Source organism: Camelus dromedarius, chromosome 13 (assembly GCF_036321535.1).
Source record: "Camelus dromedarius isolate mCamDro1 chromosome 13, mCamDro1.pat, whole genome shotgun sequence".
In the NCBI taxonomy this organism is placed as follows: Eukaryota; Metazoa; Chordata; class Mammalia; order Artiodactyla; family Camelidae; genus Camelus; species Camelus dromedarius.
In genome coordinates, this window is record NC_087448.1 from 21,975,181 (window position 1) to 22,047,269 (window position 72,089).

Sequence of the window (72,089 nt, forward strand, 5' to 3'; positions counted from 1 at the left end):
GTTTGTAGTTTTTTTCAGATTAAGAGCCACAACTAGACCTGTTATTGAAATTACTACACAGCACACAGACATTCTGAAATTTGAGCTAGATACAGTGAATGAATGAATTTTTAGATTATTTCCTTTGGGGATGATTGATTATTATTATATGTTAAAAGAAAAATTAAATGTGTGAAAACCGGAACAAAGTGGTATTTGGCAACAGAACATGAAGAAAGAAATTAACATTCAACAAATAATCTATTTGACACTCTACATTAACCAGTCTTTTTGCATGTGAATGCAGAATTGTCATGTGACAAATCTGACCAATAAAATATGAGGCAAAGTGGTTGTGTGCCACTGACAAAGTGTATTCTGAGGTCATATATTGGGAGGTTGGTGTCATCTATCTGAGTTTCTTGGTGACTTTATGGAATAAAGGACTCTCTTTACCATGGCCCATAGTTCCTATAAGGGACGTGCAGTTTGGGCTAGAAATGAACACTCAATCCACTGAGAGTTTGGGGAGAGTTCTTCCATAGCATAATCTCGATTATCTGTAATAATACATACTTGATTGACTGAAAAGATCAGTGATCCATGCTCATGTTCTATTATGTTCTGAAATCAGTGCTTTCTTCTAAAATGTTGTCAATTGAAAAAAATTTGCACAACGTGAGAGATGTAAGTTAAATTTTATTTAGGGCCAAGTGAGGACTATAGCCTGGGAGACAGGCTCTCAGAAAGTTCTGAGGAACTACTCTGAAGAGGTAGGGGTGGAAGTCAGAAAATCTGTGATTTTGATGAGGGGAGATATGTGCAGTCAAAGACACATTTTGGTAGAAAGGTACTGCTAATCACAAGAAGGTTGCTGTTAATTATATGGAACAGATGTCTCCATGAGTGATTTTAATGTTTTTTGAGATATGAGAAGATCCAAGAAATTGGGCTCATTAAATGGTCTCCTAAAAATACCTAACTATCTGAAGGCCTACTCTGTCAGTTTTCCCCAGAGCACAACCTCATTCCTGATCTCCACCCTGAGCTCCCTTCAGGGTGTGTTGGAGGTCAGTGACTACAGAGGATAGTGACTTCATCCTTTTAAAGGCAGACGGCAAGTGACAATTTTTAGTTAGCAACATGTACATGGATAATAATGTGCGGATACTGGTACTGAAATCTGAGGCAATCATACAAGATTTAGCAGGAATTGTGAACTAATTGGAATTATGAACTAATTTTAAAATGTAAACTAAATATCAGGATGAGGTAACAGATCTGATAAATGAGAGTTGTATCTGTTAGCCTTAAAAACCATTAACTTTATGTAATATTTATATTTTATTGGAAATAGTGTAATATAAATATAAAATACCACTCTAAAAGTTTGAGTAGTATTGAGAAAGTCACCTGAATAAAAATCTGTTATCTTAACAGAAGTAAAAGTGTCTCTGTATTTTCTCTGCAGTCTTTTCATATTTTTTGTCATATATCTTTTCATGTTGCCATGTTAATAAAAAGTTAGTTATAATTATATACCTATTATATAATTATATACCTATAATTATATAGGTATTTAACATTCCACAAATCAGAGATATAATAATTTGCATAAATAATATACTTTTTTGGAGATGATGAGTTGGTATAAATTGTTGAGCATTATGTATAGGAAATTGCTGAAAATCGCTGCACAGGAAACACTGCATGATTCATATTATCATATTCATTTTTAATAATCATTCATATTAAAATAATTGCAGTAGTTGTACTTTTTACAATTATTGTAACATATTGATAAACTGCTTTCTAAAGAATGAAACTGTTCATGTTACAGTTATTTGTGAGATACACCTTTTTCAGTTTTATTCTTTTTTTGATAATATATTGGTATACTTATTGATCCTACCATTTCAGCAGGTCCTAATAATCTGAAACTGAATTCTATTTATCACTGTTCTATCTCTTTGTCTGTTTCTGTCTCTCTTTACACACACACACACACACACGCACACTCCCTCATCATCTTTTTTCCTTCCTTCCTTCCTTCCTCCCTCCTTGACTTTCTTCCTTCTTTAAGTTGTTTCTTCTTTCATCTATGAATGCAAGTTGCCATTTATTCTTTTTCCATATATATATATAAAGAATATATATATATCTCTGCTACATTGCTAGATTTCAACACTACTATAGTCCAGATTAATATCATAGTAGTTTATAAGAAAGAAAAGGCTAGGCATATATTTTTTAAAATAGTACCCCATTGCATTTTTTTGACTACAAAAAACTCATATAGGATTTTTTACCTTATTTTGTTTTGTTTTTTTCTCTGTGTGTCTTGGTAGGGTTCCATCCAAAACAAAACTTAGGTTCAGATAATTTATTTAGAGAAGCAATCACATGTATCAGAAATGGGAGACTGGGCAGAATGAAACAGGCCTGTAGAGTCAGGCAATCCAAAGGTAAGTTACTAGAATAGATACTGCTCTTAGTTACCAGGACTCAAACTTGCAAAAGAACCTCTCTGGAGCTACATGAATGCGTTCCAGAAGTGTCCACTGCATAAATTTGGCTCTTATCCTCCACTGGTCAAGAATTGTCTCTAAGAGACAAAGCATATCATACATAATATTTATGAATAAGTGCAAAATAGATTTAAGATATATCTTTTTCATTAATATTAGAAAAATAATTCATGGAAAAACTGAAAATAACGTATTTGACGATGATATAAACTTCGTAAACAAGATGAATAATGTTTAAGTTGAAAAGATGTAGCCAATAAAAAAATCAATATTTCAGAAATATTCTACCTGAAGAAGTCAGAGAAATTAGTGCATCATTCTTTTCATCAGTGATTCAAGGACTATACTGTTATAAAATGTTATTTAATGTGCATAATAAAAAAAAAAAGCACCATTAGTGACCATAGATTTTTTTGTTGAAAGAGTGCATTATTTTTAAAGCAATTTAAGTTTGTCACAATTTTCCCTTGACGTATTTATTGTCTTGCAATTTCACTGCTGGTATAGAAAGTCAAAATGGATCACAGGTTCAGAATAAGTCACTCTTATCTCACATTAGTATGAGAAATTCTGTTTGCTTTAATATCAAAAGCAGAGACACCTAATTATAATTCTTAATATTTTGCAATGATTTGAATTAGAAAAGTAATCAGAGAATTTTGTCTATTGCATTCTACCATCCATGAAATAATTCAGACACAATCTATGTACATTTCCCAGGTGTCTAAAATGAAGTCAATGTGGATAAATAATTATTGGGGAGATTGGTAACAAAAGGAATGTTGACTAGGTGAATGTGATTAATAATAGTTACAGAATATTATGAGTATGATTTGCTATAAATTATGTGGTATTGCGAAGCCCAGTTCTGAAACTATGAGACTAGATTTACAAATGATTAATGTGTACAATGGATCACAAATAATACTCAATCTCACATTATTCACAATAACATAAGTGTTCTGTACTTGCCACTTTCTTTAATAGATCTATATATTTTCTAATACAGAAAGTGTTAATATTCTGAATTATGAATTTTAAATAAGAACCCCACATGAGATAAAAATTATGTCAGTAAAGTTAAAAATATAGTACAAAATACACCTCTTGCGAATATTTAAAGATGAGCTTTGTACAGATAGAGGAGAGGGTGCACATTTATCATGGTCAGCTTGCATCCATTTAATTGTTAGACTTTTGTGCGCAGTATACAGTAGGAAAAAGACTTGTTTCAGAAGTATTTAATACATTTTGAGTAACATGTTTAACTTACCAGTATGGATATAACAGCAAGAAAATTAATAACTTTTCTTCACATAATAAACACACAGTTATTATTGCATTTATACCATCCTAAATCCAAATGTTTATTCAAATATCTCTTACACAAAATCTTATTTAAACTAATGAACTTACATATGATGTGGAGTCAGAATATAGTCTTTGCATTAAAAATAGTAATTGGAGATACAGCACACAAATGAGAGATGACCTGACTTAGTCCAGTTACAGGCAAGAGTAAAAGGTTAATGCCCACTATTACTGACATGATTTAATTATTTCCTGGTAGTTTTACTAACTCATATTGAAAGAGATGAAAATTTCTATTATCATAATTGACATAATAGTCTACCTTTAAACTTTAGATAAATCAATTGAAAAGCTATTACATTTAGAAATAAGATTCACTAAAGTACCCACTTACAAAGTGAAAATACAAAAATCAGTATTTCTGCAAGTTATTCATCCTTAGGTATCAGTTTAAATATTATCCTCCAGATGAAATTCCAAATAGTCTCTTACATCACTCTCACATCATCTAATTTTCCTTTAAGGTTTTACCACTATGGCAAAATTGTGATTATTTATGTAAGAGTTTTATAAAAAATTATAAATTTAATATTTCTTGTCAAATACTAAAGGAATATTTAACATGTGACTGTTCCTAAAGTTCACTTGGAAGAATAAATCATTGCAAATAGTTAAAAACATTTTTGTAAAGGAAAATGAGAAGTGAATATTTACATCACAATTAATTAAATGCATTACCACTTTATTTAAAATAGTGTTATGTTGGCTCAGGAACAGGAGAAAAATCTTACATAGCAAAACAATTATATATGTGATTAAATAACTGACAAAAGAACATTGAGTTTCAGTATCTCAATTTTTTAATCTTATTTTCATTAATAATATAACAAGTGTGATTTTCTCAAGCTTATGAATGAAAATTTTAAATGAGAAGTCAAATTTAAAACTACATATTTTCACTTATTTGAAAATCCAAATTGATATTAAACCCATTATCATCAGTCTTTACCTGTTTTTCTCAACTCCTCACCATTTTGTGTCTTCTGTCCATTTATTATCATTGAAATACCTGCAGTAGTGGTACGAGTTATCACTGGTGTGTGAACAAGCAGCGATTATCCAAATGCAATGGCATGGGAAAAGTCAGGGCAGAAGGCCAATATTCTCCATATTTTAAACATACATACAAACACACACACTCAGTGTGACAATCCAGCTATTGACCAAGGTCAAAACCACTACTCCTCTAACACATACACACACAGCTATAAAAACAGTTCTCCTCCCTAGGACTTCTGATCATTTTCTATACATTTTTATTTTTCCCTGCAATATTCAAAGTTTATTAGTCTAGAGAAAGAGCACCAGTATTTTGTGCACATTCAGAAACTTGGCAAGGTAATTTTTTTGGTCATATCTGAAGTGGGTGGTATTGGAAAACATGCTTTCATTGGGGATCATGTAGCTTTTTCTACTTGTTTCTCTCCGGTATATAATCAGTTCCTCAAAGGTAATTTTAAGTCTTGGTGGCACAATTTATACAGGCTTGAAACTGTCTTTTAAATACAAAACCTCTTTAAAAATTAATATACTCTCTTAGACAGCCCTTGAGTTGCCTCTGCTTTCATATATCATTGAAAAGACATGTCTCCCATTTTTTAACCTTACTTTCTATTATTCAAGTTTTAAATTATTTTTTCTGATGCACACTTGCATAATCCCTGTGTAGTAAGAAAGAAATAAGGTGTATTATGTAATGGTCCTGAAAGCCATTGCCTAAAATTAACAAATGCAATTTGTGCTCATGTTTAATTGGAAAAAGCAAGTACCATTGCCACACCTAACTATAAACATGGTTAGAGACATTGCATTTCCACCATCTGCCTGAAAATTAGATAGACAGAAGTAGTAACCATCATGACATAGAGTTGAAATGAGCATTAAATTGAATTGATAAAGGTAAAATAATTGGAATTGGTTCTGGCACTTAGCACACTCAATGTAAGTCTTTTTTTTTTTTTTTTTGGACAGTATTCCATATTTCCTGAATTTGGTCTTTTTATTGTTAGTCTTTTCAAAGAGCCATCTTTTCTTAAACTTGATCCTCTATAATTTAACTTTCTTACTCTTTTCTCTAGCTTTATTGAGGTATAACTGATGAAATTTACGTGTATTTAAGGTATACAACGCATTGTGAAATAATCACCACATTTAATGTATTTAACCTATCATTTCACAGAATTACCTCTTTGTGTGTGTGTGATAACACTTAGGATGGATAGGTACCCAGAATTGGGATTGCTAGATCACAATGTAGTTCTATTTTTAATTTTCTGAGAAACGTCCATAGTTTTCCATAATTATACGAATTTAGATTCTAACCAAGAGTGTACTAGAGTTTCTGTTTCTCCATAGCCTTGCTGACACTTATTTTTTGTCTTTTTAATAATAGCCATTCTAACAGATGTGAAATGATATCTCATTGTGGTTTTGATTTGCATTTCCTGATGACTAGTGAAGTTGAGCATGTTTTCAAGTCAACTGTTTCTTTGTTGATGTTCTGTCTCAGTGATCTATTTGTTATTGTAAGTGGGGTGTTTAAGTCTACTGTAATTATATTGCTGTGAATTTCTGCTTTCACTTCTATTAATATTTCTTTATATATTTAGGTGCTCTGATATTGGGAGCATATGAATTTATAATTGTTGTATCTTCCTGTTGAATTGACCCTTTTGTCATTATATAATTACCTTCTTTGTCTTCAGAGACATCTTTAAAGTCTGTTTTGTTTCATATGATTATGGATATCCCTGTAATAGATTTTTACAGATTACAGAATTGGTAAGGGAATCTTGATGATTATGTCAATGAACTATGTTTAGGGAACTCTAAGAAATGGGAGTTATTTGGCTTGGGTTGATATATTACCTATTATATAAAACTATAAATGTAGCTGGTGCCCAGTCTGTGACTCCTCATATCACCATCAAATTTTGTAGTCCATAAATCTGAGAGAGTTTGGCAATCTCCTAATCTTCACCAGTTCTGATTCTTCTAGATCTATATAAGAAAATTAAGTGAAGAATAGTTTTTTTTTTTTTAAAACTTACTATTATAATTTGGGTTCATAAATGGGTAAATAGCTTTGCTTTCACTGTAAAGTTATAGGTGACTTGAGAATGATCAGAGAGCTTGAGTTTGTAAGTTTGAAGATAATTTCAGACAATCACTATAAGGTCTCTTTGCCACCAAGTTATTCTGTGTTGATAATATCAACTTACGAGGTGTTTTGCAATGTAACTAATTATGTATACCAGTAGATTTTAGTTGTATTTCACAGGCAAAGCTATTGCACATCTGGAGTCAATATTTCTAAATGATAACATTTAAAAATAGCATCATTAGGGATATTTACATTTACAGAAACTAGTAGAAGAGTTAAAAATATAGCATAAATCTAAATAGAAATTTTGCATTTTTTTGCTCACCATGGATTCAAGGTTTATGTAATTTTGTCTCAAAAGTTATATCTTAGTTAGTATTCTTATCTGTTTGTTTCATCATGAAGTTTTTAAATTGCATAGCACTTTGAATTTTCTTTTACAACCTCAAACAGCACCTGAATAAATAAACCTTATCTTAAAAAAAAAAACTTTCTGTTTCAACTGAGGCTATAAATTGGAGACTTGCAAAATCATGCTGTATATTTTATTTGCAAGTATGAATACAGTTAGATAGATAGATAGATACAAAGATAGAAATAGAGATAGAGATAGAAAAAGAGATAAACCTCCCTGAAAAACTGATAGCTAAAAATGCATGGATTTGACACATTTTTAAAGAAAGAATATTTAGGACTTACAAGTTTTGACTTTTGGAATCTTATATTTATTTTCCATTTGGGGTACATGTCTAAATATTAGCAAAAATATTTCTTTATTGTACACAGTTTATGAGATCATTTACTATCTCTCTTTAAATGAAATAATGCTGATTTTCAGATTTTACATGTTATTCATAAACATATGTCCATCTTACTATTGAACCAATCATTACAATGTGCAGATAATATGGGTCAAATCAAAGATGGGATACAATTTTTTTTGTAGACCAAGAGTTGATTTCAAACCCTGTCTCTACCATAAAAATGATCATTTAATACATATTGTTGGTATATTTATTTAACAATCTGGAAAATATATAAATTGATAACTTCTGCTTTATACTGTATACCTGTAGCATATTAAGCATGTATTAAACTGTAAATTTTAAAAGTTAGAATATCAGTTCAAATACATTCTAAACCTAAATGTAATTGAAGTAATAATAAAAAATGTAGAAATACATTTTACCACATACCATTTTTACATTCTGTCCGTGTCGTTCAGGATAAATAGAAAAAAATAATTAACAAACTCGATCGAGTCAGCAAACCATGGTCTGCAGGTGACTCCCAATCTATTGCTTGTTTATGTATTACCTATGAACTAAGAATACTTTTTACATTTTAAAATATTATTTAAAAAATAAGAGTCAGAGCAGAGTGTAAACTGTGCACTCTGACTTCCCTCTAAAGGGTACAGTATGGAAATGAGGAAAAAAGTAACCACACAGTAGAGGAAGCTTACAAACACTACCTCAGCTAGGTGATCAAGGTGAACATCAACACCCATAAATCATGGTGATAGTGTGTGGCCTATGAAATGGCATGATGAAAATGGCACCTTACCTCTTGTGATCTTCCATCCCCAAACCTATATCCCTAGTCTAATAGTGAGAAAAAGATTAGACAAATTCCACTGGAGCACATATTTCAAAATACTTCAAAACTTTCAAAATCATGAAAAACAAGGACAGTGTGAGAAACTGTCATAGACAAGAGGAGCTGAATAAGATGTGGCAGGTGAATGTGATATCATATTCTGGATGGGATCATGGGACAGAAAAAGGACATTAGGAAAAGACTAAGAAAATGTGAACAAATTATGGGCTTTAGTCAATAATAATGTATCAATATTGGTTCATTATTTATAACAAACATACCATATTAATGTAAAATGCTAATAATTAGGACAGTTGTGTAGAGGGCATATCAGAACTTTGTACTATCTGCCCAAATTTTCTGTAAATCTAAAACAATTCTAAAAAATCAAGTCTATTAACAATGGTAATAAAAGAAATATGAGACATGGAACATATTTCTCCTAGAAAGCCTAAAATGTTTATCTTCCGGCCCTTTATAAAAAATATTTGCTGATATCTGAATTACATTTTTTTCATTTTATCTCTGACAGTCTAGCTCAGTTGGTAGAGAATAAGACTCTTAAAAGTACTGCATTTATGCTATCAGGTTAGGAAGAACTATGGTGAAATAATAATCCCAAACCTCAGGAGTTTACTTCAGTTTAGGTAGGAAAAAATTCCTAGTTTTTCTTTACAATAACCTTATTTCAGTCATTTCTTTTTTACTGATCTTACATACTATATTGAAATCATATTTTGAATGTCTGTCTTGTCTACCAGACAGTCATATCTTAGGAGGAAGGAACTAGTCCTATTTATATATCAAGTGTACTACCCGGAACACAGAGTGGATGAAAAAAAAATATTTGTTGAACAGAAGTAAAGTCTTTTAAAATATAACTTCAGATAAACATGACTTCTCAACAGCAGGATATAATATATTATAAAGAATTATATTGAAATCTTTCTGATCTGTAGTGGAGAACAGCCTTCAGAGAATGAAACAGAAACAAATACTGTGGGGGAGAAATTAATAGGGTCAGGTTTGCAGAGTTCAGGTTTCAGTGTGTGGTAAACCAGGTTTCAAACTGCTAAAAGGAGAACTTAATAACTCTGCGTTTAAGATGTACTATTTTTATGTACCTCATTTGCATCATATTTTGGGGCATAGATAACAATATTCACTACATAAGAATGTTGTGATGAATAAATGAATCTATGCATGTAACCTCCTCAAGCATTTCTAAGACACAGCAGAAATCAAATATGTTAATTTTACTACACTGTAATGCTAAGATAATATTCATATTTTTATAAAATATGCAAATGCTATACCATATTAATGTCATAGTAACATGTATGTTCAAAGAAATGCAAACTATAAATATATTTGCAAATATAGAATAATATTCATGTCATTTGATTTGCTGACATTTATTTTTAAGAGAGCAATTGGATTTGTCTTTCTTATTCTTAGGCTTTATGAAATAGCTTTAGAACTGGAAAAAGAAAGCTTTCTAGTTGTCATTCAAACCTTTCTCAGAATTAATTTAGGAATTATGGTATGCCTGAGAAACTTATTTCCTTAATGGATTTGCATATTTATTTCAAATAAATGTATTTGACATTGCATCAAATCACAGATTGTTACAGATTTGCTGTTTAAGTGTAAGTTTCTTTTTGAAACAATTAGTAATCTTACTATTATGACCTATTTTTAAATAATATCTATTTTAAAGTTACATTTTTATATTTTTGTATTACTGTCTCAGAAAATTAATGTAGCATAGCAATTTAGCATTTTTTTCATTGGTAATCTGAAATTGTACTCCCTAAACTAGAGGTAGTTTCAGAAACTAACCAAATAAATACAATTCTATAATATATTATTTATGTTACTACTATTTAAGTGGCATTAATAATCATTACATTTATATTTGTGCAGTTGTTTACTGAATATGCTAAATTAAAACATTTTTAAACTGGATATTTTTTCTTTAATCATATTGGGAAACTGTTAATCCTGAAGTGATACACATTAAAATAGAGTAATAGAAGATTTCTCTAGCATATCATTTTCTGTTCTCCAGGAGCATTTTACACTGAGAAAAAGATTTATTTTCATATATATTAAATAATTGGAATGATTCTGTGCAAATAAATTCCACTTATACTAGTTTTAAAATACATAAAATATCACTTTATTGAGTCGTGTTTGGGCATTTATTGAGAAGTAAAATTATTATATCTTATCTAGAAGAATGGAAAGTGCATGAAACAGAGAAATGCTAAACATTTAGAATATCTTCTTCCAAATATACAGGCAGGATCTGCAGTGTGTATGTGTGTGTGTGTGTGTGCATGTGACACTTAATTTTTATTTATATATTAAAGGAAAATTAAATATAATTATCAAGAAATATTTTAAAAATTTAAATTAGTGAATAAGGAATTTAAGACTGGAAATGAATATGTACCTGTCTGCATCATTTGTTTATTTTTTGTAAAATATGCATTGTGTTCTTTTTTCTAAATTTGATCATGACACAGAATAGAATAGTCTTTTTATCATTAATCATAAGATCTGATCTTCTAGTCATATTTTGAGTATTACCAAAAATAAATAAATTAAAGGAAAGAAAGCAAAACAGTAAAAATGTTTTACTAAAAAGGCCTGAGACCAGAAAGATAGAAAAATAGTTATCACCTTGCCATTATATCTCCTATTCAGGAAATTTAAAATCCTATGCAATGCCATTAGGCATTCAAAACCTTTGTTAAACTTATTTTTTTATTAGTTACACAAGTTATGCCACTTATTCATAGCAAAACGCACGTAGAAAATAAAGATCTTGCAACCAAGATGCCCTTCAGTAGGTGAACATGTAAATAAACTGTCGTACATCCCAGCAGTAGAATTCACACTAAAAAGAAATGAGCTGTCAAGCCATGTAAAGACGTGGAGGAAACTTAAATGCATATTACTAAGTGAAAGAAGACAATCTGAAAAAGCTATATGCTGTATAATTCCAAATTCATGACATTCTGAAAAAGGCAATGGAGAGAGTAAATGTTGGGACTGAGGGAAGGATGAATAGGAAGAGCACAGAGGATTTTTACTGCAGTGAAAATTCTCTGTATAATACTATAATGATGGGCACATGTCATTATACATTTGTCCAACCCCATAGAATGTAAAACACCAAGAGTTACCTGTAATGCAAACTATGGACTTGAAATGATAACAATGTGTTAGCTTAGGGTTCATCAGTTATAACAAATGTACCACTCTTATAGGGGATGTTGATAATGGGGGATGTTATGCACATGTGGGGATAGAAGAATATGAGAAATCTCTGTATCTTCCCCTCAGTGTTACTGTGAATCTAAAGCTGCTCTAAAAAATAGTCTTTAAGAAAACCATCCAGGACCCCTGGATAATTTTGGACCGAAGTGTAACACCTAAATCTCAAGCAGAGTTTAATTTTTGTCTTGAAGATCCATGCAAAGGACTGATGAAACTTGGTTAAAATTAATAAGATTAGAGAATTAAATGAAAATAAGTGAAAACTAATATTTATTTCTGGGGTAATATGTTCCCAGTAACTCATGAGACCTGATTCAGCTTTTGCAGAATTATGAGGGTATGAATTACGTTCACCTAAGACTGTTCAATTAGAAATAGCCAATTATTATTTAGAAAATATTTCATGGAGTTGCTGGAAAATACTATAATAATTTAACATGTCTACTGATTTTTTTTAAGTTTATACACCATAATTATGTTTATTATCCTGATTAGTTTTGCTTTATTTATATAACTGACGGCTCCACTTTCTAAGCTCCCATTTGCTCCTCAATTCACACTAATAAAACATCGATCTCTATATGCTTCTAAAATAACTCTTGTTAAGAAGAACCCAAACCATCACTTTGAAATTCCAGTATCACCACATCTGTTTTTTTTTTTTCATTTTACAGTCTCTTAGCAGTTATTGTCCAACTAGAAAATTATTTTATTTTCAAGTTCCTTTTATTCTTGATTTCTGTGTTGTATGACTTAAATGTAATTTTCAAATTGTCTTCATTCTAATTATCCTCAGTGAACACTTAAAAATCTAGAATAGTGAGACCCTGATGCATGTACACAATGGATATTATTATTACTGGTTATTCAATATTCATTAGAGTGTTTTATACCAATTATATTTGAGCATTATATGACATCTATTAGCTTAACGTTTCTTTTTGAATGAACTTTCAATATACTGTGCAGAGGAGATTTCTGGTAATAATGCAATGGTATTTACAAAGTAAGTAGTAAATAAATGATTATTGAATTGAGTGGATTAGGCTACTAAATTTTATGGTTCAGTTCCTTAGTGCCATTTCATGCTAGATTTTATTTACTGAGGTTTGGTTTATTTAGTATATAATTTTGCAAAAAGTCTTTTGTTTATTTCTGTTCTGTTTTATAGAAGCCTTGATGAACTATGGATAGGCATTTTTTTAATATATAAGTACATCATATCCCTTTTACCCTATTTTCCAGCATATGCATTTGAAGCACTCAGCTATGTGATATAACTGTCACAACTAAAATCCTGCATTTTTAAAAGGTATTTCATCATTGATAATAAAGCATATCCACAGTAAATACAAAAGAAGTAGAAATGAACATCTAAATTATATTGTGCTCTATAAGAAGACAGTTATTTTGTTGAGCCTTTTTGAGCAGTATAAATGCAAAATAAAATAATTCTAAAACTCCTAGTTATTTGCAACTCACTCTGTGCCATACTATACATATACCATAAACTATTAGGGAAAAATTGGAAAACTATTGGGGAAAAATCTATAATAGAGTAATATAAATGTAAAATTTAGAACTATATTTCTGTTCACATTTAATTTTATCCCTTATTGTAGAGATTTCACTATTTTGATCTGTTCATATCAAATCTTAGTGAATAATATTTCATTCATTTACAATAAATCTTATTAAGTGAAACCAGATACAATTTCATGCAGGCTCAGAATAATACATTTGGATATGCATTGATGTTGGAGTTCCTGATGGAAATTTGTTTTAAGCAGGTTACAATAATCCAATTTCATTTTGACAAGTTACTGCTAAATGTCACTCAGGGATATTTAAAAATATTTTTTCAACTTCAGAAATAAAATTTTAAAGTTGGAAAAAGGATAATGTATATCATTTATGTCAAAACCATTCGTTCTAAATTTGAGAAAACTGTTGCACAGAGGGGGTAGGTAATGTGCTTAGTCACATAGCTAATGGAGATGTGAAATTGGAAAATAATTTTTTGATGTGACTACATTTTAGTGTGTCAGCTTTGCAGCAAGGAAGCCATAGAAAGAGAAATTTGGGAATGGGTACGAGTCTTTAAAATCAAGGCTAAAGGAACTTTTCCCGTAAGGAATTGTGACTTGGAGATTATTTCTTTTTATTTTTCCTAAGCCTCTAATCCAAAGAGTTTGTCAGCAGATCCTTGTATATTCATTAATATAAGATTAAAGGAAAGCATGGCTTTCTGAGAATGAATCAATGCATAATAGCACTGAGTTTTCTTAATCATTGGACAGGGTGCTGAACTCATTTCTTCAAAGGAGTTACAGTTATTTGGTGGAGATGCAGGAATATTGCTGTAAATTGTTTTGAGAAAGTTTTTAAGAGAATGTTCTCAAGGTTGTTTAACTCCCTACAAGGTTAGATGATGTTTAAGAAGTAAAAGAAATTTGAACATAAAATGGGAGCAGAATCTCAGAATTGAGAGATGTTGAGGATACTAAGCAGTACACTTAAGAATAGCCAACAGAGCCAGATTTAAAATCAACAGAATCCTCAGTGCATATTCATATAGATTAAAAATCCACTTTATGAAGTCATTCATACGATACATGTTTCAAGGTTTATGCCATGCTCTCAAAAGAAAGTAATGATGAGTAAATAAGATTATTTGCACAATAAGTATCCATTCCAAATTGAGAGCCTGTAGTACAGCTGATAATATTTCAGATACTAGGCAAACAATAGTAAATAAGATAGAGCCCTACCCTCAATTATTTCAAAATTCGTGGAGAAATAAATGTTCATTTAAAAGTCAAGGTGTTATAGTAAGAAATCTAATGAAAGAAAATAGGTGGTTTATAAAAATGCAGAATAATAGAGATAATCCTTTGGATGAGTTTTAAAGGAGCAACATGCGTTTTCCTAGTATATAATAGGGCAGTAGAATCCCAGTGACAGTGATGTAAATGCATACTCACAGATGGCCGATAGTGAGCCTGGGGGATTTAGAAAATTGCCTGGATAGACTCTGACATTTTAGCCTGAGCCCCCTTGCCTAAAGAGAGTGTTCATATAACTTTGAATATTTAAAAATGGATCAAATGGTTGAATTATTAAAATATAAATCTCTTTAGACTTTCTTATGACTTCTTCAGCTCTTCTCACTGCTGTTTCCAATTCAGAGGCACTGCCATTCTGTAACGTCATGTCTTTCTGCCAACTTCATTGTCCAGTTAGTTTCTACACTGATCGTGGACTGTTTGTATCCAATTTGTTTTTGTTGGTCAAATTGTTTAACAGATTGTTGCCAGATAGCCCTGACAAGTACTGTCCTAGAAGCCAGTTGCAGTAATTATCCTAGATGTCACTTTCCAGTGCCAAATATTATTTTTTTGCATGTGTTTTTTTTTTTTTGCAATGCAATTATCGTATTTTAAAACCTGCTAAAATATATCTATATTTCCTACTACAAATAGAAATTAGTCTGTTCTGGAAATTGTCATACACGGCTGTATCTGAAATACAAATAAGGCATTATTCATATAATGAGAACATAGAATAAATGTTCTATCACTTACAATCTCCTGTTTTTCATTTATCATTTATCATTTTCATTTTCATTTATCACTTTCAAAATTGAAAATACTTGTGTTTGAGGATTTTCACTCCTCATTTCTCCCTTTTCCAAAAAAGGAGGAATGTTCTTACTTTTCATTCTTTTTCTATCTCTTCAAGTTCAAAATAAGAAACTGTTTATAAATAAGGAGACTTACTACTTATTACTGTGTATGTCAAAGCAGAAACATTGTCAAATGTGTCAGATCATACTGTAAACAATACCATGACATCGACCAATTATTTCTAGATGGTTTCTTACAAAGTCTTTTAAGAATGAAGCATAAAAACATTTTGGCCTGGAACAAAGCATTTTTAGGTGATCTTGAAATTGGGAATTAGGGGAAAATAGAGAGGGAAATCCTCAGACAGAATTTTGATAGTTTATTGTGCTTTAATCTAGAGAAAATCTTTTAATGAAGACTCTTTGGGTAACTAAGTTTTGATAACATAATAATTTTAATCTTTCCAGTTAAGTAGTCCCATGGATAAAATTGAGTTGTAATACCCATTTGCAAGGCAGAAACTATGTATCATCTGTCAAGTGCCAAGACATTCTGAGATGGATACACAAACTGCCTGTGGTAGTCTCTAATCTAAATCTATGAGACTTTGATACAATAGACAGGAAGCTGAGTCATTTTGACTTCAGGATAGAAATGGAATTATCCCATATTAAATATATATCAATAACAGCAGGCCTTTTATGGAAAAAAAGCTATCATTTAAATTGTTTTTAAAAAGCATCAGAATAGTTGGAAAATACATGTATAGCTACGCTAAAATTTTGTTCTTCATAGTACACCAGGTATAACTAATATCTGAAAAGGAAATATAAACATCTCTTTTCATTTGAAGCATTCTTAGTAATTTAATATTTAAGGTATCATTATTGAAATTTGGACTATCACCGAATTTTAATGACTGAATTCAGTACTTTCAGGTTATTTTTTATAATTAACTGGTATTTTTTAATTATTTCTGATAATCCTGTCCAAACCTCATTGAATGAATGCTAATGTATCCTATTCCCTATTTAAGTTCTGTTCATTTCCTGCAGCTCTATCATTTAGTAAGGCTGAATGTCCCACTTTATAACTGTCTCTAATAACTTATTTTTTTTAATTGATGTTATGGAATGGGAATTTCAGATCATTGGAATCTCCCCCAAATGAATAAAAACAACCAGAAAAATCTGAATTTCAGAATATTCTATAAGAAAATCAACAATGTTATGACCAAAAGGGGAAGGGTGGAGACAGTATGAAATGGAGTTGGACAGTTCCAGATTAAGGACTAATGCAAGAAGGATATGGTATTATGAGGATTCTCAAGCAGCTGGTAGAGAAGCCAATGTGTGGTAGAACTGAGCCTTCTTCACAAACACTGGAACCAATTATCCAGGCATGTGATTGAATCACACTTAAGCTCAAACTTCCAGCCCCTGTTAACCTTTTAAATGATTCTAACCTTGGCCAATACTGTCATTGCAGCCTCTGAGAGAGACTGAGGTAGAGCTATACAGAGGATATCTTTCTAAAGTCCTGCTCCATGAAAACCAAGAAAACAAATGTTAATTGTGTCAAAGCACTAAATATGGGAATAAGTTGTTACAGAGCACTAGGTAATCACCACAGATTAAAGTATATTAAACAGATACAACACTGAATACAAAATATTTAGGGGGAAAAAGCCTCATCTACTCTCTATCCCATTTTCTCAGGTCAGTAAACAAAGACTACAAATTATTAGATCTAACTGTATCATTTTAATTGATATAGTGTAGATACCTAATAATCATGAAATATCTATTTGTATGGTAGTATTTCAAATTGATATAAATCTGCAAATTTACAAAAATATTTTATAGAAATACATGCATTTAAAAAATGCTAAATACAAGGTGTGTATCTTGTTATATATGGGAGATGTGCTGTTTAAATACAATACAGAATTACTTTGTTATTAACAAATGCAAGATATAAAAATATGACATTTTCAAGTAGATGTAGCTGTTTCCCGAATTGACCAAATTTCATTGGCATAAATGTGCCTTTTGTGTTTGTAATAAAGTTATCATAATTGGGGTAATTTGACCATGTGAAAAAAAAAAACCTTTATTAGTGTATCCTGTCTTTATATGTAATTGAAATATATCCAAAAAATGGTTATTTTTTTCACACAATGATTGGCATTTTGCAGCTCTGAAACAAAACAGGAATGTCAAATCTTCCTTCAAAATACTGATCAAAACACTTCGTTATGCTACAGATTGATAAAGCCTGAAGGTTATAACACAGATTCTTGATAGAGATGTCCTAGATTAAAGTCTTGGTTTGTTCAATGTTTCCTTTTTGACAAAGGACACATCACCTAAAACTCTAATCCATATATGTGTGAGTATATATATATATATATATATATATATATTCAAAGAATAGTATTTATTTATATTTTAAGAGTTCATGCAGGTAAAACCCCAGGAACTGTGCTTCACAAATGGTAAGAATATCGAAAGTGTTGAAGTTTAATTAAAATATGTAAAACACACAGTCAAAATAAATGCAAAGTGTAAGTTCTTTGATATTCAGTTTCTCTAGTTAGTTCTATTTATTTTGTTCCTTCATTCATGTATCTGTGAAATTTTTGATTCATTTTTCAAGTCATTCCTACTTATCATGTCAATAAGCAGAGTAGCATGTACATAATAAGCACTTGATAAAGTTATGAATGTATGAATAAATGTATCAGTTAATCAATTTGAAATTGACTTATTCTCACTAAGTTACTGTTATTCAGAATGTATTTAATATTCTACACATTTTTTCTAACTATGAGTTTGTCTATTAAAAAATAATAAAGTATTTCAAATCATAGAATATCAGAGAATTCCAAGTGAGCTGACTAAATATATATTATCATTATTTATTATTAATTTCAGTTATTGTTAATAATAATACCAACACACCACAGGAAAACACATCATAGCCAAACTTCTGAAATCTCAATATATGACAGCCAAAAATAAAGAAAGCTGATGGCAGAAAATAAAGAAGAAATATAAGCAGATTTTCTAACAGAAAACAGTCAAAGTAGAAATCATACAAATAACTTCTTTGAAGTGCCGAAAAGAAAAAATCCTGTCTATCTAGAATTCTATAGTAAGCAAAAATATACTACAAAAAAAAATGGACAAAAAACATTGTCAGAAAAGTAAAATGTGAGAGGATACAATTCTAGCATATCAGTGACATAGGAAAATTTAAAGGAAACATTTCAGACAGAAGTTTGGCATGAGACAATTGCATCTGTCTACCAGACATGAAGAGTGCTGAAGATAATAATAAAGGAGGTAAACATAATTTTTAAAAATTTAATTGCTAAAAGATACTTGGCTGCCTAAAGTGAAAATAATAAATGTGCATTGTTATTTATAAATACATGAAAAATAAAATGATTGGCAATATTGCAGAGGAGGATAGAGAGGTATTTTAACTATATATGAAGTAATAGTAAAATAAAAAGGTTATCATTTATAAATTATTTGAAAGTGGAATGTGGTAAATAACATAGATTTTATACTTAATGGTAGCCATTATATTTTTTTAGAAGAGATTAACTAGTTAGTTAGGCTTCTATCTTCCCACAGAAACTGGACATAGTGATGCTTCCATCCTTAATGATTGCATTTCAAAGAGATGTTTCCCAAGTCCTTGAGAAAGATAGTCCTGGGTTTTAAGACTGCCAAGAGGCTTTAAAAATATTTACATCTCAAAGGGGAAGAGAAACGGTTTACAATTACTACTTTTCCAAAGCAAATACTTCAATAAAAGAGAAGACAGTGACCTAAAGACAGGAGAAACTTGCCTAAAGTTTGTCAAACTGAAAGGACCATTAAGGATGTCTTGATCATATGTATCTTCTCATTTCAAACAAGTATATTGGCATAACACTTCATATTTATCTAGAAACTTGTACATGATATGATTGAATCAAAACTTATGATCACTTGATCACATTGTTTAATGAAATTTTTAAATTGTATACTAACATGTATATACACAAATATCTATAAATGTTTCTATATGTAACTATAAATAAACCTCTACATATGTGAATGTACACATATTCACAAATATTTATATATATACACATATAATTCTCTGTATCTATATTAAGCTAAAATAACTTTATACTGATGTCTCCAACTCTTCTTACCACTTGGGCATTCTAGTGTTCTGTCCTTACTTTTCTGTAAGCCCCCCTTCTAATAACAAGAAACATTGGTCCTAATATTGACCTTCAATTTAATTAATTGTTCAGTTGCAGTGTTCATGTACAGTGTTATAATTATTAACCCAAATTAGACTGTTAGGTCACAGCCTGCATTCCATCTTAGGATTCCACGATCTCCTTAAAAATTTCTTACATTTGCATACATAAAGCTTCCCTTTTATGCTATAAAGATCTATGGGTTCTGACAAGGCATAATATCCTGTATCCACCATTGCAATATCATATGTTTCACCACTCTAAAATATTTCCTCTGCCTCAACAAATCAGTGTTGTCCTACTTCCCCTTAATTAGTTTGCTAAGGCTGCCATAAAAAGATGCTATGCCTAGGATGGCTTAAAAAAAGGAAATTTATTTTCTCATAACTCTGAAGGTTGGAAGTCTAAGACCAAGGTCCCAGCAGGGTTGCTTTCCACTGAGGCCTCTCCCCTTGACTCGCAGATGGCATCCTCTTGCTGCCTCTTTAAATGGTCATCTCTCTGAGCGTGCACACTCCTGGTTTCTCTTTGTCCTTATCTCCTCTTCCTATAAGGACACCAGGCAAATTGGATTAGGGCCTACTATAAAGACTTTATGTTAACTTATTTACCTTTTTAAGGCCCTATCTCCAAATACAGTTATATTCTGAGGTACTGTGAAAATTCAATATATGAATTTTCAAGTGCACAATTTAGCCCGTAACAACCCGCAACCCCATGGTAACTAATGACATTTTTATCTTTGATATAGTTTTGTCTTTTATAGAATGTTCTATAACCAGTATCATACATATGAAGCCTTCACAGACTGGTTACGTTCACTTAGCAATACTAATTTAATATTTATGCATGCCTTTTAATGGCTTGAGAATGAATTTTTTTGTTGCTGTTGTTCAATGATATTTAATTGTATGGCTGTGCCTTAGCTTGTTTATCTATTCACCTGTTCAAAAATATCTTAGTTGTGTCTGTTTTTTTTTTTAAGTATGAATGAAACTGCTATAAAGATTTCTGTGCAGTTTTTTTGCATGACGTGTTTTAAATCAGTTAGGTAAATACCTAGAAGTGTGATTGCTTGGTGTTATCTTCCTTTCTAATCGGTATACCTTAATGAAATTTGTCATGCTCAATGCACAAGAAGAACAACTGCTTAATTTTGTAGGCAAGGTATTTGTATAGAGTACATGATGTTGTAACACAGTTTGAAAGTGACACTTATTTGTGTAACTAGTAACCAATACCTTATTTCTCTTTTAACACTGAAGAGAACCATCTGTCCAGTGATTCATTTTGTTAAGCATTATCTTATGATTCAAAATTATTTTGAAGTAAATTTATAATATTTTTCTGTATTTTTATATTAAGTACAGTCCTCTTTAATATGTTTCTTGATATTGCAAGAACAATGCTTTAAAAATTTATAATATAGTGTTCCTAGAAGTACATTACTATGCTCCTCCATCCTAGATTCTTTGTTTTCATTCCAGAACACTGCTGTTATATCAAGGCTACCCTTCATTACTCTACCTGATTTGATCCTCTGTTTTCTATATTCTGTGCATTAACCTTTCATAGTTAACTCCCACATTCTAATTAAACATCCCTTCAAGTGACATTCCAACGGGAACATAAGCATTGTCCAAAAATATCTGTTTTCCACTAAGCTAGCAATCATTTTCACATGTGACTGATAGTTTGGTGGAAAACAGGATTTTGAATTTAAAATAATTGTCTATCTGAATTTTAAGGCATTACTTTATTATTCTTGAGGACTCTGCATTTATTATGAGAAGCCCAAGGCTAGTATCATGTTTATTATTATTTAAGTTACCTCTTTTTCTATCTTGAGCATCTTTTTCTCTTTGATGATATGAAATTTCACAGAAATTTGTAGTACTATGAGTGTGTGCTTTTACTTTTTCCAAGCACGCATTTAAAATTTTTATTTTGTTGGGAACTTGAGCTGTTTAATCTGAGGAAGAAGCCACCTCAAAACAATAAAGCAGTCAGTTTTTATAATAATAAAACATTATTTTTAGGATTTTCCAGGTAGATTTGGTTTCTCTTACTCAGCCATACTTGTTGTATAAGTGGACCTTTGTTTCTTATAGCAAAGGATGTATATTCCATTTCTGCTAGGTTTTCATAAATTCTCAAAGGCTATGAGTGAAACCTCTCTGGCTGTCAGATATTCACAAATAACATAAGCCTCAGCAACAAAGTAGTTAGCCTGAAGAAATTACCATCTGTAATCATTCACTGCTCTCATTAAACATAATCATAGTTTTAAAACTGTATTTGAGCAAAAAATTACTGTTCAATATGTTTTCTTTGTTTTTTCATCTTTTGTACTTTTAGCATAAACGTATTACTCATGAATGTTTTAATGTGTTAAGGACTGTAAAATGTATGTTATTTTCTATATAAGTATCCAGATGTATTACTTACATTATACCTTGTACCCCAATTTATAAATGGTATTGGCTGAGTATTTTCACAAAATTATTATCATCATTTAATAAATTCCTCACAGAGCACAACCTTTAGTTTTAATATCTTTGGACACTTTAATTTGTGAACAGATATTTAACAGATCTGAGGTGATAAAAATAGAAATTGTTGGGGAAATTTCATTCATTTGTGATTAAATTGCAAGAATCACATATTTCATGACAACATGTATCCATTAATAATATAAACATCTTGGCATATATCATATATAACTTAGAATCAGAAAGATATAGATATAGATATAGACCTGAGTATGTTTCTAACACATTTTATAATAATAATAAAATATTAGTAAATGCATTTAGTAGAAATTTACTTGTATTTATTAAAACACATTGGTTCTATCATTTAAATTATGACTGGAAATCACTTTGAGGTAGTGTGTTCCTTTTCTTTCCTTCTTATATTTAACCATTTCCTACCCAGTCCCCATTCTCACTTGCCAGTAACCCAGCACTATTAGTCTTTGTGTTTTCTTGTCTCAGGGAAGGTATGTGGGAGGGCTAAAAGCAGAAATTGCCTCTGTGAATCCTAATTAACATTTCCAGATTCCACCTGTGATAGAAGAGTAACATAAGAATGCAGAAATGATATATTTGCTTTCAAAAATCTAAAAAAGCAATGGTTAACTTAAAAGAGGTTTCTACTGGTTTGGAAAAAGAGTTCTCTGGGACCCAGGACCCAAAGTTCCTGGATACTACTTGCCTTACATGGCCACACCCAAGTGCAGATGACAAGGTTCTAAGAAGAGAATGGTAATATGGTTCAGCTAGGTAGATAATGTCCTAGATTTCAGAGAAAAAAATTCAGTGTTTCAAACATGCTATAAAAGCAGTGGAAATTTGCCAGTTCTAAAGAGGATAGAAATAATGGAAGATACAGAGGACTGGAGATAAAGGAACACTTCCCATCCACCAAACCCACCCATTCTTTAATACTTTATAAGCCTTACATCCTTACTATACACCGTTGAGATGAGGGGGGAAAAAGCTATTTTGCTATTTTGAGTTACTGCCTAAGCATGACAGCCCTGCTCACACCCAGAGTTTGGACATATAGGTAAGAATGTAAACTTAGGATTCCTGCTGCAAGGTCCCACTTTGCTTTTCTTGGGGCACCTTTTAAAATAACCACTTAGAGTTGATCCTCAAAAGTTAGTGACCTCAACCCTAACCACTTTATTATTACAATAGGTGCTTGCAACCCTGCTCTCTGTCTCCTGCTCGCTGATGATCTGGGTCAGAGGACTGCCCTTCTTCCATCTTATTGTGACAGCTGTCCCCTTCTGGAATCTGTAAGTAATAAATCTTGTGACTTTACCTCCTTTGTTGAATATATTGAAACTGAGCCTTCAGTTAAAATGACCCCAGTGGTTTCACTTCCCCAAAGTGAGAAGTTGGATGCTAAGGGAGCTACCTGTCAACCCTGTGTGGGTACTTGTGCCTCCTCTTTCAGAAGGTCATAATCTGCATATTCTTAGTTTAGTACACCAGGTACTGCGCTGCTTCCTGCCCCATGCCTGAACACAACTGCCTTCTCAAAAGTTACGTCTTTGTATGCTAATTTAAAAAAAAAGCATGAGAGATGAATGTTTCAAGTTGTCCATGCCATTAATTTATGTATAATTTATTTTATATAGGCTAACTCTAGCAGCATTTTATGGCAAAAATGCAAATTCAAGTACTTTTGTTACTTAAATTTAGTGAAAAGAGCATACATAGGATTTGGAGTTAGAAGACATCTTAAATCTTGTCTCTGTTGCTTTTATCATGCCTTATACAAGTCATTGATCATCTCAGACCAGTTTCTCTACTCAGAAAAATTATGATAATGATTCCAAAGTCTCTTATGTGTTTTGAGAATCAAATGATTTAGTGAATAATCTATTAATTTCAAAAGGTTATTCTAAATCATCAAGAAGCCATATAAAGTCATAGAGAATTTCAGTAATTAAAGACCTATTGTTCTAAGAGAAATTTTCCTATAAAATCATTAGGGAAAAGAAACTATACTCACAGATGTAAATGATTTATGAAGAAATACTTAATTACTAATATAGTACATGCCATTTAAATTAAAATGTGGATAGTATTTACTTAAATGTATTATGATTCCAAAATTAATTTAGCATTTTGAGTTTTATTGATATGATGATTCACATAAAACATTAAGATGAAACTTCAATAGAGTAAAACTGCAAAAGTAATTTGTTCTCATTTCATGAAAAATTTAAGGAGCCCATCTAATTGAACAACAAGGATACAATGTAATACAAGAAACAGTTTACACCAGTTGGTAAATTCACTGAATTTCTATATTATGTATACAGTTGACCCTTGAACAATGAGCTTTTGAACTGCCTAGGTCCACTTAAACACAGATATTTTTCGATAGTAAATACTATGGTAATATACAATTCGTGGTTTGAATCCATGGATTCAGGGGAACCACAGATACAAAGGGTTGACTATAATTATACTAAATTAACCCCCTCTTTGTTAAAGGGTCAACTGTATTGGCATTGAAAACCTCAAAATTGTTAACAAATTATAAAATCTTAAGTAACGCTGTTAAGAAATGACATCCTAAACTACATCTTTGATGGATGATTGTAACTTAAGATGTCATGTAAAACTACATTTAAATGGATTTTATGTAACAGTTCAATCAAATAAATTTTTACAAATGATTAGTTATTTGAATGAGCAGTGATTTTAAAATAGACTTATTATGTGGTATATGCTACACTGTTTTATACAAAAGTAGTAGTATATCAGAAGCAGATCTTGAATAAAACAAGTTTTTGAGTCATTAATGCTGTTTGTCTCGGAAACAGAAATTTTTCCTCTGATAGTTCAGCACTCAACAGTGCTGTGAACATATTGATCGGTAATCAACTGCTGACACAGTTATTTGGCTTAAGCCATATATTTCCTGAACTGCAAACACAGCATTATGACAGGCATATATAAAACAGTTTTCTAGTACACACAAAAACTCATTACACACACTTTATCTAAATGACAATTTTATCTACAGTTTTCTTTCTTCAATTTGTTTAGTAAAAAGTGTGTATGTTAGTCACCAGAAAAATAACATATTGCTATAAATCATATCCTAAAACAAAATTAATTTTGTATTTCCTCATTTATAATAAAGATCTGAGTAGATTTTAAAAGCCAATGAATAGCACATATTCTGTATAGCTTGATTTCAGAGCATTAGCATTTTGCATGTTAATTTATCAGCAATATGTAAAAGTTGTGGGACAACTTTTCTTTTATGGGGGATTTATAAATTTAATTAATATTGTAAAAATTGTTGCCGTTTTACTACTTTATAATATATTTCATATATGGGACCAATTATTCTTCAATATTTTAGCACACCACTAAGCAAATATGTAATGGAAAAATCATTAGCAAATATGATTTTGATAGTTTTAAGGACCTATACTTTTCTTATACTTCATAATGTGATATCTTCTAAGGCTTATAACTAGAGAGGTGCAAAGTATATACATTCATGTGCCAAGCACCATGCTTGGTGCTTAAGAATTTAAAAAAGGAAAAAGAGTATTTATACATGTAGTGTAGGATGACTTCTATATGTACAAGAAACAATATTGCTGTAAAGAAGACATAATTTGTTTCATTTTTCTCTTGATGATCATGGAAGACCTTCCAAAAGAAGTGTCATAGGCTTTAGGTTTTACTTTGACTTCCATTTGTAAAGATGCAAAGAAGTACATGCCATAAAGCAGGGAATACATTTTTGAAATTCCTGAATAAATGATAACATTGTTTTCAGAGTTTCCTGATCATATCTGACCACGTTTTCTACTACTTGACTGTGTTCACAATTCAAACAAGTACATTATTGTAAAATGCCCTAAAATTTAATTGCACATGCACATAATTTTAAATGGCACTTGCTAAACTGTATTCTGAAGAGTGTTTCTTCCAGGAATGATATTAAGTGCTGCATAAATTTTAGCATGTGGTACATGAAGTGTCACAAAAATATTCCAAAAGGAAATAGTAGATAATTACATATTTTAGAAATTCTTGACCAAATGGCAGAAAAATATGGGAACTTACTGGAAACAAAGAAAAACCAAAATGAATTGCAAGTTCAGGGGGGAGGATATAGCTGAAGCACTAGAGCACATGCTTAACATGCATGAGGTCCTGGGTTCAAACCCAAGTACCTCCTCTAAGAATAAATAAACAAACAAACAAACAAACAAACATAATTACCTCTGCACTCAAAAAAAAAGAATAACCAAAATGAATTGCAAGTTCAGAGATGTAAATACTTACTGGATCTGGGGTATCTGCAGATCTCTTCTGCCTTTGAACCTGCAGTTAATGCATTACACAGACGATGTTGTGGTATTGTGTGGGATACCAGATGAAGCCTAGCACTCAAGCACTTCCAGTTTTTAATCTAGAGATTAGAGGAAGAGGATTTTAAATATCTAATCATATTGCTGGAGAAGTAAATAGATCATTGGGAGGAGGTGGTATTCAAAAAAATAAATAAATAAAAGGGTGTATATATTTCAGAGTTGTTAAAAAACACAAATCAAGAAGGCCAAAGAATTCCAAGCAGGTTTAAACTAAAGAAAAACTACTTCTAAACCTGCTCATGAATATTAAAAGACAACATAACCAAATTAAATTAAATCAAATAGGAGATTGATTTAACTTAATTAGGAGGATGTAGTAGTGCAACTGCAGATAAAGGTGAAAATCTCTCTCAAAGTGGGGATTTTGAGGGAAAGGTACACAAATGTTACCTGACCCTCATTAAAAAATGTATTATTGAAATGCATGGCATGTCTGAATGGGGTCTGAATTCCTTTAAACAAACAACTGGGAAAAGGAAAATAGTGTAAATCTGTCCTTCATCCTGTTCAATATAGCATGCAAAATGGTGAGCCTTTAGAATTATTTAAACCCATTCAAGTAGCTAATTTAAAACAATTTGCCCAGAGGTGAGGGACAATTGGGAAATTTTGATGAACTAATTAACCAGAACTAATTACAAGAAATGTCTGTAACAAACACTTCATTGACTGGAGCCTCTGGGAAAGGCCCGTGACAGCCAATCACCATCCACTGCTGTCATTTGATGCAGATTCAAGGTACATGCTATTTGAAAGGGCTTGTCATTGAATTTTCATTGAAACTTTCTCTATTCCGGAAGAATATAACATATTGTGAACTGAAATAACCTTCATGTCTTGGGTTATGACAAATTCCATTCCCAAAAGAATGAGAATGCACAAATTTCCCTTGTTAACTGAATACGCGTTCAAAAAACATGACGTTGGTGACCACTGGAGTATCAGGGACTATATGAGCTGATGGGTGCCTTAATTTTTGTTTGTGCCAGCATTAGATACCCCTCAGGATTTACCAAATCCTATGGCCAAAGGGGTCGCTTCTCATGATCAGTTATTGGAAGATGCCAAATAGTCTACATGGTTTACAGAAGGTAAATCAAAGGTAGATAAGTGGTCCTTGGTCTAAAAAGCAATTGCTATGCAAATAGTTGATAGTCAATTGGTCAGACCACAGCTAGCAGGAGGCCCATAGAAAAATACATTCACTACAATCAGGCAGCATAAATAGCCACACATGTGGCTACACCCACAAGAGACTTGAGATAGAGATTTAACTGAGTTTTGCCCTTGATTTATTCCCCAGTCCAGGACAATATCTGAATAAGCAAGGGCCACTCTAGTTTGGAAGGCCAATAAAATACTAATGTGATTCAAATGTAATGTGTTTTGTAGTGATTTTTGTCCAACTCAGAATGTAACTGCTATTTGGTGTATATTTATGTTGTAATTGATGCAATTAATTTGATTGATTTAACAAAATGTATAATTCTCTGGTCATCAAATATGTTGGGAGATTAAATAAAAATCTGCACAGGATGTTCTTCTAATGAAAGCTGACTGACCAAACCAGGAAGTAAAGTTAGTTAACAATCACTTAATTCTTACTTTGAATCAACTTTTCATAAAGTTCAAATTTCTATAGTTGAAGGAAGTAAAAGTAGTTAGTCTGGGGCATGATTATCAGAACACTTGATCTTGAACATTTATATGGTAAATGTTAAGCATATCTTTAAAGAAATAGCTACACCTCATTGGAAGATACAAATAATTAGTGTGTGTCCTTTTGTTTATTTTGTTCTCTAAATAGTGCAAAGGTTGTAGAAAAAATAATAACAAGAAATTTAGAAACAGAACAGCAAGATGGATTTTGTAAGGCAGGTTAATTTCCAGGTGGACTGGGACAGTGTCCTGCTTATCTCTAGTGATTCTTCAAATATCACTTCTGAGTCTTAGTCAAGATAAGGACCAATTGGCTAATTAATGGTATGTAATGAGCTATTTAAAATTAAAAACTCCCCTGGCAACACCCAGGGCAAGCTTGTTTATCAGTATTTTACAGTTGGTATAGCTGATTAGTACAAACTATATTATAAAGTAAGAAAAAAAAATACAAAAAAGAAATAATTGGTTAATAGGTACATAAAAATGCATGTCTGCCATAGTTCTAGTTTTCTATAACTTTTCTATAACTTGTAAGCCCAAGATGCTATTTCATATATTTTTCCAGTAATTATTTCATGTTCTACCTGCCCACCTCAGCCTACCACTACAATAACACTTTTCCCTTATTGTTGGCTCAGTATCCTCTAGGATATGACTAAGTGTTGATATATTTTCATTAATTTGCCTTGAAAATAATGTGCAAACAGCTTCCTTCAATACAAACCACTTTTGTTTTGTTATATCTTTACTTACTACTTCTGCCTAATTTGTTCATTTTTAGTATTCAAGCCAACATTCTCTTCTGTGGGTGTATATTCTTTCATTTCACCAATTTAATCATTTTTTTTTCCTTTTACTCTGCACTCCTCACTATTATTTTCTTATAGATTACCTATAATATTGCTTGTATTTTGTATATGCTCAAATCTCTGTGGGTCAAAAGGGGCTTTCAGTTTACTTACATTTTTCATTCTGTTCTTATTTCAGGCTGCCTTCTACTCCTCCTTTATTGCATTCCAGGCTATTACATTATATAATTTTAAATATTTATTCATGTCACTATTTTAAACAATATTTTCCCAAATAGTATAATACCAGTTTCTATATTTTCACATTTATTATAAAAATTATTTTCTAAAAATACTACAGATAAGTTTTAGACTAAGTGACTTGCATATTATCCATGGGGAGCTCATGATGTGAAAAATGCAGAATGTAAGAAGTAAATGCTTTATTTATACAACACAGACTATATATTTTCCCTTTGCTGTATTATCTTTTGAGATTATCGAGTTAATTTAAATGTTTAAATTTATATTTGAAGAATCTATAATTGATAATATATAGAAACCTCTTACCAGCATAAATAGATCAAAGAAATACGAATCTGTCATTTGGGGATGGAATTGGGAAATTCAGCCTGGCCATTTGCCACCGAAAGTTACCAAAACAACAAGAGATGAGTTTGGAAGGAGAGATTCAGTAAGGCTTCCCTCCCTTCCCTCTCTTCTTCCTTTTTACCTTCCTTCTTTCCTTCTTAAAATTCAATCCACAAAGATTATTCACAAATGTAATCCTTATATAAACACTGAAAATCCTTTCTTTTCCTCCGCTTCCTGAGTACACAAGATCTCTATATGAAAAAGCATATACAGACACCTGCCCTGTTTCGAGCAGTATTGCATCTATGGAAATAATATCTCCTGGATATGTGCAGTAAAGAGGGATATGACCAAAAGAAGTATGCCAGTGGAAAAAATATTGGGGTGTAACTTGTGTGGGAGATAGAAACACAGTATGTGCTAGTGGTTATTGAAATTACCTGCTGGCTCATATTTCACTTGGGCATGTGTTTTTTTCCTAAGAGATTCAATGAAAACTTCAGTTTTTACTTTTATTTGGCTTTAAAGTTACCTTTCAATAAGTTAAAAACAATTCCGAAATCTAGAACAGCAACCATTTATTTAATTCATGGTTTTAAGGCTGGATGATGGGCTGGAATGAATTGGATCGTTCTGAAGCATGACTGACCTTGGCTGGGCTCACTGCTGGGCCATCTGGAGGCTGGCTTATCAATGATGGTTCTGCTAAGATGATTCATCTCTGCTTACTGCAGTATCTCATCCTCCAGGAGATTACCTTTTGTTATTATTGTTCAGATGGTGGACTAGCCAGGTTACAAGAGGAAAGCAAAGGCATGAAAGGCCTCCTATAGCCCAAGCTCATCTAGTAAAATGTTGCTTCCACTATGTTTTATTGTCCAAAATAAAGTCACAATGCCAGACCAGATTTTAGGAATGGGGAACCAAATTTTTCCTGTTAAAGGGAGAATTACATGAAAATGGTTACATGTGGGTAGGAATTTATGGTTATTTTCATAGTATAACACATCCTATCTTAAGCTGCTTTTCTTCACCAATTACTTTCTCAGAGCATATCAACTAAATTAGATTGAATTTTTAAAAAAATATTAGAATTTAAATTAAATCAATTTTTAAAGTTGAAAAAATATTTTCTCATATTGTCTTCATACCAAAATGTTATGTAAAAATTATTAATTTGTCCCTAATGACAATACATCCTAATTATAAGGAAAGTAGATAGTAATATTTTAATCTAAATCTGTAGTATAGTGGTAAACTCTGTGCAGTTGTTTTTAATTTAATGTTCATAGATAGATCCTGGGTCTTAGTAAAATTCTTGTGAAGTAAGGTAAAAATTTTTAATGCATATGCATTTTCTGAGTTGATGGTTTATAGTCAATCAGATTCTTGAGTCTGCTACACAGAGTACATGTGTTTTGGGAATCTTTTCACTCCTAGAAAAAAAAACATATCTTATTTGAATATCAGTTGATTCTTAATTTATATGTAGGTCTTAGCTTTTACCACAATTTGGTTACCTCATGCATTTAATTGATCATTACTTGTTTGCAGTTAACAGTACCCTGCATACTGAATAAGCAAATTATTTGAAAATATTTTAAAAGTCTGAAAAAGGTATTATGATACTAGCAGACTGGTATTATGATGAATATAATGTCTACTCAAAAGGCATCCTATTCTTGGCTTCCTATCTGATAACAGATACAGGGTTTCTCCTAAACTAAAAGATGATCAATCTGCATTGCATTAGAACCTTTAAATTGTAAAGACTCAAAGTCTGATGGCAGATGGCATGCCTGCTGAGGAATTCAAGGGCACTGATGAGATAATACTGGAGTGACAACAGAGTCTTTTTGCTCAACATATGTAATACTTGATATGAAGAGATTCTAAAACTGCTGTTGGCATTATTATCTTTGTGATAAAAAGGTGAATATTCTGACTGCCTCTGTGGTTATCTGCCAATTATCTTAGAAACTGGGAAAGGGAATTACAAGTGTAAATGAATTCATGTGTAATCCCTAAATTTAGATCTTAACTATATTTGAATATTATAATTTAATCAAGCCACAGTTTTCACAGACCAGCAAACCCATGTGAAAATTTTAATGAGTAGAATCACATAAATATGAAAAAAATTAGAAGAGATATATGACGCAATTATGAATAACCTCATGGTGAATCATATTTTTAAACTAACAATGAAAATTAGTTACACTATATGTCTGTGCTATCTGTTTTTAAAAATATCTTAAAACATTTTATAGAATGTAGGGAATATGCAGAATCAGAGGACTTCCTGGTCTTGGAGGAACTTGAATGGACCAACTTTATTACACTTTAAATGTACACTGAGATTGCAGTGCTGAAGTATAAATATTTAGTATAATTTTATTTTTAAAAACATGTAAATTCCAAAGGTATGTTAGAGCTGTCTTATACTACTGCATGTGAAAGACCATTGTTAAATATCTGGAGCCTCTGTGAGCCAGTTAATTTTGTATTGGTTGCTTGCAGTTTGGTTTGTTTGGGGTATTTTTACCGTGGAAATAGCAAATGCCCCAGATCAGTGTTTGATTTTTCCATCTAGAGAAGGTTATTAAACATTTACCAGCATACCACTGCTTGTAAATTAATCTTTTAAATATGTTATATGCCTTTTTAAACACTTTCCTTCAGTCTCTGCTTTTATTCTCTCTTGATTTTTGTGAGGTGTTTTTAATTTAAAAATTTATAATCATACTAAACTATATATATATATATAGACATTTTAGACAAATATAATAAATACACAAATTAAAATGTATTCTTTAATATCTGGTGAAAATATATGTAAATATATTTTGATATTTTAATTATTTTTAAATCACTTTTTTCTGGTGCTTCTATAACGTAAAATAGAGATCCAAGTGACTAGTCACCAGCTTTGTAATTATAGGACCAAATTGTGGAATATTTGATCATGTGGTTAAAATAAGAAAGACACTATTTCTCATAGTTAAAAAGGAAAAATATATCACACATCTGAAATACCCCTGGTGAGAAATATCTCACCTCCATAAATATTCATATGCTCTGTAGTTTCTAACTTGTATAGTTGCATTATTTCTGGTCATACTGATGTAAAAATTGCTTTCTGGTGCATTTACTGTGCAAGCTCAGACAGTGTCATGACAGAACAGTAAAGGGTGAATATTTATAAAATAAAAACCATGGCTCTTATCAGAATTTTATAGCAAGGAAAGTAAGATTTTCTAGCAAAATAAACCGATCCACATATGCTATATTTTTACATTTTTTGATTTGTTCTCCTAATATTTTGTCTAAGCTGTTTGTGCATAGCTTCATAGTGTCATTGACAGTTTATACCTTTTTCCTGAAAAAATATTTTCCCCACATGTACAACAGTTTATGAACATTTGAGATAATCTGTTTTTAGATTGCATATTTTTCCTTTTAAATATATCTTTATCTTGTCCCTTCTTAATTGAAATTTTTAAAGTCTCATTCCATTTTTTGCAGTTTTGGAAATTTTTGTTTGATTAACTTTTGAGATAGACGTGTTAAACAATAGTTTTCTTGAATTTTACTATTTTCATCTAAATTTTAATAGTTGTTACTGCATAATCACTGCCTTTTCAATTGCATGTACATTTAGATATATCTTTCCTTAATACCTCAGTTACCTTAAAAACCTATATTATCTTGCTAAATTCAGTTTAATAAAACATGCGAATATCAGCAATATGTAAAAGGCAGAAAAAGAATTATAATTTGAAAAATACTTTAACAGGAATATGCACTTTAAGTATACGCTTGGAATTTGTTTTAAGTTTGTATGGGAATTCAGAGATGAAAATATTTTAATATTTTGTGCAAGAAGAAATAAAAAGATATAATTTATATCCTCACCCCCCAAGTAGCAACGATCTGAGCATCAGATGGGCTTGTGTGATTGTTTTCTGAGGGAGACCAATTTAACTTTCCAATATGGTATATTTTTTTCTGCCAGAATGCTTACATTTTGTGTTTCGTCCAAAAAATACCACTCCTGTTTTATTTGCCTTTGGCTTTCTTGAAATTTATTTCCTCATTCAGTTTCTTTTGATTGAATATTTCTCTCTTTATATCTCTATGATGTATAGATATTCTTCCAGCATCACCTTAATTTACCTAAGCCTCTAGCTATGTGATATTGTTTATTCTTCTTAGTTCATATCACACTCTGCTATACAAAAGTTGATTATTTTACTCTTATATTCTCCTCACATGACTGAAATCAGATTAAGGCATCATCAAATTATAAATTTTTATTGCTAAGGATACAGTATGCTGTTCTCTATAATGCTGTTTTAGGGACAGCTTACTTAAGGACTTTGTAAATAAAAGGCGACCAATGTCTATTTTTATATTTAAGTTTTTTTTCTTTTCAGTACTTTTCTGTCCAGTACTTAATGTTAAAATTCCTATATTTTTTTCCTTTGATCTTTAGGAAATTTTTAATAGAATTTTGAAATTCCACTTAGCTTTTTCTCAAATATTATAACATAACACATTCTGTTCTGTGAAAAGAACTTATTCACAACTTATTCACAAAAGTGCCTTAAGATGAAGCTAATCATTAAAGAAAGACAGATACCTTAAAATTTCAAGATTTGGTATGAGTCTTTCACAATAACAATTTCAACAAAAAGAAAAAATGATTCAAAAGCAACAACATAAACCTCTAATGCATTGTGAACTAATTCTTCTTTTTGTCATACTTTTGTTCTTGAATATGAAATATTTTTACTGTGATGGGGTGTATCTGACCTGTAATGCACCCACAGCAATTTAAGCAACCATTGTTACATAAAGTAAGGGATGCTGTGATGGTAAAAGGCAGTGATTCATGCATGTTTACAGTAGAATTCCAAGATGTTTGCCTTCCTCAAAGCAAGCCTTTTTCCCCTCTACAATAAAATAATACTATTCCCTGTCAGAAAAGAGAAATGTACTTTTCAGAATTTCTCAAAAAAGAAAACCCTGTGGGAAAAACACAGTTAAGCTATATGGTGATTTATTTTCTGTGTCTGATCTTACGATGTAATTTTTTAAGAAAGCACTTTCGGTTAATCAATAAATCATTTAAATACTCTAATAAATATATAATCCAATTAAAATCAGTATAAAATATGGTGTGATCATTGATACACATGAAAAGAAAGTCAATGCAATTGAAATATTTAAAGTATCAATACATATATTTCTTGAGGTAAATGATGCTCTCTGGGTGATTATTTTATGCTTTGTTTTTTTCTTTTGACATAGAAATAATTATTAGAAAAACTTGTATCTGCTACTTAAGAACAGAAATAGAATTATATATGCTATATGTATATATATATATATATATATTACATGTGTGTGTGTATATATATATTCCATGGAATCTTCTCATTTGTTCTGTGTTTTCTATGTATTGGTTGACAATAATAAATCCCTATATGCATGCCAAATTAATGATCTTAGATTAATAATAGATAACCATGCTGGTTAATAGTAAATAAACTCTTTGGGAGCATCTTTATGAAAGCTGAGTCTATAATTGCACTAATCACAATGACTGCTATCAATTAAATATTAGATAAGAATGTTTTCATTTTTCTACAAATTGACAATTTTAATTAACAAAATGATTAAATATATAGCAACAGCTATGCTTATAGGCAAATTGTATAACCTGAACTTACAAATATACTAAAGAGTATATTCAATTTCACTGCCTACAATCTTTAACACTGTCTATACTATCAATTTTTACAACCCTTTTTCCCCTTCTCCCTCGAGTCCATTATAGTCAGTCTTTTGACTCTAAAACATAAATGAATCATGTTTTTTAAGGTCATCTACAGCTTCTATTTTTCCAAATTCAATGGCTATTTCTCAGCCCTTTTTATTTTTCTCTTCATCTTGAAAAATGTTCTTCACTTGGCTTTAGGGCAACAGATAATCCTGCTCTCCATGTTAACCCTTTAGCTGCTTTGCCTCAGTTCTATTTGCTAGGTCTTCTTCCCCATTAAAGCCTTTAAACACTAGAGGAAGTCAGAGCTCAATCTGTGTGATTCTTTTATTCTCTGTCTATACTAACTTCCTAAGTGATCTTATTTATATGCTTTTATGTGGCTTTGATATGTGCCTAGAATCCAAACTTGGACAAGAATTGCATGTTGAATATTTAATAGACATCTCTAATAATATGTTTCAACTCGTGTATTTGCTCCCCCTACCAATCAGTTTCTTATTATTCTCATCTCAGAATCTGCAAATGGGAATTGAAACATATTACACTTATTTAATGATCAACATTTAATAAAATATTCTGGGTCTCTCTGTCTCTCTTTTTCTCTCTCTCTCCTTTAGAAACTTGAAAATGAAAGGAAGAGACAAAAAGAAGTGGATTATCAGGAAAATAGCAATGATAATACTATTACAAATAATCATCTTGATGGAACTAAATCAGAGAATTTATGTCAGAAAACCCTTACTTCAATTTTAAATCTGTCAATAAAAATCATGATGATAGTTATAACTGAGAAGTAAACAGAACATAATATCTATTGAATATATAATATATACCAGACCTTCTTTTAAGCATGCAACATGGATTAGTTTACATAATTCTTGAAGCAGCCAAATGAGGAAAGCAGACACAATGATGCGATGTATTTCTTCAGACCATTTAGATTTTCCTATAATACACACAGTAGATGAAATTGAGAAATATAATACAATACATAGGAAATGTCAAATCAAGTATTTTGCCACTTATATTTGGGCCAAGAGGGAGATACACATTTTTTTTTTCGCAGTGGAAGACCATCCCTTACTGCAGCTTTAGTTAAGTTTTGACCTGAGAAACATCAATGCAGAAAAAAAGAATGGTGGTTTCCAGAGAATGAGGGGAAGGAGGAGATGGGGAGTTGTTGTTCAATAGATGTAAAGTAACGGTTACACAAAATAAATCAATTATAAAATTCTTCTGTAAAACATAGTATCAATAGTTAACAATACAGTCTTTGTGAACTAAAAAATCTAAGAAGGTATATGGGAAGATATGTTAATTCACTTCATTACAGTAATCATTTCACTAGATATATGAATATCATTACTTGTATACCTTAAATATACACAATTCTTATTTTTATTATTTTAATTGAAATATATTGGTTTACAATGTTGTATTATTTCTTTGGAGAGATAATGAGGTTTACCTGTTTATTTATTTTAGTGAAGGTACTGGGGATTGAACCCAGGACCTCACAAATGCTAAGCATGCACTCTACGACTGAGCAATACTCTCCCCCAACATTCTTATTTTTAAAAGTTGCATCTTAAAAAAAAATTAAAGGTAAATCTCATGATATGTATTCTTATCACAAAACAAAATCAAACCAAGCAAACAAACAGAAACAAAAAAACAGAAATCTAAGGGAGGATAGTTTTGGGGGTGATGGATATATTTATTACTTGGATTGTGGTGATGGCCTCATGAGTATATGTACATGGCCAAACTCACCAAATTGTATACCTTAATATGCGCAGTTTTAAAAATATCAATTATAACCTCAATAAATCTGTAAAACACACACTCACAACAAAAAATATCTTCCAGATCACATGATATGTATTCTTTCCTACTAAAAAAAGCAAACGTAACAGTTTTCTAAGAATACTTTTAACTCACCATTGTTATTCCAAGTAAACTAATTTTAGTAATCATTCAATAAACTTCCTATATATAAATTCACTAAAAAGTCTAATATAAGGTCTGAAAATTATTACAAGATTATAGTCTCCTGGAATCTTGGTAGTGAAGTCACAAAGAGTATCAGTTAGTTGGAAAGCACATATATAGTACTTCTGTGGATTTGAATTTTCTTTAAGACTTCTTTAAGACTATGCCCAGACTCTGCTCTTACTTAGCTACCAAATGGCAACCCCACTATCTACTGTATGCTTGGAAATAAAGATTGGTATTACATGACTATCACTACTTAAGTGCTCAATCCATGTTAATATATTAAGCAGCTAGTACATATTCAATTCTATACTTACACAGCCCTATATAATGTATAAAATGCATAAGCAGCTTGTAAATACTCTGAGCCATAGATTCCAAGAATGTATTAAATGACAGCATTGGTTTTCATGGGACTCTGCAATAGACATTCTGTTACCAATTTTGGAATATAGTATTTTTGCTTAGGAAAAAAGACTATATATAATCTGTAATTTATGAGAATAGCCAAGACATAGACACTGGGGAGAACACCAGAAAGAAAGATGGATTAAATTAGGGAGGGCTCCAGAGCAAATCAAACAATATATAAAGTTTCAATTTAATTTGTAAGAAAATATCCAGCACTTTTTAGAATATATGTGTGGTTACTATCTCTGTAGAAGGAATAGATAATTATTATGAAGAACCTACTCGAGGGAAACTGCCCATAACCATTCAGAGAAATTGGAAAGAAGTGCTCTGAAACAAATAAAGGACATCTACAGACTCTGTAAAGCCCAAATAGTGTGGTATCTAAAAAAAGATAGCTGAACCTGGGAAAATAGGAACTATGATTAGACATATTTTCATTGTTGTTTTGCCAAAAATGAATTATGCAAGTTTAATAGAAACAACGCTCTAGAAACGAAAAACCAACTCCCAGTCAATACAATTTTCAGGAATATAAATGTATATAGTAATACTGTAAATTATAATTTTCCTATTTGATTAGCCATATGGAAAAATAATGGTTGTGCTTTTTTTTTTTTACTAGGATCTAAATCAGTCTTTGATACTGATGTTTTAGAGATAGATGACAGATAGATGGAGAGATATAAAGAAATAGATAATAAATATGGATTGAGTTGATTCGGATATGGATTGATTCCCTTCATATTGTCTGATATTAATATTTCATATAACTATGGTAAGACTATCAAAACTAAGAAACTACTGATCATAGTTTGATTTCACCAGTGTTTAAACCAATAATTTTTCTCTATTATAGATCCTATCTCAGATCATATATTGCATTTTTTGGTAAAGATTTTTATCCCCAATTAGCGGTAGTTCTTTAGTCTGTTATTTATCATAACCTTGATACATTTGAGTATTGTCAGATGCCTTGTAAAATGTCACTCAGTTTGGGTTTGTCTTATATTTATTGTGATAGAGGCCATGGATTTGGTTGGAGGAAAATACCTCACAGTCACTATACCTTTTATAACACATGTATCAGAAGACACATGATATTGATACGTCTCATGACCACTGGTACTAACCTTGATTCCATGTTTAAGGTGATGTATGCAAGGTTCTTCAATACAAAGTCACCATTTTCCTCTTTAGTATTCAACAGATATTTTGGAGGAATCACATTTAAGCTGTGAAAGTATATCATTTATAAAAACTTATTTACAAATTTTACAATTCATCTGTTATGTTGCTGGCAGAAATTATCATTGGCTATTCTAATGGTTATTTATATTTAATCTCATTTCTTCTATTTTTATTAATTAAAACTTTTCTATAGAGAAGTTGTCTTTTTTCCCTGTTTATTTATTCAAACATTTATTTATATTAGTATGAACTCATTCATATTTATTATCTATTTTGTCCTTTGGGTTATAATCAAAACTACCATTATCTATCATCATTTATTTGTAGCTCAAGTTTTTTCACCTTTGAACAATGAGAATTATATAAATATATACACATATGCATCTGATATTTCTGAATCTAGGTGTTCATACTCATATCTGTAATATCTGTAGTTTCAAACCAGAACCCACAGGATTTATTACTATTCTATCAAATTAGTAAGTATGTAGTGGTAACTGAATTTGGTTTTGCTTTGCACTTCCCTAATAACTAACAATGCTGGACATTTTTATATACATATGTGCTATCCATGCACTTTTGGATAAAATGTCTGTATAGATCTTTGTCCATTTTGAAAATTTTAAAATTATTTTATGATTATTTAGCTTTAAGAGACTTTTATATATTCTGGACACAAATTCTTTATCAGACGTGATTTGCAAATATGATTCTCCTAATGTGTAACTTATCTTTACATCTCTTAAAAGTTTCTTTCACAGAGAAAAATTTACCATTATTGATACAGTTTGCTGTATTAATTACTTTCTTTTATGGTTCATGTTTTGGTGTTATACCTAAAAAGTCTTTGTCAAATCCAGGGTGACATAAGTTTTTGATTATATTTCCTTATGAATATCTTATATCTATACCATTTATATTTAGTTTTAAAATCCATTTCAGTTAATATTTATATCAGATGTTACCTATAATGTGAATTTTATTATTTTGATATAGACATCAGGTTTTTCCAGCAGCATGAAAATGATAAAAAGACTACAATTTTTCCATTGATTTGCTATTGTACCTTAGCGAAAAATCAGTTCTTTATATTTGTGTTTATCTATTTTGAAATTCTATAATCTGTTCCATTGACCAGTGTTTCTGTGTTTTTACTAATATGTAAGTCTTGATTACTGTAGGTTTATATTGAGTCTTGGAATTGGGTAGTGGAAGTTCACTCATTTTGGTCTTTTATTTTAAAGTAGTTTCTATTTTAATCCCTTTCCATATAAATTTTTGTATCAGATTGTCAATATCTATAAAAAAGCTTTCTGGGATTTGAATTGGGATGGCAATGAATCCACAGATAAAATTGGGGAACATTAACATCTTACCAATACTGAGTTTGATTATAATTGCACACAGCATATTTTTCCATTTATTTAGGCCTTTGATTTCTGTGAGCAATTTTTTTATTATTTGGCATGTGCATCTCGTACATATTTGCTTGATTTATTATGTTTTCTTTTTTGGTGCTATTGATTTTTCAATTGTTTTAGTTTGTTAGTATTTTCAATTAAGTTTGAATTCCCTAGGCTCCCTTTGAGTCAGGTTCCACGTGATGAGTATATCAACTAGACTGGTCTGGACTTGCTCTCAGGGGAGAGAAATGTCATGCCAAGAATTAGTTAAAATGGATCTTGAATTTTCAAAATTGGTCTGTATACACCACTACTTTTGTCTCAGTCTTACACAAGAGACAGCCTCAAATAGATAATCTTTTCTAAGAATTGTTAGATTGAAACATCCATCTGCCTTACTAAATTGTGTAGATTAAGCGGTGAAGAAAGTAGGATGTATATGCCATGTTTCTTTATCAATTCATCTGCTGATGGACATTTATGTTTCCACATCTTGGTTATTGTGAATGGTGCTGCAATGATCATGAGAGTGCTAATATCACTTTGAGATCCTGATTTCAATTCTTTTGGATAAATCACAGAGCACAGTTGATGAGAATATGGTATGATAGTTCCTCAAAATATTAAAATAAAACTACCACATGATCTAGCAGTTCCACTTCAGGGTGTTTACCCAAAAGAATTGGGAAGTTTATTTCAATTTTCCCTGTTTTCACTTAGCCTTTAAACCTATACTAACAGATAGGATGCTTACCTTTCAGTGTGAGGCCTCATCACTCACCAAAAGAGTTAGACCATTTGATATAAAACCGCAGTGGATCTTCTTATGATGCCCTTATCTGACCTGTGGAGAGTCTTTGCATTTTCAATTTCGGAAGCCCTGGCTCTGCCAGCATCCCATCCTCATCACAAAAAACTCTCAAGAACTGTAATGGATTGCAAATTTTACCCTACTTTCAAGCTAATATTAGGCCATCATGGTTTCATGAATGTAGATGATTACTCAAGACTCCTACATCAGAGACAAAGACTTTATTCAGAGTGGTATCTCTTGCTCCTGAATGGTGGCCTAGGTGGATGCTATACAATAAATAGCAAAAAGAATCCTAAACTGCAGAAGCCCCAATATTTTATAAGGCGTTGCAAGCAAACTTGCCCACTCTTTGCCGTGAAGGGAGACACTGTCTTTATTATACTAGATGGCAAACAAATCTGATTTCTGCCTTTGAGTCAGTCGACTCCAGAAAAAAAGAAAAAAAAAAAAAAACACTTTAACCTCCAAGGCTGTTTGCTATGCAGTCATCCTTGAAAAGATCAAGACTGTTAGTCCCTTTGCTTATAAGACTTGAAGAAATGTGAGAGACTTAAGTAAGGAGTGTTGTCCTAACACAAGAACCATTTCTCACAAAGACCACTCTTCCCCATTCAACCCAACCCATTAAGGGATCCCCCAAAGGAATAAAGATCATGTCATTTTGACCTACCAAGTAAAATCTCTAACAGGCCATGTATGATTTAGAACTCCCTGTGAGACAGGACAAAGTTTTATTGGACCTCCATCATGGTTCACCTTCTCTCTTCACTGAATCAGATGTTCTCCCTTCCTCTTTTCAGATGTTGGTCCCTAATCTCTAATCAACATGTAATACCTTAATCCATGCTCCATGTGTGCTTCTAGAAATCTCATCCTGTGACAGGCAAATGTATCCCATGTTATCAGTAGCTTTAGACCTTTGAGTCTACATGCTCTACTATATTAAGTCTATTGCCACTCCAACATACACTTTCTTTTTTTTTTTTTTTAGAATTCTACTGTATCAATTATTATTTCTTTTCTGGGTAATTTGCTCTTGAATTACATTTTTCCACTTCTCGTTGACTTTTTTCTATTGTTATTATTTGTTTGAAGAGACAAAGACAATAAAACATATAACTGCCTGCCATGTTTAACTGAATATTTCTACCCTAATTTTAGTTTTAATGTGTTTTTTCAAAGTCTTAACTTTTCTGTATTGTTTCACAGAAATAGACTTTCTTAAAATGAATATGTAATATTTATTGTCCTTTTCAACAATGAATACCTTTCAAGGCTATTTTCTTCTTACATTTTTGTGGGAGTCTCCTCATTGTATGCTATAAAATAATTGAATTGATTTATATTTAGTTTTTTTCCCCTATCTTGTCTGTTTTATTTCATTCTGTGTTCCTTGGCTGTGCTAGCAGATTCCTTAGATCATGCTTATTGTTAGGAAGAACAAGCCTGCATTCAGAGGCATCTGGCATTTTTGAACCCTCTTGCTGCTACTGTGGCCTGAGGCTGTCTACTTTAAGAGTTGCCTGAGATCCAGCTACTGCAGACAGTAGCCTGAGACTCTGTATCCACAGAAAAGCAACAAACCTGAACTTTAGAAATAGGATTTTCATTCACATTCTCTGAATTTTTATGTGAAAACATTTTGTAAAATAGCATTTAAATCAAGTTGAAATTTATCATTTTAAACAAGAATTGTAATTATTTATAGTTTTTTTAAATTTACATACCCTTAATTTCAAACTGTGGAAATATACATTTATCTCGCTATATATACCTGACTAATAAATATATATATATAAAACATATATATGTTATATATCAATAAAATTGAATCTGTGAACTGTTATATAATTAAAGTGCTTGCACAAATTATACAAATATTTTAATTCATTTGGTAGTTTCCTTGTGATAATCATATGTGTTGATTTAAAAAAAATTTATATGTCTCAGGAATTATCTTCCTACTTATGTTTAAATTATTTTAAACCTTCTACTGCCAATTTATTATTGGCAATAAAAACAAAATGGTAACTTAAAGTGAGTAACATCACTTTTGTATTGAAATAACTTATAGTAAAAATTCTATTTGCTTCTGAAAGTACTTTTTGCAATGAATAGAAACTGTTCAATTAATTTTAAAAAGTATGCTTTTGCTTAATGCTTTGTGCATAGTGGGTGAACAAAAATTCGCTTATGCTGTTGTCCAAAGTACAAGAAGAATCCTTAGTCATGTTAATATAAAGCAAGAAATGTTTTGTTTAAATAATTTAACTTGGACTATAAAGCAGACAAATCCAAGCTATCTTTAGATAACAGTTAAAAAGCGAAGGCATTATGACTTATTAGGCTCATATTAATTTGGCTTTAAGATTTAACATAACAATATACACAGTCATAAATTATATATTAACACAAACTTTATTGTCAAACAGTTGCTGTTAATAATACACTGATGATTTTCATTTCAAATACATATAAAATTTGTAATATCTTGAAAATATAATGCCACAAAAATTTTCAAATCATTTTAGTTACATGTATGATCATAGTAAATATTATAGGAGCCTATTTTAGCTATATCTTTTAACAAAAGTTCTAAGTATGTTACTCTGCCAAAGTGTAGTCAAATTACCATGTTCTTAGAACAATGATGGATTTTGAAAGTCAAGTAGTAAATTACAGTTTCAGGAAAATTCCAGAGAGAAAGTCTTTCACAAATAATCAGCAGCATTTAGGTTCAATAAAGAACAATGTAAGAGTCTAAGAAAAGAATAAATGTCAAAATGATGGGCAAGCTCCTTAGATACCTGCATAATTTCTATTTTTAGCTGTTCTAAAAGAGATAAAAGGTTGCTAAGATTAGGTTTCTTTTTCAGGCAGCTTTCTTTCCCTAGATTAGCTAGATATTCAAGACCCTCTAAAGTACATTTTAGAACTTTGTTCTTAGTGCAGTTTGCTATGTAATACAAATAAAGATGGTCTCATAATGGAAATGTTCATTAATTAATTAGTGATTAGAAAAATTTTTTTGGTTATTGTGTTTGAATATGCCATTTGATGTATATTTGGTCTTTATTATAGACATCTGTCTCTTTATGTGGTATATTTTCATTTCCATTGCTATCAACATAATTGAAAAAGGAATTAAACAGAAGCCAGTAATAAACCATAGTCTTTGGTAAATAACTTAGATTCCTATTTCAGTTTCCTTTGTTCCTCTTATTTGATACCATTCACTGAGCAAATGAAAATTCTGCTAATATTGGAATTTCTCATCTAATATTCCAAAACCTTGCAGCCACTTTTAAGGAAGGAGATAGAACTTGTACAATTAAAAAATGACTGAAAGTAGCAGTTAGATTCAAGTGCTAATCCCAGAGATGCAGGGAACATAAACCTGGAGATGAAGGTGTGTAGGAACTTTTAGCCCTTGCAGTCGGGAGATTCATTACAACTTTCTACAGTGTAAATTGAAGAAATCTCTTCATCTTTTCTAATGCTCCTGAACCACAGTTCCCCACACTATTAATTATGGGCATTATCTTGCTTCCTTGTTAATTTCTCTGCTGCTTCTTGCCTCTTTTCTGATCCCACTGTTGCGCTTTTCTGGCCGCTCTCTTTGTGCTGCCATTTTCCTTCCATGTAATTTCTCCTTACGGTTAAAGGAAAGCCATATGAGTAGCCTGAGACTAATAATAATAATAATAATAATAATAATAATAATAATAATAATAATAATAATAATAATAACAGCAAAGATGCAGTTTAACTTGAAGAAGCATTATTTTTATTGCTTAAGTAAATGCATTACAGTAACATATTATTATTATATAATCCTGTGTATTGGTCTTAGGAATTATTCCATGTATTAATCTCTGTATAGTTTCTTCAGACACTGTAGGCGGTCCACACACAAAGAGCCTAAAGTGGTTATGAGACCAGTAAATATGACAGTGATTTTTTTTATTGGCATGATTGTGATTAGTATTACCTATTCTGATATTAATGTCATATTGAGGCCTATGAGATGAAGGCCAGGAAAATTAAAGTTCCTGTAGCACTCTTGAGCAAGGAAACAAAATGAAAAATGAGAGGCCAAAATGACATGATATGGGTCAAAGTGGAATATTACTGAAACCTGAGCTGGTAGTCAAGTAGCCAGCTATTTAAACAAAACAAAACCAGATTAATTTTTAGTGTTGTTTTATTCTAATATACCTACTTGGTTTGAGGCAAAATACGGGTTAGAAATCTAAATGAACAAAAAATTTTAACAAATAAATATTTTTGCAAATTCTTTCTAAAATGAAAATTACTAGATGGCAGAAAAGCTTATCAAATATTGTTGATGTGATCTTGGAATACAGTTTAAAGTGTTTCATACGCTTAGAGCCTGTGTTGCATGCTCATTAATACACACTGTAATTATGAATTGAGAAAATGTAGTAAGAAAACTTATGATTGTTCTGACATAAAAAACAAAATAAACTCAATAGACTCTAAGGTAAATGTTTAAAGAAACAATAGGAAATAAACAGTCTTGATGTTAAATATTTCTTAAGAGTCACTTTAAACCATCCTGCTATCAGAAATGCAAAGTTACTAAATTCTCACATGTGACTGTAACAGAAGAAAATCAAGTTTCATACTGAGTTGCCAAAAAATAGTACATGGGACTTTTATAAATAGTTTAATTTTAAATATGTTCTCCTTGAAATAAGGATATGAAAATTTTGTTTGTGACCTTTTTAAAATCAATAATAAAAAATTTAGTACTAGGAACATTATATAAGATAATATTACAAGATAAAATTCAAATACAAGATAATACAAGATAAAATTATCAAAATGATATTACATTAAAAATAATTTAAAAATCTGAATATTCATCAGTTATTTTAAAAGAGTAAGTCAATATTCTTGGTTGCATATGTCTACAACATTGTGAACACATTTATATGGTTTTGCATTCAATTATCCAATACAGAAGAACAAAACTTCACATCTGAAGCAAATTTAATGACCTTTTGTGAATATTTTAAATACTAAGAATGTTAACATACCAATAATTATTTGTACTGATAACAATTATGCTGGAAACCAAGATTGCCATAGAAAATAATATTAATTTTATCAAAATAACTCTCAATTATATTATTTTGTTACAATTGTAAAATTGTACTCATATGAATATATTGCATAATATTAAATTGTCTAATTACTGTAATTTCCACCAAAATGGATACTGGTTATTAATATTTTACACTAAACCAGTCTGAATTTCTCATAACTTATCTTTTTTAAATGATTGATATCTAAACATATGCACTTATAACTAAATATACACAGAAAATGTAGAAGCAAAGTATTTTATATCTGACTATTCTGTGACTATTCTGATTGCAAAAGTGTCTTAAAATTTCCATTTAATCAAATTCTTATAGAGTAAAAAAGTAAATATAGTATGTCCAGCAGTATGCAGAAAAATGTGATACATGTTTGAATATTTAAAATGAAATGCTGTCCTCAAACACCTTAGAAACTAGCTGGGAAAAAACATATAAGAAAATGAATTGGATAATGGCCTATTTAGCATGTGATATAAGTAACACTTTTTTTTTTTTTTAATTGAAGTCAGTTTACAATGTAGCAACACTTTCTTAATCAAGAGAGTCTCGGAAGTACCTGTGGTGGAAGAACTCCCTTTTGGTTACTGCCATCTAGAGGGCTCTAGTGGACATTTGTTGATGGCTTCTCAGACATTCCAAATTCTAATTCTCTTTATAATTCTCTACTGCTGTTTCACCCTTGTGATTTGGGTGTGGTAATTCCTAGGTCAGTAGCATTGGATTCCACATACCCATCTACTAAAGCATGGGATTAGATTAATTTCTAGTTATCACTCTTCAAATCAAGAATAACAGATAAATGGTGGTTGGTTTGGACCCTTTGAGCTATTGAGAAAATAAAAACTGCATTTCACTTTAAATAAGAATAATGACGCTTGCAGCTCCAGTAGTTTCTGGCACAATCTAGCAAAAAAGAAAGATCATACCAAAAGTAGAGTGAAAACTTTATGAAGGACGTAGAAATTGATCTGAACTTGAAGAATTAGTTATAATTAAGTAGCATATAATTCTATAAAATAAATTAATAAGCCAACATTACTGTCTCATTGTAACAACCAAGAAGTTGTATTATCTGTAAAACTTGCTCTGTCCCTTTAATGAATCAATATGTTAACTAATGACTAAAATATAGTCACTAAATAATAAATTTTAAATAGTAACAATTATCTTTAAACAAAATATTCTCAACAAAATAAAATCTTTATAAAAAAATGCATGCAATAGAGAAAGTCAATTCTCTTAAGAGGTAATTAAAAGCCAAAAGAACTGGAAATATACAAAAATCTGAAAGTATTTTTATTAATATGCAATAAGATTTAGGAAAGAAATAAAAAGAAAACATGAAGAATAAGAAAAAGTAGAATTTGGAAAGAAGCAAAAAAAGCAAATTAGAAAAGGAGCAAAGTTGTATAAATGAACTACAAATAATGGATAATATGACTCAATGATTTGATTAAACAATAGATTAGATACAGTGGAGGAAAGAACTGTTCAAGTTAATGTTAGATCTTTAGGAATCAGCCAAATGGAGGTTATAAGAAAGAATGAGAATATCTAACACATCTAATAATAATTCAAAAAATAATGAATCAGTAGAATGGGAGTGGAATGATTTAAAAAGATAATGGATCTGGGAATATAGATGAATCATCAGACTAAAGAAGCAGAACATGACCCAGACCTAAAACTATATTCAGCCAGACCATAAAATATATCATAACCAAAATTGTATGTAATATTTTTAGAATTGTCCTCTTAGGTATCCTGAACTTCAGTCAAATCGTATCAGTAGACATAATGGAGACATGTGAAGTGCACCTGTTTCCATTTCTGTAGGTGCCAATCATTTTAGCAGAGGAATCACTTGGTTTTTGAAATATATAATATTTCAGAACTTTATTTTATATCCATTTTGCAGCCTTTCTTAAGGAATATAGTAGAACTATGTTCAAAAAGAGATCTATCAAGAAGTTGTAAGCACCGATTGATAAGAACTGGCAAACTGCCAACCACTACCAAAGTTCCTCTGAAGTTGGTACAGATTATACCTTCTTTGACTACGTAATACCATTGAGCTCTCAGTACTCATTGGGCTTTCCAGAATATCTGGTAAAGCTCTCATGACCATGAAGTCTAATCCACTTCATCTATTTTTTAATTAAGGGAAATACAATGGAGGTAATTTAGGATAAAGGGGAAAAAAGGAAAGGAATTAAAGGTGCAACCATCGTTTGTTTAGAAGCTAATTTTGAATTGAAAATTGGCTTTACTAATGTTTTAAGACTCCCTAATATTTCTGTATTTTCATTCAATTAAAATTGCATATTAGGTGTTTAGTTACTATAGCTATGTAACAAATTACTTGGACATAGTAAGTGTAGACTTTTTTTTTTTTTTCCCCAGAAGGGATCATTTGTGTGGGCGGCGGGGAATGGGAACAAAGACATATTTAGTACCTAGACTGCCAGGTTACTGTAGAGACACTGAGTGCTCACCAAATATTTCAGTGCTTTACATTTCCCAACATTTACTGTAGTTAGTTTAAAGCTACCTGAATTCATGTGGCTGAAAGTTGGCAAGTGTGTTACTTACAGGTTGAGGCAGTATGTCTGGCCTTTATCTTCTTTCCCTTGTGGTGCATTTGGTGGCCATGACACAGTGGAACCATAATTGTGAAATGTTCTGAAAGAACAGTTACTGCATAGAATAAAGATGCTTTGTAGAGTCACCAAGTCTAAACTAGTTTTCTCTAATTAGAAGTATACTTTGGCTTTGTTATACCACTGAAATCTTAGTGTTTGTCTCTTAAAGAATATAACATTAATTATCCTGACTAATACAAATCTTTAAAGTATTGAACCTAAAAAAAAATGCCCCAAATGTGTCCACATTTATGAAAAATATAAAACTTTGATTGCAACTTAAGGTTACCAAGAGTATTATCTTTATACAATGTGCATATTTTTTTTCTAAATTTTTACATATATTTAAAATTTTTTGCTGCATTTACATTTATGAATGTTTTTAAACTTTATTGCCATTTATACTTGGAGAAAAATGAATGTAAAACAGAGATAGTTTGTCATTCAAATGTTTTATTAAATAATTTCTTATTTTATACATAAAAGTTTGTACTTCATACATTGTTTGCTTAATAAATTTGCTCCACTGGGCACTGTCATGTCATAAGCACTCCAGACTTGATCCAGAACATTATTCAGCATCTCAGGGCTCTCTTGTTCTACCTGCTGTCATGGTCAGCTCCCAAAGATAACAGCCAGTCAGCTGTCTTAACACTGCAGATTAGGTCTACTTGTTTTTATGTTTTAGATACACATAATAATATAGTGTGTACTCTTTGTGCTCAGCTTCTTTTCCTCATGGTTATATTTGGGAAATGCATCTATTTTTTTCCAGATCATTTTAGTTTGTTCAGTGCCTAGATTTGATTTGTTTTATAACTTTTTTTCTCGATTTAGTAATAGGCACTGGGCTGAAACAAAAGGATATCTGCAGTAGGGTAAATGTCATTTATACATGTCATGTCATGATTATCCAAAATAGTACTTTATGATATTTGACAGTAACTGAAATAAAACTCCCATCCCCCTTTGTGGGAATTTACCCTTAAGATGTTTCTCTTATGCTCTAACAATACTAAAATATACATGTGATTCACTACAGTATGTTTTATAATTGCAAAAGATTAAAAATAACTAAATTCTAATGTGTAGCAGGTTATTGGGGGAAAAAAGTTATATGCACACAATGTTCTACTATATGATTGTTTAAAAAAAGAAAAAAGAAAAAATGGAAAAAGGAAGTTTATATATAAATATGTAACATGCATATATAAACTAATAGAATATGAAAACCAAGAAGCTATTCATTGGAAAAAAGCATATACCTTCAATCTAAAGAGATAAAGGAGTATAAAAAATAATCTTAAACTTTACTCAGTAAGATTGTGTTTCACACTGGCATTAGTTTACCATTTCTAAAAAAGCTTTCAGAATATTATAAGATGATGATAGGGAATAATTTTCTCAATGAAGGAGGAGAGTGACCCAGATATAGAATCTCGAAAGGCTAGAAAGAAGCTGAGATCCTGTACTGGAAATGGGAATTTCAGTATAAATTCACTATTTTAATACACACACATATAAACATATGTGTATGTTTTTGTATAGTTTATGCGTATGTATACATATATTTCATAACTGTTTGCTGAAAGGGCCTAGAAAAAATGACTTCCACTAGTATTAATAGCACTGAGCACACCATGACACAGCTTTGATTTCTAAATACTATTCCTTAATAAAAATAACCAAAATATCTTGGAGAGATGGATGAATTTAGATCTCAGGCAGAGAAAGTACAAGCTGCAGGTGCCACGTCTTGTTGTGCCAGAAAGTAAGGGAGTTGTCAAAAAATAATGGGATATTGTCATAATGACACATGAGCTAGATTTAAGGAGCTCCACTTAGTCAAATCTAGGACAAACTGAACTTCAAAACAGATAGTAGCAGTTTAGGATTATAACCCATTGATTAAAAAAGAAACCCTTGTGTCCATTCAGATAATAAGTAAGTGGGAAAAAATAATAAATGGACGATAGACATGCACATATGTATTCATACATAAGAGAGAAAGAACAGCTCTCCATTATAGTAGAATATCCATTATTAAAAGACTAAGAAAGAAATATATTAAAAACAACTTTTTTTGAAATGACTAATAATTATGTATTTGCACATTAGTTACCTATGGATGTGAAAATTATGGTTAAAGATTAATGAGAAGAATAATATTTACATAGTTCTGAAGTGCATGCCTTTATGTAGAGAAAATGATAAAGGAAACATCAAAATTTAACAGTTAGATAATCTGGATAAGGAGTATAAATTTGGGGATAAACTTGCAAGTTTTCTTTACATTTGAAATTGAAATTTTACAAAATCATTTTGTAAACTTCACTTTCTTCAATTTTACTTTGCTTTAGAACCCGGGGTCTAAATATTGAAAAAAAAATGAAAATAGAAAACAAACCACATTTCTATCAAAAACAAATGAGTTAGATACAATATAAATTAAAATACTAAGTCAGGGATTGTGATTTGAAATACGTAAGAATATGAGATGAATTTTTCATTTATACTCTCTGGATGATGTGATAGGGCAGTTTTCTAATAGGTGTAAGCTGTATTGATGACTCACTCCCTGAGAACAGCACTGATTTTCACACATTTGAATGATTAATATTTGCATTAAAACGGCAGGTTCAATAACACACACAGTTAATTTTGTGCTTCACAGGACTTTAGATTTACTTTACACTATAGTTTCTTTGATTTATTTTCTATGAATAGCAGTTTGTGTCATCAAATTTAATAAAATAGGTTAAGCTAGATGCCCCTCCTCCAGAATATGTGGTTTAGGAGACATTTATTAAAAGCCATATCTAACTGTCTTTACATATATATTCAAAATTCAGAATGTTATATAAGGAGTAATTTTACTCAGTTTCTGCAGGTCAGAGGCTAATTTGATTGTATCCTTCTTTCTTTTTTAAAAAAATTATCTCATGCTCGGAAATGTCAATTTTTCATTTATATTTACTAAATCACCACTTTCATATACAAACTGGGTTCTATTCTACTTTCCCTTACAATTTTCAAAATCATTATATCCCCTATCATAGTTAATTACCTAAACATATTTATGTTGGATTTAAGCACAATAATATCAACACAGTTTTATATCCTAGATATTAGGTATTTGAGAATTTAACATTCCTCCCCTTCCTTTTTGATTCTTTTGAGTATTCTAGAGATTCTAGGTGAGATATCCTTGTATATAACTTGTAATAATGTTTTGAATTGAATTATGTAGACCATGAAGTTGGTACAAGTCACAGGGAGAAATTATGAATAATTAATTGTCCATTGTCTTTAAACCCAAGAAAACTAAAATAAAGGAATAACCTGTAGCAAGTCAAGAATATTGTTTGTTCATTAATGCTTTTAATAGCTAAAAGTTATTTTGAAAAAATAAAATCAATAATGAGCATATACACAGGTACATAAATAAGAAATTCATTAGCCTTCCTTTCCTGCAAGTTTATTAGCTTGTGTTTTTACTGCTTGACAGACAAATGAAAACTAATTGTGCTGTGAAATCAAAGTGACAGTTTCAATTATCTTACTTGATTTCTTGACTCTCTTTGCTTTAAGAGAAACTGATGCAGTGTAGCTTAGAAATAATTAAAATTCTTAATTTGCTTAAGTGGTAATCACTTTTATAACTTTTAGTAGATAGAATGCCATAAAAATAATCCTGATAATTTTAATCTTAATGAAGAATTTGAAAAACTATTTGAAATAGTAATTCAGAGTTGACAGACTTTTGAGAAGACACATGGTTATATAGTGGGCAACTGACATAGGCAAGGTATAATCCCAAATGACTTGTTTTCAAAAGTGACAGCATTAACTGCAACTTTATACTGCAAGTAATTTGTTCGCATCAGTCCTTCAGAAACTTTTGGCAGGCTCTGCCAAAAACTGCCTTTATGCTTGAAACAAATAGTGTTTCTCTTTCTCTTTTGTTCTTCACCCTACTTTCTCTCCAGCTATAACAGTAACTTATTTAGGCTGTTTCTTACACACTAGCCAATCAAAAATCTATTATCTTGGTAGAAGTAGAGAAGTAAAATAGCTCAGTAGGCTTACATTGTCTAGCGTACTTTAGTATAATGTACTTCTTTAAAATATATTAAATGACATCCTTATTTTTACTTAGTAGACATTTAATGTACTTATTATGTACTGAAAATTATCAGTTATTCTGAGTGAGTCCTTATGACATTGTTTAAAAAGGTGCATATATCATTCTTTTTTATTCTTCTTTTGTTATGTACTCATATCTACTTTTATATCTACTTTATTGTCATGAAAGAAAGCTCTTCAAAAGACATTTCACCTCTTGGATTGCCCTCCTTATCTCAACACTGGGGTTGTTTATTCTTGTCGAGATATTCTCTTTGAAGGCTCTTCGCTCTAAGAAGTTAGAGCAATTGGTAATTAAATTATTTTCTTTGATATTTGATATTTAATGTTCAAAGTTCTAGTCAGGCTTCATGTGCTCTTGCTTAATTCTTCAAAGCCACTGGATGGCATGACTACTTTGAATCAATTTTTCTCAGAGTTCCACTTCACAAAACTCAAAACTTCTAACAAACTGACAATCACCTTCTTAAAATAAAAGCATTACAGTTTTCTGCTTGTAATTAGTATAAGATATTTTAAAAAGTATAATTCAACTTAACACTACACAATACTACATGGATTCACTTTGCCATGTGAAAGTATGACCCTCTACTTCCGTTGAGTTGAACTTTAAAAAATATCTTGAAAATTATTACTTCTTTCTTACATTCATTTTTACATTATATTAACTCTTCTATTTTATATAATTATTGCTGAACAATGCCAGTGAGTATTTTCTTATTTGTTTCCTTTCAGCTTCTATACAATATAAGGAAATTAATTTTTGTGCACTAATATTGCCATATATCTCAGTGGGTTACATCATGTTTTAAAATAAATGTACCATACTTTCTAGTTGCTGAGAGGTTTCTATGAGGAGTGTTTACAGGATGAAATTAAATTTTATGCATTTTGGTCATTTTTTTTCTGTTCATTTTTCCTTCTGACTCATTTATGGAAGCTCTGAAAAATAAAAGTTTTATTATAACTCATTTGGCACTCAAAACATGACAAGTTGTGAACTGTCCTAAGGCTGTTTGCTTAAAATGCTTAAATATCCTACTTTTTATAAGTATTCATAGATTTTAATGTAGAAATATAACTGTGTTTCTTTAATACATGATACTGTAAACCTTGCTGGGGACTGTATGCACGATTTTTCTAAAGCCTACCCCTCAAAACAATTTTTAAATTCTAAAGCACATTTGGCTAATATGAGTTTAGATAAGAGAATTAAGCCTATTAAAAGTCAGAAATAAATATTAACTTTATAAAGTACTTACTGGACATTGATAAAGATTTTAATTTTATTTATTTTTTTACTTAATATGTATGTTAGTAAGTATAAAATATTTTAAAATACAAACTATTTTATTCATTACTAAAGCAAATCAAAAACTTGATTAGAATTTTTTGAACTTTCTAATTGATGTATTTATATACAAATATATGTATATGTGTATAGGCATTTACATTTTAAACTTTTTATTGAAGTTATACATGTAAGAAAATAGCTCATTAATTTTCACAAACAAAAAATACATATCTTGCACCCAGATCATGAAACAGAATATTGTTATAGTACTAGTACCTCAGAAGTCCCCCTTTGGCCTCTTCTGGACAATAGCCACCCCACCAATCCTGTTGTCTAATAGCAGAGAGTGGTTTTGATAATGCTTATATTATTAAAAATGATACTATAACCTCTCCTCTCTCTTGTATCTGTGTGTATGACATTTCATGCTCTTGTGATTTATCTGTTCTCACATGTATAATGCCATCACTATGTAGTAATTCACTGTGGAACCCACTGTGTGAAAATACAATAAATCTTATTGGAAAATATTTTGGGAGAACCTGTAAAATGATATAATGCATTCTATAAAAGATATACATATTCTATAACTGTGAAATTCCACTGCTAATTATATACCCAATGGAAATGTACATATGTCCAACAAAGTGTATATTTTGAAATTGAACATTGTAAAATAGCTGTTAGTGTTTTTGAATAACACATAAAAATGCATTATTAAGATCTGTTTGTAGTATCTCCTTTTGTCTAGATTTAATTACTAAAATTATGCTGAGTTTATTAAATAAATTAGGGAAAACCTAAAAAATATATATTTTCTCTCTTTTTCTTTTGAACCAGACCAAATACCATTCTGATTTTGTGTTGCTTAAGAGTTCAATAGAGTTCGTGTGTGAAAATACCTGGGACTGTTGCTTACAGAACTTTCTCAATTACTTGCATAGAAGTTTTCCTATTTTGATTTCTGCTTCTTCTAATGTTAATTTTCAGCATTTTTTTCCTAGAAAATCACCAAATTCATCTCTATTTTTAAATAAGAAGTATTTTCTAATAAAATATTTTGATCCTGGATATTTTAGACGTTTTCCCATTCTCACTTAGAAATTTTTCAATTTTAGCCTTCTTTATTTTCTAATTTAAGTCAATAAGTTATCTATTGTAGTGAGTTTTTTTAAGTTAGGTTTTTTATTTTTTAAAAGTAATTCTGTATTATTTTGCTTTTATAGTAATTCTTTCCTTGGGTCTGATGTATACTTATCTCTAACATTTGCCGTGTTTGGTTTTATTATTTCTCTGAGTATTGTTATTTTTCATCTCCCTCTTCTGTGCCACCATGAACCATATGACACTATGAAAGTTCCATGAAATTGAAACTGCCAGAATTTTAAGCTAGCATATGAAGAACGTGGCACTAGAGGGTGAGCTAGATCCAAAGTCATTGTTCTAAGAATAGAAGGAAAACGTGTGTGTGTGTGTGTGTGTGTGTGTGAATCACTGAACCATGATATAACCTACCATGACTGGTATGCAGGCATATGATACAGACATTAATACCAGTATGCCCATTTTACAATAAGGAAATTGATGGTAGAGATACTAGCTAATGTTATAAGTGTATAATGTTAGAACTGGGATTTAGACCTACCTGGCAATGTGATTCTATTTACTTTACTAAAATTCAGTTTAATTCAGAGTTCATTAAAGAGAATCAAACATAGTTAAGAAATGATTCATTTGCTCATAAAGCATGATATATAGACATAGAAACAAGAATTTTCTATACCAATGGTCTTCAAATCTGAGTCACGAAAGATAAATGTGTGCAACTAAAAATATAAATGTAAATTAATATTTGACTAATAATTTGCAGAAGTGATAGAAGATAAATGTAGGAGTAGAGTATCACCAAACTAGATTAGACTGCAAAGTGGATTCAAATCCTGGCTCTTCTATTCATTTTTTTTTCCACTTGATAACTATTATCCGGTAGTAATTACTTGCCAGGCACTTTTATTGGCACTAGAAGTCAGAAGAAGTGACTAGCACAGAAAAATCTCCTGCTCTTTTCTTTCTAGTGGGAGGAGAGATGGACAATGAACAAATAAATATGTAATATACCAAATGACAGTTGGTGCCATGAAGAAAGATAAAGCACGGTATGTGTACAAAGGTGGCAAGATTCTATTTTATATAAAGTTAGGGAAGAGACCACTCTAATAAGGACATTTGAGCAAAGACCTGAAGAAGGTTGAGAAACTAGCTATGTACATATCTGGTAGAAGAGTGTTTTAGACAGCCACACTATGATAACTTAAGCACTGATACTCTTGACCAGACAGATTGTGATCAAATTTTGATTCTTACATTTGCTATGTTGTTTTGGCAAGGTTCATAAGTTTCTCTGCATCAGTTTCTCCAAATGGGCAGTACATCTAGTGGGTTGCTTAGAGTATTAATGTATTAATAACTTAAAGTTCAGAGTCTATCACCTATTAAGTACTAAGATTTAATTTGTTATTGAGAGAGGAAACAGCAAGAGCCAACAACCTTAAAGCAGGAATGTATTCTTCCAGTAGTGGCAGAAAACTAGTGCCAAAAAAATGGTAATGGAAAAGGGGTTGGGACTAGGGAGAGACTAGGAATGAAATCACAGTGCTTGCAGAGAAGCAGATCATCCAGAGTCTTGCAAGCCAGGGGAAGGATTTGGATTTAACTTTGAGTGTTAAGGAAAGCCATTAGGAAATTTTAAGCAGAAATGTGACATGATCTCTTCTGCTTTATGCATATGTGAATGACTTCAACTGTGTCTTGAAAATGCAGTGTAGGTTCAGCATATCTAATATATGTTACCAAAAATCCATAAACTTCAGTTTCTTTATCGCTGATAGGGATGTGATATTATTAGTGGCTCTGTGATAGGACTATTTACATGACAATATGATATTAACCATGTAAATGAGTCAAAGTTGATATTACTAGACTTCCTGTGGTGTGGCATTGTTCATGGATCACTGCTTTAGCTATTGGTTGCTGAGTCCACCACAAAACCTAGTGACTTAAAACAATAATGAATTATTATCTAAACTCAAATGGGAAGTTATGTTGTTTTTGCCTGGGGTCTTTCATGCAGTTGTAATCAGACGGTGAAGGGGATCTCCAAGAAGATTTTACTTATTTGCTTGGCTCCAATGCAGGATTGAGCAGCTCAAGGCTCATAAAAGTAGGAAAGCAGAAGCTGCCTGCCAGTGCCTCCTTAAGATTTAGTCCCAAAGTTGACACTGTATAGTCTCTGTGGTTTACAGTGAGTCTCAAGGCCAGATCAACTTCACTGTGGCAAGAGACCACAGAAGAAGGTGAATACTAGGAGATGTTGTTCATTAGGGGACATTTTGGTACAAGAGCTACCATAGTCACCATGTACCCCATCATCTCTTTTTCATCCAAGCAAATCCAGAACCTCAGTGTTTCACCAGCCCTCGAATTATAGAACACTGGGGAGGAGAGTGAATGCCCATGAGAAGTTTATCATATTTTAATTTATGTTTGCATAAAAGAATGTGGAGGACACATTCTTTGATGATTAGATAAACTCAGAAGAACAAAATTTATGTCAAAAAGCTGTTTGGTAAATGTATGCAAAATTATTACAAATGGATCAGAGAAATAACAATAAAATCAAAATAATTTTAAAATACAAATACTTATATTTGGTTCTCCTATTCCACTCTTTCAAAATGCATGTACATTATGCACCTGTCAGCATCAGTCTGCATGCTAAAGACCATCTGCTTAAAATCATCTTTTACTACAACTAAAATACAGTCAAAATTGAGAAGAGCAATGTGGTTATTCTCTTTTATGCTGTGTATTAGTTGCATAAAATTTTAAAGTCAATATGTCTTTTTTTAATCTGTCAAAATTATTCACCCATGCACAGAGACATAATCTAATTTTAATTTTTCAAGATGCTAACTTTTATTTTCAAGCATAAAATGGTGTCCTGGTTTCCTGAAAGAACTTTTTTCACCTTTTATGGATATCAAAATTGTCTTGCAAGAAAGTTCATGAGCCCAGCTTGCCAAATTATTATATCAAATAATAATAACGTACCTTTTTATGATCACCCACAGTGAGCTACCTGTACCTAAGAACAGCTACACAAATGTATTATTTTCCTGGTGAGCTCAAATAAAAGAAAACTAATACCTGCAATTCCTCATCAGGAGACCACTGCTGACTAATCTGCTAAAGGAAGGAAGTCTGTAGAGGAATGCTGATTGTAAAGGGAAAGTATTCAGTAGGATGTACTCTTTTCTTTAAATGTCAGGAGAGGGACATTTATGTTTCTTGTGGACCAATATGAGAGAGTGGGAGCAAATGGTGACTAATCTAAACATTCTATTTTTACCACAAAAATTAGAGGTTTGCTTGTTGACCTATTTTAGTAAAGTCATTTTGTTCCGAATGTTAAAATGCTGATATCTGAATGTTAAGGTGGCTTACAGTTGTTCTAATACATTAGTAATATCAGTAAGAACTTTCAGTTTATTCATGGCATAACTTACAATGGAAAAATAAGTTTTAACCCATATAACACTTTTAACCCATCTCCTGATTACTGGAAATTCCCATTGCAATAACTGATCATTGTAAAAGTTAAATAGTTTCCTCTTTTCTACTTTAAAAGTTATCATCCCACAATGCCATGCCTCTGAGCTTCATACACTTTTGGGCTTGAAATCTCCCTGTTCATGAGTTTGTTTCTCACTCAATAAAATAGTCATATAGAGTAAAGTTCTCTGAATTTTCTTTTGAATTTATCTGTCTAGATCTAGATAGAAAGACAGAATTATCTTAAGTTTGGAAAGTTAGAAAGTTGTCCTGCTGGCAATGTTAGATAGGTAGATACATAATAAATGACACAATGGAATAAACTGGAGCAAGAATATTGTCTAAGATAAAGAAATAAATATTTCCCATTTTAATTTATATATATATATATATTCTCTAATCAAAAAGTTGACATAATCAAGAGCAAAAGCTACTGTATTAGTTTCCTATTGCTGCTGTAACAAATTACAACAAATGTATGGCTTTAAACAACACAATTTTACCTTACCTTTATAGAGATCAAAAGTCTGCAGTAGGTCTTGACTGGATTAAATCAGTGTTGGCAGATGTGCATTCTTTTCTGGGGGTTCTAGGAGAGAACCCATCTGTTTTCCTTTTCCAGCTTCAAGGCTGCCCACATTTCTTGGACCATAGCCCCCCTGTGCTCCTTTGAAATCAGAAAATACATTACTCTGACCTCTGCTTCCATCACTTCTCCTCTAACTCTGACTTTTTCCTCCCTCTTTCACTTACAAGGACCTAATGATTATAGTTGTTACTATAGATTGTAGTAGCTACTATAACTTATAGTGATCCAGTCCAACTACCCATCTCAGCTAATTAGCAACATCAGTTCCACCTACAAACTTAGGATACCTTGACCATGTAAGACAAAAAATTCACATATTCTGGGAATTAGGTCATCTTTCGTGGTGGTGGATGATTTATGAAAGAAGAGAGTTTCAGGAAGAGGAAACAGCCACACAAGAGCAAGCATAGAAAGTAAAAAGAGCAGAGAAAAGCCTGGTGTCATGAACCAGAGTAAAATTCAGAGTGTGAAAGAATGTGAGACCAGGAAGGTAAAGGAGGAGGGCAAGACGCAATGGAGACAGGGAAGACATTGTTAAGACTCTTGGTTCTAAGTGAAATGCAGAGCCACTGCAGGATGAATAAAGAAGTGAAATTTTCTGAATTTAGCTTTAGAATTATTCTGGCTGTTACATTTACAACAGGATAGAAGGTTAAAGGTGGAAACAGGGAAATCAATTAGGAAGCACTTAACAGAATCTAGTCCAGAAATACTCAGGACAGTAGCCATAGAAATAGTGAGAAGTTGTTCAGATCAGGATAACTTTTGTGGAAGAATGGAAAATTTCCTGAAATAGTACATGTGACTTGAGAGAGAAAGGATTCAAGAACAGCCACTATATTTTTAATCTGTACAATTGGAAAGATACAGTCACTATTGACTGAAAGGGAAATACATGAGGAAGGCAGGTTTGGGAAGGAAAAGAATGTGTTTGTTTTTTTTGGTTTTTTTTTTTTTTTTTTGTATACACATTTTGAGATATATCAGGGTTAACATAGGCAAAGTCTAAAGTTTAAGTGAAAAAATGATATAAATTTGAGTCTATCATCATGTAAGTAGACTATAGTGTACTGATACTGATTGAAATCTTGGGGAGATAGAGAACAGACACAGTAAGAAGTGTTAAAGGACTGAGATTGGGGGCATTCCAGGCCGTGCAAGTCAGGAAGAAGAGGATAAAACTACAACAGTAAGGAACAAGAAGGACTGCCAGTGGTGCAGAAAAAACTCAACTATTCTGTATTGGCAGCAAACAGCCAGAGAGACGGGGAAGTCAGCTGTATGAAAGACTGCTGACAAGGGATGACTGGACTTACCAAGTAATTGTTGATGTTGACCTTGACAAAAGTATTGTCAGTAGAGACAAATGGCTGATTACAGTGGGTTTATGGCAGAAAAAAAAAATGTGAAGAATGGAGAAACTAGTAGAGAGGAATCTTTGGAGAAATTTACTAAAAAGATATAAAAGAAAATGTGATTATAAAAAAGAGAAACAGCATCAAAGGAACAGAGTAAAAGTGACAGTTAAATCAAATTGATGTGCTGATGGGAACAACTTAATGTGCTTCTTCTAAGTTATGTCAGCTAAGTTCTTCTGCAATAACTTGTGCAAAATTTTGTTTTGTTTTGTTTTTTCATATACCAACAAGGTAGAATAAAAGAAAAATATAATAAATTGGCTTATCACCCTTAAACATGTAGAGGTCAAATATTTACTAAAGTGTTTTCTAAAGTATAGATGATATATTTTTAAATCAATACTATCTATTACTGAGCTTGCATTCTTTATTTTTAATTAAAAATCTAGTTTGGGAAAATGAATTTGAGTCTAAAATCTTACATTAAATAATTTTTAACTTTAAAAAGTTATTTAATTTCATAGCTTAAATTCTTCATCTTCCAAATAAGAATGATAATACCTATCCCATACATATTACTGTTTTTTTAAAGGAAAAATGATATAAAAGATATGAGTACTTTGGAAACTAAAAGCAAGGTAAAGATAATATGTATTCAAGAGGTATATTCTTTTCATATTTGTCCAATGATTAATCTACAGGTTAAATTAAAGTTAAGAAAAAAATTTTAAATGCTCATAAACAAACAAGAAAAATACATGGATAAGTATATTTCAGTGCTATACATGTTTTATACAAAGTAAATTTGGCCTGAGCTATGAAGACATGTCAATATTTTTCCCCTTGCTAAAAACAAACACTTGACAAATGACAAAGACTACTTTTTTCCACCTTTCCAACATCCTCCAAATTTCTACTGAATCAGGATCCTAAATAAGCTATGTCAAAGTAAATTTATCTGATAAATATCCATAACCATATAGTAATTTATTGCTTGTTGTAAATAAAATTTCTGTCTTAGAAAGTCTGTATTAAATGCATATGAGAAAAAAAATGTATATATTTGTGTTTTGTTTCTATTCAGCAGTACTAGTCCTTGTGCTAGAAGGATTTCTTCAAGTGTTAGCCAGAAGCAAGAACAGCCTCTGAACTTAAAAGGGGCACTCTTGCTCAATTTTTTTCTTGTCCTAAATGTTGCGTACCCCTCACTGCAGCTCTAAGCCTAATTGTTAAGCCAGAGAAAATTTCCCCAAGGTAGAGGAGAGAGATCTATATGAATCCATAGAATCAAAGACACAATTTAATCTAGCTAAGCTCACAGAGTTTGTGATACAGTTGTTACACTCATGGGTTTCTCTCATGCATAAGCACACAGAAACATTCCCTTCAGAATGTACATAAGCCCATCTGTGCCCAAAATGGGTGAAGTCATCTCAAAGACCTTCTCTATTTCATACACAGATTTATTTTTCTGTCTTAACAGCTCTCGCTAGAAATAAGCTCCATGAGGAAAGCAATTTTTACCTTTTTTTTTCACTGCTGTCACTCCAGAACTTAGAATAGTGCTTGATGCATAATAATTTCTCAGCAGTTATTAATTGAATGGACTGATAAATACATATCTCAAAATCAAACTTAACATGATGCATTATTGGGGCATAGAAAGAATATAGAGGGAGACAATTCTATCAGCTGAGAACCAGAAAGTGTTTCAGAAAGCAGTTATTAGAACCTAGTTGGTCCCTTAATACATATTTAATACTCATGTTTACTATTTTCAATTAACTTATATGCCTTTATTTCACTCTTAACTGTTGAGAACTTTCTTGTGTTTGAATGTCTCAAGCATATGATACCTCATAAATATTGACTACTCAAGTATATCCTGCACTAGAGAATGTCACCAATTCTCTGTTATTCAAAGTGCAAACTGAAAATTCTATTTCAGACCTTCACCTCCCCAATTCTACTTCATATAAACTGCCCACTCATGCTTTCTGTAGCTGGATTCTTGTTAAATACACTGTCAATCCAGGAGCCCCAATCCTTAGGCTGAGGGCCTCTGACCCCTTAATTGAACCTGGTCTTAATTCACAAAAAACTTCACTCACTGTTGATAGCACTGCTCTGTGTGTGGAGTGTTGGGGTGGATGTTCACTTGTTAAACCCTATGAAATTCTAATTTGAGGGATTCTGTTTGATATTTGGGATATACTTCATAGAAGGGTAACCTTCACTAGGTCTATGTTCAGCACTGTCATTTTACCTACAAATTTAACCTTTAAAAGAAGTATTTTAAAATACCTCCCTATAAGGCCCACTTATGTTATACAAATATGTGCAATTATTGCTTATACTCATTCTAAATGCTGTTTTATTTATAGACCGTACAGATTTGAAAAATATAGGGAACACTAATCTACCCACTAGCCTAATTGCTGTGAGGGCTATATGAATATGTCTAAAATGATTTTTACCTTTGTGGGTTTTTACTGAATAGTTTCTACTTGTATGCCATGTCCTTCCACTCAAGAAGGTAAGAAGATGGAAAATGGAGTATAAATGCAAAACAATTGAATACACACAACACATATAGTAGTACACACACATTTCTTTGTAGCCAATTTATCTGTCATTGTAGAGGTTAATTCTTAATGTTTTATCCTGTAGTCACTTTTAAAATTATTTATTCAAAAGAAGACACAAAGCCATTAAGAAATCAAAATTCATTGTATATTCTTCAGATTTCAGTTAATAATCCACTCTAATATGCATTGGGTTGTCATTTCTAATCTGAACCTCTTCAAGTGTGGAGAAATAAAAAATTATTATAAGTGAAATATTGCAAAATGTGATTTCAGCTGGTATTTAGTTCTTTCCTTCTGAATGGATTTTGAAATGAGTCTGAGTTATAAACAATATTATATAACTAATAAGTGATAAATGGATTTTAAAAATAAAGCAAGTATAATGTTTTTAAACAAAAGTGAACAATTTCAGAGAAAGTACTATTTATTTTAACTTGCAAAACATGATTGATATTTCAGTCATCTGTGTTTAAAGCAAGTGAACAAAAGTAGAATTATGTTTAACAGGTAAACTAGGTCTTGTCTACATAGCCATGAATTTATGTCTATGATAGTCCTGAAGTAGTTTGCCAAGGGGAAAAATAAATGATGAAGACTTGGCTTTACTGGCCCTTGCATTTATTGTACATAAGAGGACATTCTGCCTGTTGAGATTCAAATGATTTGAACTAACATCTTCCTTCATCCTCTGCCATGTTTCAACTTTCCAGCTCCCTGTACAAACTAAATTCCTGTCCCAGAACTTTAATATACCAGAAAAAAAAAATCTTATATGGAGTCAACTTTTATTGAACTCTAAACTCTTAGCTTTTTTATTGTTTGTTTGCTTACTTACATTTGCATGTGCTCCATGGATATACCAACAAATGAAGAACATTCTAAAAATAATTGGAATTTAGTGAACAAACAAACCAAAACTTTCATGCTTTTCCAAAATCTGAACTCTCCAAATCAAAATGGATAATAATAGCATAAAGGCATTCAATGAAAATAAGTGGGAGAGAATAAGAGAGAAAACACTTGTTTAAATAGAAGTAGAAAAGTAAAAATATTGTGAAGTTGATTATTTTTAACTTGATTAAGAACAAAACTTTTCAGAATGATATTCCATATTTAGTGCATAGTATTAGAGTATATTTCAACTCTAATAGAATTCTACACTAGTACTTTTTATAGTATTTTGTGTTGACTCATGATCCCATTGATAATATTATTTTCCTTCAAATTACTAGTCTAATTTGCTAAAGGAATCTTAAATGTTATTTTGGGTTAATTAATTAAATTATAATAAGAAAAAAGTTTAAAGACCCCTGTGAATAATCAACCATGTTTTCAAATTATAACCTTAATTAAAATGTTATGGTCTAATAATTACTAATTCATTAGTTAAATCCCCCATAGTGTTCTATAATTGTTTTGAAGTTATCATATTTATTTAGGTAACTCATATCCCCCCCTCTTTTCTTTCATTTAATGTAGAAAAATAAAAGCAGCATGTTTCCATTGGATCACCACTATGCTGGCATATAGGTCACGCACTATTATTTCTTCTCTATTACAAACAAAAACACTTCAGCAACAGAATCACTCTAAGTAATTTTAAAATATCAACAAATTATTTGGATAACGTCATTCAAAACATTGAATTACTGAGTAGCGAGGCAGGTGTCTGGAAAGGAGATCTAGATGAGGACTGGTACATCAGCGAAATGTTTTACTGCCAGTTGATTTAATCTGCTCTTCCTTTCACTCTGTCTCTGTCTCTCTAGCTAATAATCTCTATCTATCTCTTAACTTCTTGGTTTGAGTTATAGTAAATACTAGTGCTTACCTCTAAATTAGTTTAACAGGAAAAAGTTAATTTATTCAATTAAATACTTGGGCACTAGATAAAGCTTCAAATATCCCATTCATCCTATAGTCAGTGAACTGTATCTGCTGGAGTTGGTTGACTCTTTAACTTTTAAAACAAATAGGCACTTAAACCACAATCTAAGAATTTGCATGGAAAAAAAAAATACATAATAAAGTCATCATCTTTCAGTTACTTCACAGATTATCTTAGACTTGGGAAGAAAAGCCTAATCTTGAAGTCTATAGACTTTGAAAGTCAGTTTTAGCCCTTTGACTTACTATCTATGGGCACTGCCTAAGATATTTAAACTCTCTGAGACATGTTTCTTTTTGCCTTATAATGGAAATTTGTATACTGGTAAGCTTCTAGTTCAACCAATAAGAGGTAGAAAACACAATTTGCAATATGTGGGGGGTGGGAGAGAGGAGTTGATGTGTTGTATTTGGAATTGTTTTATTCAAAGTTCTCCTAAGGTATCCAGTTGGCTGTTGGGGATCAATTAAATAAAATGGATTACATTTAGAATTAATAGACAAGGTGACGTTTAAACTGTGAGTGAATAATGTTTTCCATACCAGGAGTTCTAAATCAGTGTTATACTTCTGTGTAACTTAAATGAAAATAAAAGTATTTGAGCCACACTCCAGAACAATTAAATAAGAATTTCTAAAATAGTACATATTTGGAATATAAAATCAGCAAAGCTTATTTTTGGATCTTGTAGATAGCTGCAGATATTTGATGCATAAAAAATTCTGCCCATTTTTGTTTTGTAAACAAGTATATGGTGGAACCCTTTATTGAGATCAGGAGAGAGTCCCAGGCAAGACAATTATATAAATATATAAACCAACTCTTTATATAAACATACAGCTGAAGCAATCAAAAGATTTTTAAAGAGAAGAGAATTGACCATATAAACATAATTGCAACTATTCTAAGTAATTCTGCTGTTTCCTGTAGGAAAAGAATAAAAACCCTAAAGATACTCCATGGTAAAAGTATGGAATGAAAGTGAGGGTAGACTTTAAGAGTCCTCAAAAGCACACTCAGTATGGCTGCACTTAATTACTTCTGTCCTGTGTTTGAGCTAACATAATTTGCACTTATATGTAAAGTCTTTTAAAAAATTGACTCAATCTATATGTTGTAAGAGCTGAAAGGATATCATTAGACATTAAAGTCTGATGTTTTGATCTTCATGGGTCCCTATGCAAAGAATTAAAATAAAACAGTTGAATCTTAATAGACTATTAAATTTTTTTAAAATGAGGCATGACATTTTCTGAATTAATTTATGGACTTTTTTGACTAAGAATCTGGAAAACATCCCAGCCATGCTAGATATAGAAAGTAAGGATAGCCCACTGCATGAAGACAATGAATGAGAAAGTCCAAATAACTGTTCTGTGGCAAAATATGAAATATGTAGGAAAATGACTCTTTATATCACTGAACAAGAAATAAATAAGAGTGACACTGAAACCAAATACACAGAACTTGAAATCTAGAAAAGTAAACATCTCAGAAGCTGCCAGTTGTCTTGTGGATAACTGAAAATCTCTGAAATCTACAGTTATTTTCAATTTGCAGGATGCAGGGCCCTTCCCATGTGGAGATAATGACAAGAGATGAAAGCATAAAGCTGCGAAATCCAAAACCTAAATCCTTAGTTAAAAGATAAACTAGAATAAAGCTGAACCTACAGGGACATACCACAAGAAATCACCTGTCTCAAACAGCAAGTAGTTGGAAAGTAGGGGAAAACAAAACAAAACTTAAAAAACTTACAGCTGCACACATGTGAGTTTGCTATCCAAATATAAAATAACCAGAGATCCACCAATCCTGGAGGAAAGGAGTTATTACAAAACATTCCTTGGTTGTTAGTAAGCCAGGTACCTAGTAAATCAAACAAAGTTCTCTCTAGAGGACTTCTTTTTTTCCAAGAATTGCCACAGATAAAGTTTGATCACACATGATCACACAATAAAACATCTCAAAATGTATGGGGAAACAAGTGTCCACAATGGAGTGCTGGAAGAAACAATAATCAGAAAAAAAAAAAGTTATGGAATCATCAGATACACAATAAAATACACAAGCAAGCACATACACACAGTTGAGAAACTCTTCCATGTGCATGCAGAGATAAGTAACCCGGAGAAAAGTATTAATAGCTGCTAAAGTATAATGGGAAATATGGCTCAGAGTATAGTAATGATTTGCAATAGGACTGTTTCCTCATATCAATGACAATCATGTATCTTTCCTCACCCAATCCTCTCATCCCTTCCTATTACATCCCCTCCTCACCATGCTCTCAGGAGAGCAATGATGTAAGGCAGCCTTGGAAATTATGCATACTGTGTCAAAAATTTTACTTCATAGTTCTTCAGATACTGTAAGAATAAAGCATTTGTTTCTTACAGGCTAATGACTGAGCATTTAATTCAGGAAAACAAATGGTCAGACTATTAGAGTCAAAGTATTTTAATTTATGTATGATAATGTTTTAAGGGGGCTGGCTTTGTGCAGTATTATCATAAGTATTATCAGAAATGATCTATGTTATATCATCGCTGCCTGTCTTCAGAAAGAGGAGTCTAAACTAAGCTGTAGTCAAGGGTGGGTACGTAGGAAAGTCATCTGATATATGGCCAGGTGTGTCATCTCCAGGAGTAAATTCTAGAAATACTCCTCAGGAAAATGGTCTTAGATCTCAAACAAAAATGATTACAAAATCATATGTATTTGAGCTTGTTAAAGGGTTAACTACTCCATTAATGAGACCTCTTTAATTTTTAAAATTAAACCAGAAATGTGCATTTGATGATCTCTTTCTCCTAAATGTTAGTAGCAAAATTTTAGGTTACTTCCAAGTGTTTGGTTTTTAAAAATCAAATTTTGTATTTATGTTTTCATTTTTAATTTTAATGTATTTTGATTAGAGATAATTATCAGAGATTATTAAATTTATCTTTGAGGAGTCTGTTATTTTATTTTTCTGATATATATAATAGTAATTATAATAAATATATACAAAATGGAACATTACTCAGTCATAAAAAGAATGAAGTCTTGCCATTTGCAGCAACATGGATTGACCCTAGAGGATATTATGCTAAGTGAAATAAGTCAGACAGAGAAAGATAAAAACTGATTTCACTTGTATGTGGAATCTAAAAAACAAAACAAATGAACAAGCATAACAAAACTGACACAGAGTCATAAATACCAAGAAAAAACAGGTGGTTGCCAGAGGGGAGGTGGGTGAGTAAGCAGTGAAACAGTGAGGGAGATTAAAAGGTACAAACTTCCAGTTACAAAATAAATAAGTCACTAGTATGTGCTGTGTGATGAATATAGTCAATAATAATATCATCTCTTTGTGTGGTGACTATGGTGTTTAGGCTTATCTTAGTGATCCTTTTGTAATGTATAGAAATATCAAATCACTATGTTGTGCACCAGGAACTAACATAGTTTTGTAGCTCACTTATACTTCAAAAAGAAAGAAAGAAAGAAACTCATGAAAGTAAAGATTGAATTTGTTGTTAGAAGCAGAAGAAGGAAGGGGGAATTGGATGAAGGTAGTAAAAATGTACAAACTTCCAGTTATAAATAAGTACCAAGGATATAACATACAACATGATAAATATAACTAACATTGATATATGTTATTTAAGTTCTAAAGAGTTTAAATCCTAAGAGTGTTCATTAGGAGGAAACATTAACTTTCTTTTTCTTTTATTTTGTATCTGTATGAGATAGGGGATCTTCACTAAACTTATTGTGGTAATCTTTTCATGGCACGTGAGTCAATCATTATGCTGTACACCTTAAACTTCTTATACAGTGGTGTATGTCAATTATATCTCAATAAAAGTGTAATGAAAAAATATGTATCTGTTTTCTTTAATGCGGTGATTTTTGTTTCTTAAAGACTATTATAAATATTGGTGTTACGATCTCACTTTATGTGTGTATTTCTGTATATTATGTGATCATGTGTGGTTGTGTGTTGTTTGGTCATGTAGGGGGGTGTGTGTGGTTTGTATGTATATATTTGTTTATGCACATGTGGTATGTGTGAAATGTGTTTGTGTGTGCATATGTATACACATGAGCATGTGATGAGTGCCTGTGGATCTGATATGTCCATATACATGTGTGCATTTTTGTATATGTGTGTTTATGTGTGTGAGGGCCTGTGTATGTGTGTGTATTCATTTGTATATGCATGCATGTATGTTTATGAATAGGGGATGTGTGTGTCCTTGTTTATTTGTTTGTGGTTGTATATGTGCTTCCTTTCAGTTTTATGGTCCTGCTTGATTTGATTTATGACATTCTTCTGTAATGAGCACATGTCTCAACATTTAATTTGGCAACTTTGCTTTTAGACAATATTTAATAGTTTTTTATTATAGATGTGTCCTTGCATGTGAAGGCTAGTTCTATTTTCTCAAGGAAACTATTCTTTTTAATCTTTTTGAAGATATGAATTACACATTTCTATGTTCCTTTCTTGCTCTGAACAATAAATCCAGTTCAAAGAAAGTTATTTCTTCAATCCTTTAGGGTCGTCCTCTTATATATCTTTCAATAGATCATCCTTTTATTCCTCCCAGTTTTACTGCTTTGGCTTTCTGCTTGTTATGGGCTTTTTTCTGCTATGGAAAGACATCACCAAAAAGCTTTATTTTTTTCCCTCCTTAATGGTCTCTTTGTAACCCTCTCAATTCACTGATGTTAGCAGGGTTTTATTTTATCCTTCACAAATGTTCCTTCTAGATATGTTGCTGTGTCACTGAAAGCAGTGTTGTTGTCCAGGTTTTATTTTGGATTTTTTTGGTTTGTTTTTTGCTTTTGGTTGGATTCTATCAAATTATATAAAGGCAGAAATTTAATGAGGATTTTGTCTTTTTGTTTTTTTATGAAATTAGGAAAGAGAAAGAATTAGGATCCTGGCTAATGATCTTACAAATGATAAATATTATCCTAGAAAAGATAAAAAATTAACCTTTTAATATATAGGGGCAGGAACAAATCTCTATTACACATAATTATGATTGAAAATATTTTCATGTTATATATGAGTAACATAATCCTTCTTGAATTCTGGTACAGAGTATCACATACTGTTCTATACTTGACATATGAATGACCTCCCCTGTCACTGTTACCCACTGTCTCAATTCTGCTTCCTGAAAAGTTCCTTTTTTTCCCCTGCAACATTATATAGATTCTTAGCTGGTATCTCTCTATACTTATCTTCTTGCTATTTTTTATGTCAAAAAATAGTACCTTTTATTCTGTCTGTGTTCCAGAAAATTGACGAGTGCAATAATCAAGTTAGTCAAATAGTTAATGCAGACCAAAGATTGAACACAAAGAAGATTATGAAAGTCTCTACAGAGAAAAAAATATATTTTCTACCAATATGTTTTGGAAAACAAAAGAGAGAACCAATTTAAGAAATGATTATAATGCAACAGATGTTTAGAAATAGTTAACTGACACAAGAAGAAAAACAAGGATGTAGAAGAAAAAAGTGTTATTTGTAATTCTGATACATTAAAGACTGGGATGCTGGTCACACATACAACTAAAATTGTTCAAGGGGCAGCTGAACAAAGGTCTAAACTTCTATTCAGTAGGTATGATTGAATTAAACACAGTTTTAAATTTCTGTATTTCTTAAATGATACTATCCTTATATCTTTCCTACAGCTTTCAATATACTCTAACAATTTTAAAACCAGATGATCATCCAAGGAACAGTTTGTCACACAAAGAATCTAGCACCTTGCCTTGCATTTAGCAGTTAGTTAACATCTTAAAAATAATAAATTCATATAGAAGTGCAAAATATTCTACCAAGATCTTTCAATAAAGCCAAAGCTAATTAAGCATCTATATCAATGGCAGTTCTGAAGATAATTTTGATTGTTATTGCAGGAGACATGTTCCTGGCATTTAGTGAGTAGAGGCCAGAAATGCTGCTAGAAATTTTACAATGCATAGGGCAGCTCCACAATGAAGAATTATACAGCCCGAAATTTCACTAGTGCTAGAGTTTAGAAACTTTGATCTATATTGATTTAGAGAAGACATAGTGGAAGAAAAAGAAGGGGGACAGAAGAAGGAGGTGGGGAGTAGGAAAACAAGGAAGAAGAGGAAAAGGAGGGAGAGGAGGAGGAGGAACCAGAAGAGAGAAAAGAGATTGGAGGAAAGGGAAGGGAAGGGAAGGCAGAATAGAAAGATGAGGGAGAAATAACATATTTTATTGAAATAGTAAAGAAGGAATCAAAGACATTCTCATTTTGATTTCCAGGTTTCTTTCTTAGCATCTCTGTATTTGAAAATATTCTAATACATTCACAATCTAACAGAGGTACTTTATGTGATTATGTTCAAATCTTTGAAGAGGAAAGGACATAGATTTTCCTAGACTATCAAAATCTCAAAGCATGAATTAAATACACTAGAAAATCAACTACAATTTTACTACATTTACAGATGGATAAGAGGAAGGAAAAAAC